At 47.1% G+C, this 72,089-nt stretch overlaps 1 protein-coding gene across 1 annotated transcript; it reads right to left on the bottom strand.

The window, feature by feature from the left end:
- Positions 1-46,246: 46,246 nt before the first annotated feature.
- LOC115479306 (carboxypeptidase N subunit 2-like) lies at positions 46,247-67,397 on the bottom strand. The gene is made up of 2 exons (XM_030217171.1): positions 67,266-67,397; positions 46,247-48,989 (listed from the first exon to the last, which is right to left on the bottom strand). The coding sequence occupies exon 2, from the start codon at positions 48,983-48,985 to the stop codon at positions 46,448-46,450; it is 2,538 nt and encodes an 845-aa protein (XP_030073031.1). The 5' UTR covers positions 48,986-48,989; positions 67,266-67,397; the 3' UTR covers positions 46,247-46,447.
- Between the last annotated feature and the right edge of the window lie 4,692 nt (positions 67,398-72,089).

Below are 72,089 nucleotides of genomic sequence, written 5' to 3'. Positions count from 1 at the left end.
ATTAAACACTGTCTGCAAACAGATAGGTGCGAAATCTGACTTCCTGATCAGCCTTAGCACCAGCTAGTCCAACTGTTAATCCCAAACCCAGTTAGGCTGCCAGGCAGCCAGTCTGCAAAGATCAGAAAATATAGTTAAGAAAAAAAAAAACGTCTCCCACCAAAACCAATATTGACAAAAGCCTTTGTTTGGCTCGAACGTAATGAAAGATTATTGTCCAGGAACTGTAGAAGTGGAAGTATGAGGAGACAGAACAATACAAAGGCCTTAGTCAAACCGACCCCCTCCTAGTTCCTTTAGCCAGTGTGTACTGCTTAGGTTGCAGCTCACTGGGGCTAAAGAACTTTGAAGCTGCCGGAGGTACCACATAAGCAGTGTAAATTACATTAGATCTAGCTAAGGATGTAAAAAGAATTGAAGCGGTGCAAAGAAAAGCTACGAAAATGGTATGGGATTTGCGTTACAAGACGTATAAGGAGAGACTTGCTGACCTGAACATGTATACTCTGGAGGAAAGGAGAAACAGGGGTGATATGATACAGACGTTCAAATATTTGAAAGGTATTAATCCGCAAACGAACCTTTTCCGGAGATGGGAAGGTGGTAGAACGAGAGGACATGAAATGAGATTGAAGGGGGGCAGACTCAAGAAAAATGTTAGGAAGTATTTTTTCACGGAGAGAGTAGTGGATGCTTGGAATGCCCTCCCGCGGGAGGTGGTGGAAATGAAAACGGTAACTGAATTCAAAAATGCGTGGGATAAACATAAAGAAATCCTGTTCAGAAGGAATGGATCCTCAGAAGCTTAGCCGAGATTGGGTGACAGAATCGGTGGTGGGAGGCGGGGCTAGTGTTTGGGAGGCGGGGCTAGTGCTGGGCAGACTTATATGGTTTGTGCCCTGAAAATGACAGATACAAATCAAAGTAGGGTATACACAAAAAGTAGCACATATGATTTTATCTTGTTGGGCAGACTGGATGGACAGTGCAGGTCTTTTTCTGCCGTCATCTACTATGTTACTATGTAGATTCACTGCATGGTCACACCTTCCATGATTAGACAACGTGCTTCACACAAGCGTCTTCACCTCCTGTGGAGAAGTATCTACCTACCATGACTGTAAATCCTCCCCTAAGGTGCAAGGACACTGCCTCTCCCTGAGAAATAATATCAATTTCAATTTAGCCTTGCACAGAGTTAAAGGAAATCGTCTGGTTATTTTTTTTTTTGTACTGACTGAGTCATAGTTCCTTTAGATCTATCATTCTGCTACGAATTCTATATCCCCAGCACTCTGAGAAACAAATAATTTATGATGGCCCTGTTCTCAGGAAAGACAGGAATACAGTGCAGCCATGAAAAATGAAGAGCAGGGTGAAGGCCATCGGAGGGTGCTGAGGCCAGGCACACCTTGTGGTTTCCTGAAGCAAGCCTGGCTTTCCGCACTGGGCAGGAAACGTGAGCAGGAGAGAACACGCGGCCTCAGTGTCTTTCGAGTCACTGGAAATCTGTTTCCAGTTTCCTGGATGTTTGATTTTTCTCTGTTCGGGTGATTCGCTTGAGTTCCAGAAATATGTGAAAATGTGTTCCTTCCATGTTTGAGGTGAAGGCCTGAACGTATGTTCAGATAATACATTATGTAAAATATTATCATGACCATATTTCCTTATTTATGGTCATAATAACATTTCTAATTGCCTTATTTTACACAGAAGTGTCTTATCGGTCCTGTGGTAACGTGAATGAGGGCAGGCTCTGGAGCCAGGATAGACTGAAGCCACGCAACTAGGGTTGCCATATGTCTGGATTTACCCAGACATGTCCTCTTTTTGAGGACACGTCCGGGCAACCGGGCGGGTTTTGCCAATCTGCCTGTTTGTCCGGATTTCTGGACAAATGGGCAGGCTGGTGGGCGGACAAACGGGCAGATTGCTAGCCTCCCCTCCCCTTACTTACTACTGCCCTGGTGGTCTAGTAACCTCTTCCGCCTTTGGGGCAGGAAAGAGCCCCCTCTTTCCTGCCCGGAGCACTGCCCTGCATGCTTCATTCCTGTTGCTGATCTCGGCACCGATTCAAAATAGCTGCCGAGAATTGAAGTGACCTCGCGAGACTTCAACTCTCGGCGGCCATTTTGAATCAGCGCCGAGATCAGCAACAGGAAGGAAGCATGCAGGGCAGCGCTCCAGGCAGGAAAGAGGGGGCTCTTTCCTGCCCCGAAGAAGTCACTAGACCACCAGGGCAGTAGTAAGGTAAGGGGAGGGGGGTGACGGGGTGTGTGACAGGGGGAGGTGAAAATGTGACAGGGGGCGGAGCAAAAGCATGAAAGGGGGCGGGTGGGGTGTGGGGGGACATGTGTCCTCCTTTTTGGGGGACAAAATATGGTAACCCTACACGCAACAGTTAAAGTCAGCAAAACAATGATACTTTATTAAAGGTGCTAGGTATTGGGGGGGGGGGGTCCTGTTAGCTTCACAGGCAAGGGGAAAAATAAATCAACTAGTCCTTAGGTGTAAGCAATAAGTCCTCTTCCCTCTGGGCAACCTTAACCCAGCTGTGCTCTCAGCTTTCATACTTCCTAGTTCCTGCTCTCCTGGCTCCACCCTTCCTGTGTCACTTCCCCCTTGGCCGGGACTATGGATCTTAAGGTGGTTCTGATACTGTGAAGCAATATCCTTAAGGGGAAGTGGCAGCATCCTTTAGACTCCCTCACAGGCCCTTTTACTAAGGTGTGCTAACAGATTTAGTACATGCTAACGATGCATGCTAAGGGGGGTCTTTTACTAAAGCTTAGATCAAGTTATCTGCAGCAGGGCTCATTTAATTCCTTTGGGCCCTGCTGCAGATAACTTGAGCTAAGCTTTAGTAAAAGACCCCTTAAATGCCACACAGCATGGGCTGCATGGTACTGAACGTATACTAATTCATTAGCACGCACTAACCAGGGGCGTAGCCAGACTTCGGCGGGAGGGGGGTCCAGAGTCCGAGGTGAGGGGGCACATTTTAGCCCCCCCCCCGGTTCCGCTGACCCCCTGCCACTTTTGACCCCCCCCCCCCATGCCACCACCCCTCCTCTGTCCCTTTTAACCCACTCCCCCCCCATTGCCAATCTTCCCCCGCCACCGCCAGGTACCTTTGCTGGCAGGGGTCCCCAACCCCCGCCAGCCGAAGTCCACTTCAGCGCCGGTCTCCGAGTCCGGAGCATTCGCTGATCTGGATTCTGTTTCTGTGAGTCCTGACATCCTGCATGTTCCGGAGACTGGCGCTGAAGAGGACTTTGGCTGGCAGGGGTTAGGGACCCCCACCAGCAAAGGTACCTGATGGTGACAGCAGGGGAGGTTGGCGGTGGCAGTCGAATGTGGCGGGGGAGGGGCGGCGGTGGCAGCGGGGAGGTGAAAGCAGGGGGGCCAGGGCTAAATCTGCGGGGGCCCATGCCCCCGTAGCCCCACCTAGCTACGCCCCTGGCACTAACCCCCATTTACTAAGCTGTGCCTGTGGCTGCTGCATGGCAATGCCAACACAGCACATTCAGCGAGAATGGGCTGTGTCGGCATTAGCACACGGCAGCTGCTAGCTCGGCTTAGTAAGCGGGGGGGGGGGGGAGGGGGCAAATCTGTTAGTGCACCTTAGCAAAAGGACCCCTTAGTAGGCTGTGATACCTTTTAAAGGACCAATCAAGACCATGTTGTAGTCAGTGATCTTTTAAGACCACACAGGTCCGTTCTTCGGATGTTTCTAGCCATGATATTATCAAAGAAATGTCTAGAAGGCCATAATATAGTACGACTGAAGAATAAATACAAAAACTGACCAAAATGAATGTTCATCAGGAAAATTTGGTCCACGTGGCTTTTTGTTTGTACCATTTCAAATGCCACATTGAAAATCATAATTTTTTTTTAAATATTAAAAGTTAAGTATATCTATTACACAACTTATTTAAGCTGTTTTTCTGTACTTTGCCTTGGCCACAAAAAAATCTATTTAATTTTCTTGTCTTCCTAACAGTTGTACTTTAAATGAAGCTTGCAGGAAATGAGTTCAATGCCACAGCTTATATACACAATTCTAATATAGATATAGCCCTACCCCATCCTTCTTTCAGCAACACATGTTCTTACACTTGCTCTGAGAGGAAGCTATAAGACTGTCATCCGTGCATGTGAAGACTCCTCATTCCTGGAGTCTCATTTCCTAGGAAAAGATGTCTGACTTCAAAAGCAATATCAAAGTTAAGGCTAGATGCAAAAGGTCACCAAGCTTTAGCATTCTCTCTAAGGGATGGAAACGTTGAAGAGAAGCCTGCCAAGAAACATGGAAATGCTGGCATCAGGATTGCTTTGTACGCTGAACAACTGTTCTAGAAGCCAGCAAGTACCGTGTGAACACCAGTGGCAACCCCAACCCCCGCCAGCTGAAGCGTTTATCTGTCCCGCGTTGCGGTGCAGGTCTCGCACTTGCCTCCTATCCTGTTTCCAGTCCCGCCCTGCATGCTCTCATTTTAAAACAGTGCATGGCGTGCTGAAAACAGGAGAGGAAGCAAGTGCGAGATCAGCGCGGGACAGATAAACACGTCAGCTGTTGGGGGTTGGGGACCCCCCACCAGCAAAGGTACCTTGCGGCGGCAGTGGCGGTCAGAAGTGGCAGCGGCAAGGGGGTTGGAAGCGGTAGTGGAGGGGTGGAGGCTGGGTGAGGTGGGCTAAAATGTGCCCCCCCCCCCCACTTTGGGCTCTGGACCCCCCTCCCGCCGAGGTCTGGCTATGCCCCTGGTGAACACAACAAGAAAAGTGAAGGCCTCACAGACAAGTTTTGGAGACCACCCGAAAACCAGAGACTTGCTTGCTAAGGTCCCAAGAGGGCACCTAGACCACAATCGTCACATGATCGTCATCAAACACAGACAAAGGGAACAGAGACCAGGACTGGAACTAGGGCAGTGCGAGCAGGGCATTGCTCTGGGTGCTGTAGTTTATAGAGTACATTGGGTGGGGAGGGAAGGGATGTCACGCTACTGCAATTCACGCTGTTTGTAATTTCTTTAAGATTTTTGTCCTTGTATTCTGCATAGATTCCATTGCAGCAGTCCGCATTTGTGCAAGGACCATTGTATGGATTATGGTGCGGAATATAATTCGTTTAAGTTTCCACATTGTGTGGAACATTTTCTTTGTGGTGTCGGCAGCGTGATTTTCAAGGGATAGGTTGCAGTCAATGGTGACTTCTAGTACTTTCAGTTTGTCTGAGATGGGGGCGAGATGAACCCAAGACATTGATGGTTGTGAATTGCTTATGTGCAGGGCCGGTCTTAGCAAGTGCGGGGCCCTATGCAGACCAATTTGGTGGGGCCCCATCATAGCCCCACCCACCCTAGCTCCGCCCCCACCCTAGCTCCGCCCCACCCTAGCTCCACCCCATTGATAAGATTATTCCATTTTTAGAACATTTTTTTATTTTCGAAATTTCAAATAAAGACAAATGAAGCTAAACTTGTACAAAAAAAACTGATTGAAATAATAAGCACAATGCTATCATGAAACCTTCCCTCCCCAGAAATTATTCAGTTCAAGTCCACTACAATTAGTAGCGGGCCCAAGCCGGGGGTGGATGCCGCGCCGGTGGTGGCTGGAGCGGAGTGGCCGAGCCGCGGGAATGGGGATCATCTCAGGCGACTAAGGCGAGCAGCGGCAGAGGTCGGAGCGGAGGCACGAGCGAGGCAGAGTTGAGGCGCTGTGCGGGGTCCCCTTAGGCGCGCCGTGCGGGGCCCCCTTAGGCGCGGGGCCCTATGCAGTCGCCTTGGTCGCCTCTGCCTAAGACCGGCCCTGCTTATGTGGGGATGAGATTATCATGCAGTGAGTTTTTTCTCTATTTAGCTTCAGCTTGAAGGCTGATGCCCAGGATTCCATAGTTTTCATGCTGCTTGTGATTTTGGAGGGGATTTTCAGAATGAAAGTTAAGTAAAAAAAAAAAAACAAAAAAACGAATTTTTGAGATTTAAACAGACATTTTTGCAGTGCAGAAGAATTTTGCTTTAATTGTTGGTGGACATATGATTACAAAGATCTCGCATTTTCAAATGGATGCTCATGCTGGATGTTTCTAGCACATGGACGTCCACCTTGCATGTATTTTAGAACAGGCTGTCCAAGAATACATGTGAGATAGACATCCATTTCCGACATTCTGACTTGGACATCCATATTTTGATTTGGACTTCCTTTCTAAAATGCCACTCTTTGTATGTTTCTCCAATTTAAAGGTTATCCTGACCTCATCTGAGAAACCTTTTACTAGTCGTAGTTGTTTTCCAAACAATAGGTGCAATGTTACCTGTGGATCATTAGTATATTTAGGGTTGAATTTAAATCCGTGACTCAAGGAGTTAATGAGCATATTCAGTGACGGTAGTGCCAGACAAAAACCAAAGCAGAGACAGGGAATCTCCCTGAAGTTCTCACTGACTCTTGATATTAGGAATTAAAAGTAGCTTTTCATAGGCTCCATGCTTACCTTTAAAAAAGTTCTCCAAGCAAGTGGACCCACAAATTGCCTTAGCTGCTTCTTCCACTATAGGGGGATTTGGGATAGGGAACACATATCTGACCCCAACCTCTTCTCTTACTGCGCAGTCACACTGCAGCTATGGAACCTGTCTTAGGCACACCACTTGTGTCCTCGAAAAGATGGCCCTAATATAGAATGGAAGGAGACTTCTCTATGAAGAAAGACTAAGGAGGCTAGGGCTTTTCAGCTTGGAGAAGAGACGGCTGAGGGGAGACATGATAGAAGTATATAAAATAATGAGTGGAGTGGAACAGGTGGATGTGAAGCGTCTGTTCACGCTTTCCAAAAATACTAGGACTAGGGGGCATGCGATGAAACTACAGTGTAGTAAATTTAAAACAAATCGGAGAAAACGTTTCTTCACCCAACGCATAATTAAACTCTGGAATTCATTGCCGGAGAACGTGGTGAAGGTGGTTAGCTTGACAGAGTTTAAAAAGGGGTTAGACAGTTTCCTAAAGGACAAGTCCATAAACCGCTACTAAATGGACTTGGGAAAAATCCACAATTCCAGGAATAACATGTATAGAATGTTTGTACTTTTGGGAAGCTTGCCAGATGCCCTTGGCCTGGATTGGCCGCTGTCGTGGACAGGATGCTGGGCTCGATGGACCCTTGGTCTTTTCCCAGTGTGGCATTACTTATGTACTTATGATAGATAATGGGAGGGGAGTATCCCATGAAAAGGTGTGGGAACTTCCCAGCGTGGACTGAATTAGCAATTCATAAAATGAATATTAGTTAAAACTGGATAATAATGATAGGTCAACCTATCAGCAAAGTACTTTGGACAGAGGAGCTGCTAAGGATCATGAGTGTTATTACTACGAAACCGAAGAGCCCTGACATCCTGGTTGACATCTTAAATTTCAGATCAGGAGGATGTAGCAGGAGGTACAAGCACTTCACAAATTTCTCAAGAGCAATTGAGATTAGCAAGGCATAAACCTTAGTGCTGCTGACAGAAAGTGCCGACAGGTCCGTAATAATCACTTTTCCAAACAAAGGATTGTTTATCTCACCTTCCTGGCAAATTAGACCGTACCAGGCTTGGATAGCCAAAAGGTAATTCAATGAATCAGCCTTGTTCCAAAAAGCCAGCAGTAATCAAGAGAACCATTGCATGAATCCCTGACCATTTTCAAATGTCCACAGAACTAAAGAGGAAACCTGTACAGTGGGCTTTCTAGAGTGGGGTTTGCCCTGTGCTTGGCAAGTTGCGATTGATTGCTGTTCTAGAATCTCTTTCACAGGACAGAATTATTCAAGCTATATGTATAGCTTGTGTATAGAAAGAAAGCAAGAGACAGAACATAATTTTTGTTTCCATAATGAGACTGGGTGTTTCTTATAATTTTTTTGATAGTGATCAAAGAAATATCAACATTTTTCTGTAATGAACACTGTTCAGTTTAGAACATAAGAATAGCCATACTGGAGCAGACTGATGGTCCATATAGCCTAGGGTTACCATTTTTTGTCCTCATAAAAAGAAGACACTTGCCCCGCCCCTTTCACGTCCCCTGCCCCGCCCCTTTCACGCACTCACCCCGCCCCTGACGCATATTCCCCTCCCCCAGTCACCCCCTCCTCCCCCCATCACCTTCCCTCCCCCGTCATCTCCACTCCCCCCCGTCACCTCCCCTCCCCTTACTCTACTATTCCTGGTGGTCTAGAGGTACCTCTTTGAGGCAGGAAAGAGCCCCCTCTTTCCTGCCCGGAGCGCTGCTGCCAGCTGCCCTGCATCCTGTGAGTCCGGCTCTCGGCATTTCAAAATGGCCACCGAGAGTTCAAGTCTCGCGAGGCTGCTTTCCTGCCCCGAAGACGAAGAGGTACCTCTAGACCACCAGGCATAGTAGAGTAGAGTAGAGTAGGGGAGAGGAGTCCCACACCCGCCAGCCAGCCCGTTTGTCCAGAAATCCGGACAAACGGGCAGGCTGGCCAAATCCGTCCGGACGCCCGGACATGTCCTCAAAAAGAGGACATGTCCGGGTAAATCCAGACGTATGGTAACCCTAATATAGCCCAATATCCTGCTTCCAGCTGCAGCCAATCCAGGTCACAAGTACCTGGCAGAATCCCAAATAGTAGACTCAGGCCCTGTTTACGAAGCTAGCATTTTTAGCGCAGGAATATATGGGTGTCTCTGGCATTTAGCGTGTGCTAAGTTTAGCACACGCTAAAAACGCTAGTGCACCTTAGTAAACAGGAATCTCTAAACATATCCCAGACACTATTCAATTTCATACATTCATCGATAGCATCGATCACAGCAACGTCCAGAACTATTTATAACTACACATTGTTTCTTAAACGGGGATCGTCAGATTTTTTGACCACCTCCACCATCTGGGGAAATCCCCAGCATTGTAATGGTGACGCCCACTTCTTCATTGATCAACCCGTATGAGATCTTAAGTCTCTTTGCTATTTTTTTCTTTTCCTCTGTTTTTCTTTATATATCCAAATGTTCTTATATAATTCAATTTGTAAATATTTATATTATATTCTTCTTCTTGAAACAGTAAGTCCAACTTCATACCACATTATTGGAGAGGAGTGGCCTAGTGGTTAGGGTGGTGGACTTTGGTCCTGAGGAACTGAGTTCGATTCCCACTTCAGGCACAGGCAGCTCCTTGTGACTCTGGGCAAGTCACTTAACCCTCCATTGCCCACTGCATTGAGCCTGCCATGAGTGGGAAAGCGCAGGGTACAAATGGAACAAAAAGAAAATAGATACTATTGGAGATTCTACATGGAATGTTGCTATTCCACTAGCAACATTCCATGTAGAAGGCTGCGCAGGCTTCTGTTTCTGTGAGTCTGACGTCCTGCGCAGCCACATTGGTGACCTGCAAGGGCTGACTTCTGCTAGTGGAATAGCAACATTCCATGTAGAATCTCAAATAGTAGCAACAGTGGAGGAGTGGCCTAGTGGTTAGGGTGGTGGACTTTGGTCCTGAGGAACTGAGTTGGATTCCGGGCAAGTCACTTAACCCTCCATTGCCTGCTGCATTGAGCCTGCCATGAGTGGGAAAGCACAGGGTACAAAAAATGTAACAAAAAAAAAAACAGTGCTTAATATGCTACTTAGCTTTTAAACAACTTTAAGCAGCGATGTTTCTCCCAGTCCAAACCTCTGCCAAACAGGGCCATTGGGAAAGTCCACTGCTTATCCCTGGGGGTAAACAAGCGTGTAATCTATCTAGCTTGTTTGTTTGTTTTGGATACCGCCAGGTTCTTGTGGTCTGGTTTAGCCACTATTGGAAAACAGAACAGGATACTGGGCTTGACGGACCTTTGGTCTGACCCAGTATGACAGTTCTCTGTTTCCTGTAGTATCTGGTACATCTGACCAGTAGGTGTCACTATTGCGAAATGACAAGAATCCCTTGTCGACTGGCGCTGTGAAGAGCAGAATTTAATCCAGCCCCTTATCCTGTACCTCTACAAGTAAAGAAAAGTTTGCAGCTGTCATTGCAGTGGTAACGATGTGTACGTTTTGTTTTTGAAACATAAGTACATAAGTAATGCTACACTGGGACAAGACCAAGGGTCCATCGAGCCCAGCATCCTGTCCATGTTTCAACCACGCTGGCTGTCTTTTGGACTTCCATCTTTCTTGTCTAATTCGCGGAATATGTTTGGCCTGGGCCTCCAGGATGGTATTTTTGAACACGCCTGTTGTAGAGATTTTACCCTCTCAGTTGCCCCCCTAAGTTTTATTTAACCATTCTTCTCATTTTATCATAGTCTCCTTTTTTAAAGTTAAACGCTAACGTATTTGATTTCCTGTGTATAGTTACTTCAAGGTTGATATCAAAACTGATCATATTATGATCACTGTTATCGATCGGCCCCCAGTACCATAACGTCCCTCACCAGATCATGCGCTCCACTAAGGACCAAGTCTAGAATCTTTCGTCTGCTCCTGCACCAGCTGCTCCATAAAGCTGTCCTTGATTTCATCAAGGAATTGTACCTCTCTAGCGTGTCCCAATGTTACATTTACCCAGTCTGTATTTGGATAATTGAAGTCACCCATTATTATCACTTTGCCCATTTTGTTTGCGTCTCTGATTCACCAATAACCCACAAATATGTTAGAATATTAATGAAATGCTTTGATGTCCCCATGCATACCCCCACCCTCCCACTCTGTCAGACTGTCAAAGTAATGCTTTGATGTTTCTCTTATATATACTATCTGCTAACACATTTGCTTATTTCCGATCTGAGGAAGAAGGGCAACCTTCGAAAGCTAATCAAGAAATGTATTAAGTTATGTCCAATAAAAAAGGTATCATCTTATTTTCTTTTCCATGTTTTATTTTGTTTGATTTCTATTGATAACTGTTAAGGGGGAAATTAATCTACAAATTGAGATTACTGCTATATGTAATAAAAGTGAGGTAAGTAAGCCATTGTGACATCACTGATGAGGTTGGCTCTTAGGCATTGGTGGAATGAGCCATTATGACATCACAATATCAGCTCTGGTTACCTGAGACTGCAACTCTTTACAGTAAGGGGGTCGTTATCAACATGGACTACCATTAAGAGATGTGTTATTTTACTGTTAAGGGGAGAGGTGTGGTAGCCGTGTTAGTCCACTCTTAAAGGTTATCAACAGATAATTGATGTCTTCATGCATACCCCCATCCTCCCACCCTGTCAGACTGTCATAGTAATGCTTGAATGTTTTCACTTATATACACTGTCAGCTAGCACATTTGCTTATTTCCGACCTGACGAAGAAGGGCAACCTTCGAAAGCTAATCAAGAAATGTATTAAGTTATGTCCAATAAAAAAGGTATCATCTTATTTTCTTTTCCATGTTTTATTTTGTTTGATTTCTATTGATAACTGTTAAGGGGGAAATTAATCTACAAATTGAGATTACTGCTATATGTAATAAAAGTGAGGTAAGTAAGCCATTGTGACATCACTGATGAGGTTGGCTCTTAGGCATTGGTGGAATGAGCCATTATGACATCACAATATCAGCTCTGGTTACCTGAGACTGCAACTCTTTACAGTAAGGGGGTCGTTATCAACATGGACTACCATTAAGAGATGTGTTATTTTACTGTTAAGGGGAGAGGTGTGGTAGCCGTGTTAGTCCACTCTTAAAGGTTATCAATAGATAATTGATGTCCTCATGCATACCCCCACCCTCCCACTCTGTCAGACTGTCAAAGCAATGCTTTGATGTTTCTCTTATATACACTGTCAGCTAGCACATTTGCTTATTTCCGATCTGAGGAAGAAGGGCAACCTTCGAAAGCTAATCAAGAAATGCATTAAGTTATGTCCAATAAAAAAGGTATCATCTTATTTTCTTTTCCATGTTTTATTTTGTTTGATTTCTATTGATAACCTTAAGAGTGGACTAACACGGGTACCACACCTCTCCACAAAAGCAGTAAACTCATAAAAGGCATACACCATAGTATGCACAGCAATGTGATAAATTCTGTGTGGCAAAATTCAGCAGCTGCCCGGTGCCGTGCAGTGAATTTTGCTCTTATTAGAAGACATATTCAATGAAGGTTGCAACTGTGAAAGGAGGCAAAAATGCACATTGTGTGTCTTTACCCTGAGAAAATTCACATCATTAATCATTACAGTGAGCTGAAAGCCAAGGAATGACAGCTAAAATGGAGACTAAAAACCATCGGTATTTCTTTAATTACTGCATTTTGGAGCCTGGATCTGCAGCATAGGCTCACCTGGCAGAAGACTGACCCCTGGCCCTCTGCCAGTGACTCAGCACCACAGCAAAACTGTTTATCTTTTATCACTATGGTAAAAAGGAACTGGATAGCAAGTAATGGATGGCTGCAGGCGGGAACAGTCTTCCATTCTTCTTCCGAGCCTGACAGGGGGGGCCTCCGTTCCTACCTGACCTAACCCCGTCAATCAGAGCATCTCCCCACAGCCCAGATGGGATTACCCCACAGGATGGTTCTTTTCTGTTACCTCCTCCAGAGCTTCTCTCAGGGTGTGTGCAACAAGCTGACAATACTTTATTGGTTCATTTTGGGATTTTTATTTTTTTATTGCATTTGTACCCCACACTTTCCCACTCATGGCAGTCTTAATGCAGCTTACATGGGGCAATGGCAGGTTAAGTGACTTGCCCAGAGTTACAAGGAGCTGCCTGTGCCTGAAGTGGGAATCAAACTCAGTTCCTCAGGACCAAAGTTCACCACCCTAACCGCTAGGCCACTCCTCCACTGTTGCTACTATTTGAGGTTCTACATGGAATGTTGCTATTCCACTAGCAACATTCCATGTAGAAGTCGGCCCTTGCAGATCACCAATGTGGCCGCGCAGGCTTCTGCTTCTGTGAGTCTGACGTCCTGCACGTATGTGCAGGACGTCAGACTCACAGAAACAGAAGCCTGCGCAGCCTTCTACATGGAATGTTGCTGGTGGAATAGCAACATTCCATGTAGAATCTCCAATAGTATCTATTTTATTTTTGTTACATTTGTACCCTGCGCTTTCCTACTCATGGCAGGCTCAATGCAGCTTACATGGGGCAATGGAGGGTTAAGTGACTTGCCCAGAGTCATAAGGAGCTGCCTGTGCCAGGAATCGAATTCAGTTCCTCAGTTCCCCAGGACCAAAGTCCACCACCCTAACCACTAGGCCACTCCTCCACTGTTGCTACTATTGGAGATTCTACATGGAATGTTGCTATTCCACTAGTAACATTCCATGTAGAAGTCGGCCCTTGCAGATCACCAATGTGGCCGCGCTATTCCACTAGTAACATTCCATGTAGAAGTCGGCCCTTGCAGATCACCAATGTGGCCGCGCAGGCTTCTGCTTCTGTGAGTCTGACGTCCTGCACATACGTGCAGGACGTCAGACTCACAGAAACAGAAGCCTGCGCAGCCTTCTACATGGAATGTTGCTAGTGGAATAGCAACATTCCATGTAGAATCTCCAATAGTAGCAACATTCCATGTAGAATCTCCAATAGTATCTATTTTATTTTTGTTACATTTGTACCCTGCGCTTTCCCACTCATGGCAGGCTCAATGCGGCTTACATGGGGCAATGGAGGGTTAAGTGACTTGCCCAGAGTCACAAGGAGCTGCCTGTGCCTGAAGTGGGAATCGAACTCAGTTCCTCAGTTCCCCAGGACCAAAGTCCACCACCCTAACCACTAGGCCACTAATTATCTTTTGTTGTTTAGTGCCGTGGGGCTTATCCAGTGGTAGTCAGGCAGTGGTTACCTCCGGGTTAGCGTGAGAGCCCTTACCCGCCTTCTAAATAGGAGGCGATAAGGGCTCCCCCCTCCCCGGAAATGGCCACACAGCAAGTGTTACACTTACCACACTGCCAATTCCCATTTTTCTTTTTAAAAAAAAGCCCTTTTACAGGCTTCGGCGTGCGGCAAACCTGGGCACCAATGCCACCGCAGGGGTCCTTTTACTGCCGCTTGGCTAAACGAGCCCTTAGTCCCCAATCGAAGGGATCCAACAGAAATTACAGACAGACCAAATTTAAAGGAAAGGCCTGACCAAACCGAGTTAATATTTATGCCCAAAATAAACTACTGGCTTTTATGTAGGAGACCTGCTACTTAGCTGTAGAGGAAGCATTATCTAGAAACAATATAAGATGTTCAGGGTCAAAGAATACATATCTAACATTCTGAAATGTCACCGAACATTTTACAGGGGAAAAAAAAAAGAAAGAAAGAATTTTCCATCATCTTGCACCACACGAAACAATTCTGATCAAAGCTGTTCACCAGAAAATAGGGGGAAGGGAGTACGAATAAAAGAATAAATATAAAATAGAAGTAATTTAGAGTAAAGAAACAAACCCAGAACTAGAACTACAAAATTATATCCAAAGGCCAAACAGAGTCTTTGGAAAATGTTATTACTGCACAGTTTCTTTCTCTTTCTGCAGAAGTGTAAACAACCGCTTGGGATCCCAAAATATACAGTCTGGGCTAAATTCTGTACATGGAATCCAGCGGGTGCCAAGTTGGTCTGCACTAATTGCTCTGTACGGAACAACCTTTACAGAAGATGACTTTTTGGCACAATTTGGGCTAGATGGTGCCTGAAAATTCTGTGGGGAAGAAAACCACACCTAGGCGTATTCGCTAAAGTATGCTTACATTTTATAGAATTGGGCTTAAACTTTCATGCAGTATATAGAATGCACTGAGTGCTGGTCCTCACAACTACACTTAGTCACTGTCAGTTACGCCAACTAAAGCCTGGTGTAAATCCCAATGCCTAAATTATGCATGGAGCGGGTGTGTTCTATAACAACACGCATAGATTTTAGAAATGCCCATGACCCACACATTCCATGCCCACTTTTCAACTATCCAGCTTATTTTCGTAGGAGAAGGGCGGCCATCTTCCGACACAAATCGGGAGATGGGTGTCCTTCTCCTAAAGGTCACCGAAATCGGCATAATCGAAAGCTGATTTTGGGTGGCTTCAACTGCTTTCCGTCACAGGGATGGCCAAAGTTCAAGGGGGCGTGTCGGCAGTGTACAGAAGGCGGGGCAGGGGCGTGGTTAAGAGATGGCCGTCCTCAGCTGATAATGGAAAAAAGAAGGGCGGCCCAGACAAGCATTTGGCCGACTTTACTTGGTCCCTTTTTGTTCACGACCAAGCCTCGAAAATGTGCCCGAACTGACCAGGTGACCACCGGAGGGAATTGGGGATCACCTCCCCTTACTCCCCCAGTGGTCACCAACCCCCTCCCACCCAAAAAAACAAATTAAAAAACATTTTTTGCCAGCCTGTATGCCAGCCTCAAATGTCATACCCAGCTCCATCACAGCACTATGCAGGTCCCTGGAGCAGTTTTTAGTGGGTACTGCAGTGCACTTCAGGCAGGCAGACCCAGGCCCATCCCCCCCCCCCCCCCTCCTGTTACACTTGTGGTGGTAAATGGGAGCCCTCCCAAACTCACCGGAAACCCACTGTACCCACATCTAGGTGCTCCCCATTACCCTTTAAGGGCTATGGTAGTGTTGTACAGTTGTGGGTAGTGGGTTTGGGGGGGTTTGGGGGGGGCTTAGCACACAAGGTAAAGGAGCTATGCACCTGGGAGCAATTTATGAAGTCCACTGCAGTGCCCCCTAGGGTGCCTGGTTGGTGTCCTGTCATGTGAGGGGGACCAGTGCACTACAAATGCTGGCTCCTCCCACGACCAAATGGCTTGAATTTGGCCGGTTTTGAGATGGGCGCCCTTAGTTTCCATTATCGGCAAAAACCAATGTTGGCCATCTCTAAGGGCGGCCATCTCTAAGGTTGACCCAAATGTTGAGATTTGGCTGTCCCCGACCGTATTATCGAAACGAAAGATGGCCGCCCATCTTGTTTCGATAATATGGCTGGGGATGCTTCTTTACGGGGCTGTCCTTAGAGATGGGAGCCCTTCTAGATGGGCGCCCCCGTTCGATTATGCCCTCCATGTGACTTAAAATTTATGTGCACTACGTAACAGAATATGCTTAGACAGTAGCGTAAATTCTTATTTATGCCAATTAGTGCTCATAATTGCTTGTCAACATCTAATTATCAGTGCTGATCAGCTTGTTAACTAGTTAAGGGCTTCTTTTACAAAGCCGCACTACCGATTCCTGTGCGACAAATGAGAGGAAGCCCATAGGAATTGAATGGGCTTCCTTTCAATTGCCGCACTGGGAATCGGTAGCACGGCTTTGTAAAAGAGGCCCTAAGTGACCTGCATTGTTATAGAATACACTTTGATTTCCGCTCGGAAATTGAGGCACGATACGTACAATCCTGGGCTTTGCACCTAATTTTGAGTGTGAACGTTTTTGCCTGGTGTAAATGCTGGCTCCCAACTGACGGCAGTTAGGAGTGCAAAAAGCTGCTATTCTATAACATTGTGCCTAACTTCTGGAAATGCCCCTGACCTGCCCACACCCCTCCCATGGCCACACCCCCTTTGCAGTTGCACACTTTGAAATTTAGGCACACATGTTATAGAATAGAGCACAGGGCAGATCCGGGTGTAACTCCAAATTACTGGCAATTAAGAGGCTCTTTTACTAAAGGGCTACTGCCGCATTGGAGTGCAGCAAATATAGCGGCACTTTTACTATGCCGCGTAAGCGCCTACGCATGCCCAATGTGCGCCAATTCCAAGTTACCGCCCGGCTACCACGTGGCCCTTGCGGTAATTTCATTCCCTTTACTGCGGCTGCCTGAGCCTTTGATGAAACAGGAAGTTACCTCAGAGAGGCGGCCGCAGTAAAGCGAAGAGGCGGGTGCCGGAGGCAGCGGGGCAGCGTATGGGAATTGCTGCCGCTGCCAGGTTTGAAATGTCACTGTGACGAGGTAAAACGCCATGAAGCCACCCCCCCCCCCAAGATGCCGCTCCTGAAGCGGGGGCGTAGCTAGTTGGGGCCCCGGGGGCATGGGCCCCCACAGATTTTAGCCCTGGCCCCCTCTACTTTCGAGTCCCCCCCATCGCCGACCCTTCCCCGCCACTTTCGATCCCCCCTCCCGCTGCCACCAACCCTCCCCCACCACTTTCAAGCCCCCCTCCCGCCACCATCAACCCTCCCCGGCCGCCACCAGATACCTTTGCTGGTGGGGGTCCCCAACTCCCGCCAGTCAAAGTCTTCTTCAGCGCCGGTCTCCGTCACCTTCGCTGATCTGTTTCTGTAAGTCCTGACTTCTGACATCCTGCGTGCACGTCCTGTATGTAGCCCCATGCAGGATGTGCATGCAGGACACCAGGAGTCAGAAACAGATCAGCAAAGGTGCCGGAGACTGGTGCTGAAGAATACTACGGCTGGCGGGGATTGGGGACCCCCGCCAGCAAAGGTACCTGGCAGCAGCGGGGGAGGGTTGACGGCAACGAGAGGGGGGATCGAAAGTGGCGTGGGAGGTCGGTGGCTGGGGCAGGCGAGCTAAACTGTGCCCCCCCCCCCACACCTCAGGCTCTGGACCCCCCCTCCCACCAAGGTGTGGCTACGCCCCTGTCCTGAAGAGTGCTGCCCCACCCAGAATCCACCCCTAGACATGTCCCAGCAGTAACTTGACTGTGCCGCAGGGGAAATTCAGTGGCAGTGCCCGCTTAACCCCTCCTGGCCCACTGATCAGGGTTTAAGTGGCAGGAGCCTCTCTCGCCCTCTTTGAATATCTCCCTCAACAAGATACGATTTCCCAGCAGAGTCGTAGGAGGAGAAAGTGGGAACCTCTGCAGACTGTGACCACTCTCATATCGGTTCCAGATGAGGTAGTTGTACATGAACTTTTGAAACATTTTTCCTTTCTCCCCCCCCCCCCCCCCAATTTTATTTTTAGTTTTGTTATTTTGTTGTTTTCACACATGCAGAAAAAATTTGAGTCATGCCACAACGACAGAAGAAACGACATAAACATTGTCTGTGTCATTTCAAATGGGGGGAGGGGAAAAAGAAATGTCCTCATTATTTATTTATTTATTTATTTATTTATTTATTGCATTTGTATCCCACATTTTCCCACCTCTTTGCAGGCTCAATGTGGCTTACAATACATCAAGAATAGTAGAAATATATTAGAAAATAGACATTTTTTTTTTTAGTTCAATCAGTTTTTTATTGATTTTATAACATATTGTAAATTTAGTACCAAATAGACATTTAGTATTACAGAAGGATTTGGGGCAACGTGATGATGAAAAAACATGATAGCAGTATAACGAGCAGAAATTGTAAGACAGTTCTGAGTATATGTGGAGGATTTGTGTGTGTTCACATTGGTTGATCTTTATACTCTCCCCATTTTAAAATACCAGCACATCCCTCTATCTAGGGCCCGTGAGGAGGAACCAGCTGAGGCAGGCAGCTAAGTGATCTCAAAAGTTCTGAATGATTTGCATCTTTTTCCCCCGGCATGGACGTAATCTTATCCATCACCAGATAGCCCAGAGTTACCGTCGAAAACTCACGAAGGAACCAGCACGGAAGCACTTTCGGAAAGCCAAAAGAGAAAGCATCTGCTGCTGCCTCCCCTGAAATCAAAGTGGTGTTTTTCAATAAAGGCCCTTTGTCTCTTTATTAGGATCCTAGCGAAAGTGGCTATTACATTTGTATTATATTTCCCTGTTTTGTAAAAACACGCGTAAGTCGGTGCTAAGAGGATTACACCTATCCGACTTGGAGTTCTGCTCGAGGGCTGCTGACAAAAGAGGCTCTTGTTCACCCGTATTTTCTTTCACTGGCCCCCGCTTCTCGGCCTGATGTGAAAAGTGCGGCCCTTCTCCGGCGTCCCCTAAATCCGGCGCTGTTTCCACAGCTGAGGGGACTCTAATGCTGGGCTTTCACGGCGCTCTTGATTTCTTTCGTAAAGCTGAAGATGAACCTTTAAAGTCTGGTTCAGCGGCCTTCGAAAAGGAGAAGGGGGAAACCTCATCACACAAAAAATAAATAAATAAATCCCTCTGTCTCCATAGAAAATTGTAGCCTTTCCCTTTGGCTGGTGAATGCCTTTTCGAGGGCGCATTCATTAGGGCTTTGGTCTTTTTGTGCAGAAAACACCACAGATGTTGACATTTTTTTCATCACTGGGTTAAGGATGTCTTCTATAGACCTTTATTCCTCGTTTGTTGTTCTTTATTATCCAAGAGTTTTTCAGAGGCTTTTTTTTTCTTTTTTTTTTAATGGAGTTGACTGGCAGAGCAGCGGTAGCCAGGGCCTCATTATTATCTTGGCCCCTTTTTCATCACCTCGGAAGGCAGGTCCTGGGACTTGGGCCCATTGTGGTGAGCAGCAGGTAGCGGTGGCAGGCAGGGTCAGTTCTGCAAGGGCCCCTTTGTGCTCCCTCCCTTGCTTACTGCCTGTCTGCCCGCTTATGTGAAAGGTCATCCGCATGCTGAGCCTCCATACCTGGGCCTTTGTTTCGAACCGCAGCCGGTCTCCTAGCAAAATAATTTGTTGGAAAGCAATCTCAGTGTTTAAAAAAAAAAAAGCCCCAGAGCTTACCTCATCTGCGCTGTTCAAAAAGAGGGAACACGAAATAATTCCTCAGCACTGAAGTAGGCACAGTGAAAGGCAATTCTTTCCCACAGCAACACTACCCGATACATTGTTTCTCATCCTCAGTGATTAACTTCCCATGTAGCAAATGTTATGACAGTACAGTAGAGGGTCAACGCAATTCTGTAGACAGACCCAAGGCAACCCAACGTGCTTTACAATACAAGAAAGCAACAGAAAGAAAATAGGTGTACAAACTCATATTAAGCCATATGGCACTACTTTAAAGAGACAAGACATACAACATTGTGTTTTTAACCCTTAAATGACAAGAATACTGAGATACACCCACACAAATGCCAGTGTTCCAGCAACACACTATTCTACAGCCCGAGGCCAGTGGTGTACCTAGGTTGGCTGTCACCTGGGATGGGTCGCCACTACCCTCCCCCCCCCCCCCGGTGCATTGCCTCCCCTGTGCATCACCCCTTCCCCCAAAGCATATCACCCACCTCCCTTCCCTGAAGCTCTTCACCCACCTATCCCCCAAGGTGCATCATCCTTAACACCTGGGGGTGCACCAAGCTGTTGGCTCCGCCGGTCCCCTGCCCCAGAACAGGAAATAACGTCAGAGGGGGCAGGGAACTAGCAGAGCCGACAGCTGCATGACTGCTCCTTGCACCCTCCGGTGCTGGCTGCATCTGGGGCGGACCGGCCCCACCACCCAACCCTTGATACGTTAGAACCCAGTTCCTCAATGTGATGGCATGTTTTTGCAGTGGAGTCCGTATCCCCAGGCGAAGCCTATATCCCCTGTACTTGCTCTATGGCTGCTATGTTAATATCCTATAAAGAAAAATAGATGCACATTTTCTTTATGGAACAGGCTTCAAATAGCCATCTTCTTGGCACCTAGAAATAGACTCACTGCTGCAGAGTTACTCCGTATCTTTTCATTGCGTGCAGTCAGAAGTACATGAGGAAATACCTTTGTCATGAAAAGGGTGGTGGATCCCGCGATGCCTTCTTGGAACTGGAAAAGAGGATGAGCTACCTGGCTTGTCGCCTTTTAACTCCTACCTGCAGCCCGCCTCCAAGTAGATCAGCCCTTCTCCGACCATTGACCTTCTCCGGCCAATAGCCCAGCTGCACAGGTAGCCACCCTCATCGAGGAACCCAAAGGAGGAGAAGGTGGGGGGAGTGGCCCCTACCTATTACCTCTTTCCTGGGGGGGGGAGGGTTGATCAATACCAGGTTACCCTTACCTCTCATCACACTCTGGCTCCAATTCTGCATAGAGCAGCAGGTATTCACGGTGTACGGTTTATTGTGTTTTGATATACCATTCTCGATAGGCATATCAAAACGGTTTACAAAAATAAAAGCAATGTTAAAAAAGGAAAAGAAAAGAACTTCCGTCAAAATATAGTTAAAAGCATCTAATCATCAAACCAGAGCTAATCATCCTACTACTACTTAACATTTCTAAAGCGCTACTAGGGTTACGCAGTGCTGTACAATTTAACATGGAAGGACAGTCCCTGCTCGAAGAGCTTACAATCTAATAGATAAGAGTGAGATAAATATAGGACAATCAAGCCATTGTGACATCACTGATGAGGTTGGCTCTTAGGCATTGGTGGAATGAGGCATTATGACATCACAATCTCAGCTCTGGTTAAATCACTGCTATATGTAATACTACTACTACTACTACTTAACATTTCTAAAGCGCTACTAGGGTTATGCAGCGCTGTACAATTTAACATGGAAGGACAGTTCCTGCTCAAGAAGCTTACAATCTAAAAGACAGGTGTACAATCTAAAGACAAGTGTACAATCTAAAAGACAAGTGTAGAGTCGATCTGATAGGGCTTACTATATTTCTCGAAAGGTTAGGTGCCGAAAGCAGCATTGAAGAGGTGAGTTTTAAGCAGAGATTTGAAGATGGGTAGGGAGGGGGCTTGGCGTAGGGGTTGAGGAAGATTGTTCCAGGCAAAGGGTGAGGCAAGGCAGAATGAGCGGAGCCTGGAGTTGGCAGTGGTGGAAAAGGGTACTGAAAGGAGGGATTTGTCCTGTGAACGGCGGTTACGGGCGGGAACATAGGGGGAGATGAGGGTAGAGAGGTAGTGAGGAGCCGCAGACCGGGTACATTTGTAGGTAAGGAGGAGAAGCTTGAATTGGATGCGGTATCTGATCGGAAGCCAGTGAAGTGATTTGAGGAGAGGAGTGATGTGAGTATATCGGTTCTGGTGGAATATAAGATGTACGGCAGCGTTCTGAACGGATTGAAGGGGGGATAGATGGCTAAGTGGGAGGCCGGTGAGGAGTAAGTTGCAGTAGTCGAGGCGAGAGGTAATGAGAGCGTGGACGAGAGTTCGTGTGGTGTGCTCAGAGAGGAAAGGGCGAATTTTGCTGATGTTGAAGAGGAAGAAGCGATCGAACACGAACAATCAAACTCCACTAACATTAATTGGGAAAATGGTTTAACACACTGCGTCTCAGGGTAGTGATGTAAAGCAGCATCGCAACAAAACACAAGTTTCCAGCTTGACATGTGGTTGTCTTGTTTTGCTAAGTGTTATTTTTACTCCAGGAATTACTGAAACTAGAGCATAGGAATTTCTGATTAAACGGCTTGTTTTGTACGGCTATGGGGCTCATTTTCAAAGCACGTATGGAACTTTGTAAGTCTAAGTTTTTTTATGAAAATACTCATTGATTGCTGCAGATCAAAACCTTCACATTAGAGGAAGGAAATATTGGTTATCAGATAGACAACCCCATGGACAATCTCTTCGGCTGCGATTCTCTAGTATGCTTCGAGGTTCATTGTTGTTCTTGTTTTCTTATCATGATGTAGCCCGACCTCCCTTACCAGAAATGTTGCTGAAAACCTTGAACTATGTGACCTTATCACCAGGGCTGTGGTAAGAGGAGTCAGGACTACTGCGATGGCAGAAGGAAGCTGCAACATGAGCACATCCTTGGGAGGGAACTGACTGGCTGCATCGTCAGAGGGGGAGCTCATCTTCCCCAGCCACAGTTGGCAGCAATAGTGGAGGGGGGGACCCTCCCCAGGCTGTTTAGACCAGTCAGTATCAGTCCTTCTTGCACAAGGAAAACCAGCTGGAAGCGATTTTTACAGTACCTGTGTTGCAGTATTCCCTTAAGAATTCAGGAGCTGCCTGGTACTGGGTGCAAAGCATACAGAGGGAAGTAAAATGAAATTGTACATGTTACCCTCTCTCCCCTCCTGACCCTGACCCCATCACTTTGTGACATGGGTAAAATGCCCAGACAGGGGGAGAGCCATTTTCAGCCACCAATTTTAGGGGTCCTTTTACTAAGGTGCGCTGAAAAATGGCCTGCGGTAGTGTAGTCACGTGTTTTGGGCGTGCACAGATCCATTTTTCAGTGCGCCTGCTAAAAATGCCTTTTTGTTAAAAATTTTTGCCAAAAATGGACGTGCAGCAAAATCAAAATTTGCATGCGTCTATTTTGGGTCTGAGACCATACTGCCAGCTATTGACCTAGCGGTAAAGTCTCACATGGTAACTGGACGGTAATGACTTATGTGCGTCAAATGCCACTTGGTGTGCATCCAATATGCGTGTTTGAAAATAAAAATTATTCGGACGTGTGTATCAGACACGCACAAAAAATGAAATTACCGCAAGAGCCACATGGTAGCCGGGCAGTAACTTCATTTTGGCACATTGCGGGTGCATGTAGACGCTTATGCGGCTCGGTTACCGCGTGACAGGGCCGCCGAGAGACTGGGCCGGGTCCGGGGCTCCACCCCTGCCGCCCCCCCCCAAGGTCGCCGCTGCCGCTCCCCCTCCATCCCCCCGAGGTCACCGCCAATGCTTCTCCCCTCCACCCGCCCCCTCCGTCCGCCACTGGGCCAGGCTCCCTGCATTGAAATCACAGCACCTCTCACCTCCGTGTGAAAGTGCTGCAGGTAGCAGCAGATCGCCTCCCTTCGGCCCTCCTTCCCGCCTCGTGTCCCGCCCTCGTGGAAGTTATGTCAGATGAGGGCGGGACACAGTAAGGGAAGGAGGCCCGAAGGGAGGCGATCTGCTGCTACCTGCAGCGCTTTCACACGGAGGTGAGAAGTGCTGTGTTTTCAATGAAGGGGGCCTGGCCCGGTGTCAGACAGTCGACGACAGAGGGCGGGTGGGACTGCAGCGCCGGGCTCCCCTTGGAGGCCCGGGGAATTTTGTCCCCCTGCCCCCCCTTCTTGGCGGCCCTGCCGTGTGAGACTTTACCGCTAGGTCAATGGCTGGCGGTAAGGTCTCAGACCCAAAATAGACACGTGCCAGGAAGTACTTTAGTTATGTTTTTATTAAAAGTTATTATGCAGGGTATAAGTTTTAAAATAGTAAATAAATAAATGATAGAGATTTGCACGCCCATTACATCCACGGTATGCAGATCTCTCTCATACACATCTATTAGTGATATCCTGAAAACCTGGTCTGCCTGCAGCCCCCCAAGGACTGAACTTAGACAAGCCTGGCCTGTGACCTTCTTAATTAGGTTCGCCTGGAAAGACGCTGAGGGAAAACATCAAAATGATGGTTAATGTTTAAACTATCTGTACAGACAGTGGTGCTGAGTATCCGTGGATCGTGCCACCAGAGAGAGAATTCTCCAGAAAACAGTTGCCACTCTCCGGATAATTCCTTTTGAATACCGGCCCAATTAGAATGGAGCGTTGCCAGTACAGTACTGTTAGCCAGTTTTTATAATCATGTTTTCCCGTGCTACTCTGGTAAAATTACAAACTCGCTCCTCAGCTTTCTTCAGTGATGATTCCACTTCTACAACAGATGTGGAAAAACCTGGCAGATGTGAGCTGCTGTACAGAAAATGTACTTTCACTTCTAACAGCCTCAGGGAAGCTTAAGCTTCTATTACAATTTCTTGCAAGTTGCTCTATCATTCTTAGGAATCTCTAGTGATGTGTAAGAGTAAATAAAACCAGGGGGGGGGGGCTGATAGTTTGCATCCCAGTGCCTCTGTTTATTTTGGGTCTCATTATATTTTGTCATTTCAAAAAAGGTACCTGAGTTCCTCTGCAGCCCCAAGCTAACCACAGCAGCCTCCTCAGGGCTTTATTGTGTATTACCTCAGAGCATGTAATTGACTTCTCACTCCAGAGAGTTCCTCTGGACCATTCCCAGGCTAAGCCTGAATGGTAAGCTCTGAAAACAGCATGGTGTTGACTGGCGCTGAACTCCCAGCGTGGGGGAGAGAAGGGGTTGCGGTGAGGTTACAGGTACTTTTTATCCTGCCCCCCAGGACAGCTTGCACTTCCTGCTGCTAGAAATTTGTCTGCAAATTTCCTTATTGAGGGAAGCGCCTGGATTCATGAGAGATGGGCTCATATGATAACTTGATTAAGGCCTGGGGACAGAAGACATGGCCACTGGGAGCTCTTATCAAAAGGCAACTCTGCTCTCGGGCCTTAACCTCTCCTCAGGAGATGACACATTTTTCACAGTAATTGGCCCATTGTCCTTCTGAGGATCTGCTAATAATTCTTCTGAAGCAAATAATGATCAAGATGACATCGTTCACACAATAGCAAGCGTTTTGCGATTCAGTCCAGCCCAGTTAATATTAATATACTTGCTCCATGAATATCTTACACCAGCCTGAATTCTAACAATAATATAACTTATGTGCTCAGGGTTGCTTTCTTTTATTGTTTTGTACAGTTCATTCTTATCGCCTCATCCAGGATACTTAGGTTAACCCCTTGGAAAACTTAAATGAAATTTTCAAGTTGCTGAATAATGTGAGACTAGATCAGTGATCACTTAAAATTATTAGACTTTGAGGGCGGATTATACATAAAAACTAACCGTACAATATTTAAATTCCAAGGTCAGCATTTCTTCCAATCGTCAGACGTAGCATTTAAACCTATTCCCGGATATCAGCAGGAAATATTTGGGTTATAAGCAGACCACTGTCCTTTTTTTTTCTGTCCCCATTTATTTATCCAGACTCTAGTACTGAATTTCACCGGTCCCAAATAACTCCTGAGTTCTGCCCAGGCTTCAACCCAGACCACCCCTGGTGCTCTCTGAATAGTGCAGGGCAATCTCTAATAATTTTCATTAACATTATCCAGATAATGTTGCTGAAAATTACTGACAGGCCTTGAATAAGTAGTTTTGAATATGTGGAGGTTAAATGTCATTTGTTTTGGGGCTTTTCACATTGGCTATCCTTTTAAACTGCTGGCACTGCAGATTCCCATGCAAAAGCCCAGGTCAAGTCTTCCGCTTCCCAGTTCAGTCAACACTGGAGATGTTTGCAGGGTTGCCAAGTGGAAAATTTTTTTCCCACCCAAACCAGCCTAAATCCAGCCCAAAACCCGCCCAAACTCAAACCCCGCCCCTGACACCCCCACCCCCGCGTCATCACCCCCGCCCCCGCCGTCATCAGCCCCTCCTCCCCGTCATCAGCCCCGCCTCCCCCATCATCGGCCCCGCCCAAAACGTCACTAACCCCGCCCCCGCGGCCAAAAAAAAACGCCCAAAAAACAGCCCAAAAGACCAAAAAGCAGCCCAAAAAACCGCAACCCGCCGCGGGCAAAAATTGCCCGCGGCGGGTCGTGGAAAACTGCCCAATTGGGCGGTAAAACCGCCCACCTGGCAACACTGGATGTTTGACAAATCTGAAGCCCCACTCTGAGTGCTAAACCCCTCCCTCCCTCCCTTCTTCAGACCCCTACTCCCACCAACCCCCCCCTCCTAATGCAACGGTTTCACTGTACTGTTTAGATTGTGGTCATAACGTCATGGAGAAAAGTGAAAGTATATTTTGTCACTGAATTCACCCCAGGAAGAAACATAGAAACATGACGGCAGATAAAGGCCACATGACCCATCCAGTCTGCCCATCCTCTGTAACCCCTAATTTTTCCTGTTCCTAAGCGATCCCACATGCTTATCCCATGCCTTTTTAAATTCTGGAACAGTCCTCGACTCCACCACCTCCACCTGGAGGCCATTCCACGCCTCCACCACCCTTTCTGTGAAATAATACTTCCTTAGGTTACTCCTAAGCCTATTCCCTCTTAACTTAATTTATTTATTTTGGTGCATTTGTACCCCACGTTTCCCCACAGGAGCAGGCGCAATGTGGCTTACAATAATTCAAGAGGAAAAAATACAATGCAAAGAAGAATCAGATTGAGACAGGCAGGGGAATGGAACAGTGGAAAGCACGGGGTGAAAGATAGGGGCAAAGCAACCGGCAGATAACCATGTACAGTCAGGAAGGGAGCGAGGTTAAACATCGGAGTTGCCAGTGGAATAAGCTTTGACGAACAAGAATGTTTTTAAAGACTTTTTGAACATGTGGTGGTCGACTAGTTCTTTTAGTTGTCTCGGCAGAACATTCCAGAATTTTGGACTAATGTAGGGGAAGGACGAAGCAAAAAGGGTCTTGCGTTTAACATTCCTGCAGTTGGGATAATGTAGATTGAGGTAGGTCCTTGCAGCTAATAGCGCATTTCTAGAAGGTAGATCGATGAGATGGAGCATATTCAGGGGCTTCTCCATAAATTATCTTGTGCGTTAATGAGCAGATTTTAAATGTAATTCGATCTTTGACTGGGAGCCAGTGCAGTTTATAACGCAGTGGCTGTGCATGATGAAAACGCGATTTGCCCAATTAATTAGCCTTGCTGCCGTGTTTTGAGCAGTCTGTAGCCGTTTCAGAATGTCATATGCTCCCCTCATTCCAGAGCTCTCCTTCATTTGAAAAAGGCTCTCTTCCTGTACATAAATGCCCTTGAGACATGTAAACATTTCTATCATAGACAGATCGCAATAATAGATTAGAATTCTAAGCAAAGGCTTCCTTCATGGTGACATTATCTTTACTTCCTCTGGCAAGAATTCTCGGGCGTGCCCAGGAGGAGAGAGCCTTCCAGTTTGCGAATGGCTTTGTTCGACTTCTCGGTGAAAGCAAGAAAGCATGGGAGCGAGCACTGGGGATGCGCAGAGAAAGCTCGACCCCAAATCCTTATTTTAGCTAGAGATTTGGTCTCCCTCCTAACAGGTGCAAAGTCCCCCAGTCTGAGCCGGTGACATATTCCCATGGGCTGGTCCGACGGGGGCATCGGTTTCAAGACAAGGGAGCTCGCAAACCTCATTTTCTGCATTTCTGACGATGAGCGATGGCCCCCTTCTCCATTCATCTTTGCTCCGTCTTTTCTGACCTCATGTGTGCATACACACCACACACACACACACAAAAAAGAGAAATATTGCATACTCAAAAAAAACCTCCTTAAAAAGGATTATATAGTGTTCGCATTAAAATCATGAGTGATCACTGAGGTTTATAACCCAGAAAATCAAAGCTATAAAGGACTATAGATGGGAGGCAAAGGGGCGTCACACACTCCTTAGAGCTAGTTTTCCCCTTTTGTCCCCTTTGAGCCTGGCAGTTACTGGATCTAAAGGAAGGAGCTGCTTAACAGTGTGAAGGGGGATTTTAATGGGCCTGTGGGAACAATGGAGGGGCATTCTGTCCAGCATTATTACAGAATCATCCGAAACACTCCAGAAACATTCCCACTACTTATCATAAGTAGCAGAAAAAAATCTTTCAATCCTGAAGCAGGTTCCATCTGCCCTTCAGTGTTTTCTCACCTAAACTTCAAACGGCGCGGCACTCCTCGGCCCAGTGCACGGCTTTGTGTTCGCAGGGCTTCTACGTGGACAGTCTTAAGGAAAATCAAACAGTCCTAAATCTGACATGGCCTTAAACAAACAGGCTGTATCCCAAACATCAATGAAAACAGGGCACCTAATCAGGAAAGGATTAACTTTTGTTGGGACCCTGCAACCCGTGAGGCTGCAAACCACGCTGGTATGGTGGAGCTGCGGAGCACTGTAGCTGCTTCAAAGGTGCAGTGCCACAAAACAGACCTCAGTCTTGGTTCTTTGAGACCACAGAGCACCACCTATAGGGATATGCTGTCCTTTAAAGGCCACAGGGAGAATCCCAATGAAAATTGCTGTTTTGCTTGTGCCATTTCAGCAGATGCATGGGGGAGAGTTGTTTTAAGAAAGGGTTTCTATTTATTTATTTAACACATTTATATCCCACATTTTCCCACTTTGATGCAGGCTCAATGTGGCTTACACAATACCGGAGAGGCAGGTTCCACTTCGATAAAATACAAATACACAATATACATAGTAACATAGTAGATGACGGCAGAAAAAGAGCTGCACGGTCCATCCAGTCTGCCCAACAAGATAACTCATATTTGCTGCTTTTTGTGTATACCCTACTTTGATTTGTACCTGTGCTCTTCAGGGCGCAGACCGTATAAGTCTGCCCAGCACTATCCCCGCCTCCCAACCACCAGCCCCGCCTCCCACCTCCGGCTCTGGCACAGACCGTATAAGTCTGCCCAGCACTATCCCTGCCTCCCACCACCGGCTCTGGCACAGACCGTATAAGTCTGCCAGCACTATCCCTGCCTCCCAACCACCAGTCCCGCTTCCCACCACCGGCTCTGGCACAGACCGTATAAGTCTGTCCAGCACTATCCCCGCCTCCCAACCACCAGCCCCGCCTCCCGATCTTGACTAAGCTCCTGAGGATCCATTCCTTCTGCATAGGATTCCTTTATGCTTATCCCACGTATGTTTGAATTCCGTTACCGTTTTCATTTCCACCACCTCCCGCAGGAGGGCATTCCAAGCATCCACTACTCTCTCCGTGAACATATATTAAACAACTTGAGAGAAACATAAGTATACAGTTACAAACAGGGGAAACAGGGGTGTGCTGGTAAATTGTTAACAGGGGGCTCTCTCTCGCCAGCAAAGTAAAAGAGAATTCAGGAGGGGCCCAAGCCCACATTTTGGGATTCATTTGTTAAAGTAGCCATGGAGAACCGGCTCCCAAAATTCTTAAAAACTTAACAAACGGCTCTCGAGAGCCTGTGAGAGCCTGCTCCAGCACACCACTGGTTACAAAGAAATAAAGAGGGGGTGGTGATAGAAGTCCAATAGGGACCATAGTTTTTCTGTGTCGCGGGAAGTAGAAAGTTAATTTGGGTCAGGGGGATAGGCCTTCTTAAACAGGTTAGTTTTCAGTAATTTCCTGAAGTTGAGATGGTTATGAATAGATCTCAAGCTTTTGGGCAGAGCGTTCCACAGTTGTGTGCTTATGTAGGAAAAGCTGGATGCATAAGTTGATTTGTATCTAAGACCATTGCAGTCTGGATAATGCAAATTTAAGTAAGTACGGGATAGGCTGGTACTGTTTCTGGGTGGTAGATTTATAAGGTTTAACATATAACCAGGAACCTCGCCGTAAATAACCCTGTGTGCCAGATTTGTATTTTGTACTGTGTACTTGTTTGATGTGCATAAAATATTGCTCATAAAATTAGCCATGCTGGTTCTGCATATACATGTGTAGTTTATAACATTTTGGAGCAGATGCATTGATAAGAATACAGCAGATTTTATTGATAAATAAATTATGAAAAAATATGCCCGGCATGGCCATGTTTCGCCCAGCAGGGTCTGTTCCATGGGCTAGACCAGTATAAGATCCGCAATGAATATTCATGAGACAGATCTGCATGCACTGCCTCCACTACAGGCAAATCTCTCTCATGAATATTCATTGTGGACATCCTGAAAACCTGACTGGCTGGGGTGGTTCCAGGACCAGGTTTTGGAAACACTGGGCTAGACATTACTGTCAAAACAAATAAAACCACTACATGAGAACAGTAAAATTATAATCATAATCATAATAACATAAATACATACAATAAGATCATCAAAATGAAAACACTACTACAACCTCACACATATAAAAACTACATAATAAATGTTCATGCTTTCCAAAAATACTAGGACTAGGGGGCATGCGATAAAGCTACAATCTAGTAAATTTAAAACGAATCGGAGAAAAATGTTCTTCACTCAACGTGTAATTAATCTCTGGAATTCGTTGCCAGAGAATGTGTAAAGGCGGTTAGCTTAGCAGAGTTTTAAAAAGGTTTGGACGACTCCCTAAAGGAAAAGTCCATAGACCATTATTAAATGGACTTGGGGAAGATCCACTATTTCTGGGATAAGCAGTTTAAAATGTTTTGTACATTTTTGGGATCTTGCCGGGTATTTGTGACCAGGATTGGCCACTGTTGGAAACAGGATGCTGGGCTCGATGGACCTTTGGTCTTTCCCAGTATGGCAATACATATGTACTTAATACATTAATAAATAAATAATACAATAAATACTTAAGTAATCTAATAAATAATTTAAAATAACATTTCATATTTAAAGCATCTATACAGAGGGCTGAAGGCTGGAGGTCCTGGTAAAGAAAATTTTACTTAGTCTTAGATTCTTTTAAGCCTTCCCTATGGATGAGTTTCAGATTCACACATTGTTTTTAACTTATTTTTTCCTGCCTATGGTGAAGTGAACAGTTTATACCATAAGAGTATATTCTGAATTTTGATTCCCCCCCCCCCCCCCCCCCCCCACTACACAAATTTTGTGTTTTATTAATGTAAGGTGGAGGGGCATTTTCAATATGACATCTAAGTCGGACTTTGGATGTTTTTGTGCTAAATGTCCCCAATCCGAATAGCAAATGTACCCATTTTCTAAAAAGCAGACTGGTCCCCCAAACGTCTCAGGAGAGGAATGGGGCACCCTAGGGGGAACTGCTGTGGAAGTCATATAAATACTCCCAGGTACACATCTCACCATTTCTCCATTATCTTGTCTACTGACCCTCCAAAACCCACTACCCCCAACTGTACACAACTACCATAGCTCTTATGGGTGAAGGGGGCATCTATATGTGGGTACAGTGGGGTTTTAGTGAGTTTTGGAGGGCTCAAAGTTTCCTCCACAAGTATAACAGCTAGGGGGAGGTATGGGCCTGGGTCCTCAAGTCACTTCACTGGCTTCCGATCAGGTACCGCATACAGTTCAAGCTTTACCTACTAACCTACAAATGCACTCGATCTGCAGCCCCTCCTTACCTCTCTACCCTCATCTCCCCTTACGTTCCTACCCGTAACCTCCGCTCTCCAGACAAATCCCTCCTTTCAGTACCCTTCTCCACCACCGCCAACTCCAGGCTCCGCCCTTTCTGCCTCGCCTCACCCCATGCTTGGAATAAACTCCCTGAGCCCATACGCCAGGCCCCCTCCCTGCCCATCTTCAAATTCTTGCTCAAAGACCACCTCTTCAATGTCGCCTTCGGCACCTAACCACTACACCTCTACTCAGGAAATCTAGACTGCCCCAATTTGATTGACTGCACTTTTTCTCCTTTAGATTGTAAGCTCCTTTGAGCAGGGACTGTCCTCTGTGTTAAATTGTACAGCGCTGTGTAACCATGGTAGCGGCACTTGTGGCTACACCACTGGCCGACACGCTAACCGATTAATGCAAAAACATCCATTCTTTCCCCCTCCCCCAAGCACACGCCCCCCCCCCCCCCCCCCTCAGCTAAAAAATTAAATTTAGCATATAGGTAGCAAGTGCACCTTATCATGGGACATTTCCACATGCCCTGCCGTACGCCATTTTAAACTGCAGCTTATTGCACCTTGTTAAAAGGCCCCTTATTTATTTTTTTGTTACATTTCTACCCCGCACTTTCCCACTCATGGCAGGCTCAATGCACCTTACATGGGGCAATGGAGGGTTAAGTGACTTGCCCAGAGTCACAAGGAGCTGCCTGTGCCAGGAATCGAACTCAGTTCCCCAGGACCAAAGTCCACCACCCTAACCACTAGGCCACTCCTCCACTGTTGCTACTATTTGAGATTCTACATGGAATGTTGCGCTATTCCACTAGCAACATTCCATTTAGAAGTCGGCCCTTGCAGATCACCAATGTGGCCGCGCAGGCTTCTGCGAGTCTGACATCCTGTACGTACGTGCAGGACGTTAGACTCACAGAAGCAGAAGCCTGCACAGCCTTCTACATTGCTAGTGGAATAGCAACATTCCATGTAGAATCTCCAATAGTAGCAACATTCCATGTAGAATCTCCAATAGTATCTATTTTATTTTTGTTACATTTGTACCCTGCGCTTTCCCACTCATGGCAGGCTCAATGCGGCTTACATGGGGCAATGGAGGGTTAAGTGACTTGCCCAGAGTCACAAGGAGCTGCCTGTGCCTGAAGTGGGAATCGAACCCAGTTCCCAGGACCAAAGTCCACCACCCTAACCACTAGGCCACTCCTCCCGCCACTGTTGCTACTATTGGAGATTCTACATGGAATGTTGCTAGTGGAATAGCTGTAGAATCTCCAATAGTAGCAACATTCCATGTAGAATCTCCAATAGTATCTATTTTATTTTTGTTACATTTGTACCCTGCGCTTTCCCACTCATGGCAGGCTCAATGCGGCTTACATGGGGCAATGGAGGGTTAAGTGACTTGCCCAGAGTCACAAGGAGCTGCCTGTGCCTGAAGTGGGAATCAAACTCAGTTCCTCAGGACCAAAGTCCGCCACCCTAACCACTAGGCCACTCCTCCAATACAACTTTGGCAGTTCCTTTTCTGCTTTTTCTTGTTTTTTTCTCGCTCCTTCTACCCTATATAGTTACTGGTTGTAAAGCACTCTGATATCCCGTTTAAGGGACGTGCATCAAGCACTGTATTAAACATAAGTATAAACATCCACAATGCACTTGCACAATTACTGCTTAATGTGTCTTTCTCATGAAGCAAAAATGTCTCCTTTTTACAGCATAGACAAGGCTGTTTTAAATTATGCTGCTGTAAGTCTTTGTGTCTCTGAGGACTCAAAGTATGAGTTTATTTTCTGATCCCCCAGCACTCCTGTTCCTCCTCTCACCTTCTCTCCCCCACCCACCTCTTTTCCTGAGACCATCAACATTTTAAAGACTGCAAAAATCAGAATCACCTGTGCTGAAACGTCAGCAATTTCTTTTCCCTTAGGAGCCAAACGTGTAAATCACTCCTTAATCTGCCGGCATGTAGCCTGCCAGGAAAAACACAAGGCTCCCATCTGTTCTTCATTAGGCCGAAGGTCTGGGCCTCATTTTGGCCGGCTTTCTCCCCTGTCCTGCCCAAATCTACCACTTCCCAGCATCTGCGGAATACTCCCGGGAGAAAGGATCAGGGCTTTTTTTTTGAGGGGGTATTGGCACCTTTTTCATTGTCTGCTAAAATCGACCCATGGTCCCCAAGTTTTAATGAAAGAGCTCAGGGTCTACACACCATTTCTGCCTTGTCATAGATCCTGTGACTGGTTGCAGGGGGCCTGGCTATTGTGGGGTGGGTCTCTCAGCGATCACCCCACCCCTGAATGGTGACCTCGCATTTGAGTACTGGCACCTTTTCCATTGTCTGCTAAAATCAACCCATGGTCCACAAGTTTTAAATGAAAGAGCTCAGGCTCTACCCACCAATTCTGCCTTGTCATAGATTCTGTGGGACTTGGCTATTGTGGGGTGGATCCCTCAGTGATCACCCCGCCCCTGAAGGGTGTGGCCTTGTATTTGAGTACCAGCACCTTTTTGCTTGGAAAAATTGCACTGGAAAGAATTAACCCCCATTCTGCATCGACATGGGTCACTTTTATTAATTTGAAATAAAGACCTTGTTTAGGAAACACCATCTGTGAGAGGACTTTTTTGGATCCACTGTTTGTGTTGGCTTTCGTTTCTCCTGTGGAGCAGTGGCGTTCCTAGGGTGGCTGACACCTGGGACGGATCACCGATGCTCCCCCCCCCCGGGTGCAGCACGCCCCCCCCCCCGGGTGCAGCACGCCCCCCCCCCCTGGCGAAACGACACCCCCCCTCCAGGTGCATTTTTACCTGCTGGGAGGGTGCCACGCACCTGTCAGCTTCGCTCGTTCCATGCTCCCTCTGCCCCGGAACAGGAAGTAACCTGTTCTGGGGCAGAGGGAGCACAGAACGAGCGACGCGTGACAGGCGCGTGGCACCCCCCCAGCGGCGTGCACCCAGGGCAGACCAGATCCACTGCCCCCCCCCACCCAGGAACACCACTGCTGTGGAGAGATCACCCTCTGTTGGTGTTGGCTTCCACATGTTCCCACCTTACCCAGTTGATCCAGTATTGCTTTTGAATTTGCCCTGTTGCACCCCTGCAGATGTATGCTGACTCATCTTAGAGAAATTAGAACTACATCTCCATGCATGCAATGAGGCCTGGTCATTTGGCTTTGGTGACGTCAATCTATTCTAAGCATAAAGCTGCCAACTGGATCCATATTCACAGGACAGGGTTAATCCAGTCCTAGGTTTACCTTGTTGCATGGAGGAACTTGTAGTTCTGATTGCCCCATTGCATCCTGTAAGAAAAGCAAGACTACAAGTCCCGGCATGCACTGGGTTAAACAACCCAGGACTGGATCAACCCTGTCCTGCGAATTTGGTTCCAGTTGGCAGCCTCACCTAAGCAAGAAAGCAAGAAATTTCGCTTCACTGGCTCCCTATCCGTTTTCGCATCCTGTTCAAACTTCTTCTACTAACCTATAAATGTACTCACTCTGCTGCTCCCCAGTATCTCTCCACACTCGTCCTCCCCTACACCCCTTCCCGTGCACTCCGTTCCCTGGATAAATCCTTCTTAACTGTTCCCTTCTCCGCTCCAGACTTCGCTCCTTCTGTCTCCCTGCGCCCTACGCCTGGAATAAACTTCCTGAGCCACCTACGTCTTGCCCCATCCTTGACCATCTTTAAATCTAGATTGAAAGCCCACCTCTTCCACATTGCTTTTGACTCATAACCACTTGTATCCACTCGCCTCCACCTACCCTCCTCTCCTCTTTCCTCTACACATTAATTGATTTGTTTGCTTTATTTTTTTTGTCTACTAGATTGTAAGCTCTTTGAGCAGGGACTGTCTTTCTTCTATGTTTGTGCAGTGCTGCGTATGCCTTGTAGCGCTATAGAAATGCTAAATAGTAGTAGTAGTAGTAGTCTCTTGTAACCAGAGCTAATATTGTGATGTCATAATGCCTCAGTCCACCAATAAGAGCCAACCTCATCAGTGATGTCACAATGGCTTGATTGTCCTATACTTGGCTCACTTTTATTACATAGCTCTTTGAGCAGGGACTGTCTTTCTTCTATGTTTGTGCAGTGCTGCGTACGCCTTGTAGCGCTATAGAAATGCTAAATAGTAGTAGTAGTAGTAGTAGTAAAAGGGGGGGGGGAAACCTGAAACCACCTGCCTGGGCTATTTCTAACAGTACTACCAAACATCTGGCTTCCCATGTTCATTGCTCATAGTCACTCATGTAGGGCATCCTTGGAAGTCTGGTCAGGTTTTTCTTATACTGCACTTGGTAAATTTGGTGGTGGAGGAATCGAGGCCTGTGGAAGGGCTGCCGCCTACTCTTATGACAAATAATGCACCTAAAATTGGATTTCTGCATCATGAGTAACATCTCAATTATTCCATGTACTTACCAACACTAAATCACATGCACATCTTTGGAAACATCTCAACTGCATTTAAAGATCCCCCAACAGGCAGTGTCATAATTCAAATCTGATCCGACACAAATCTGCTGTAAAGACAACCAGCTCAACACACATCAGGTCCTATAAAATGTTCCAAAATCCTGTCTGATGTTATGACAAGCAAAAATTACGTTAAAGTTGTTGTGATGTCTCCTCAGTAAGGCTGACCCACAATCCCTCCACTGCAAAACGCTGTCACCTAGTTGTGCAAAAAACACACTCAAGAACTTTACCATAACCATGCCATGCTCTAATCTGCCTGGTTAAAGTCTAAACTAAATCCTTAACAGTACATAGAAGAGGGATTTAGTTGAGCTGATCAAACAGCTGATGTGTTTGTCTTGGTTTCAAAAGGTTTCTTGGAGAAAATTTATAGGCATCGTTTTCTACATAGGTAGCCTGGTTTTAATTACGCAAGCTCAAGCTCGATCAGAAAAGCAGCAAATTTACAACTGTATAATGAGATTTGTTGACCCTTTTCTGTGAGGAACAAAGAAGCAATCGTTGGATTTGCACAGAATGGTCCAGATGTGATAAAGTACATAAGTACGCAAGTAATGCCACACTGGGAAAAGACCAAGGGTCCATCGAGCCCAGCATCCTGTCCACGACAGCAGCCAATCCAGGCCAAGGGCACCTGGTGAGCTTCCCAAACGTACAAACATTCTATACACGTTATTCCTGCAATTGTGGATTTTTCCCGTCCATTTAGTAGCGGTTTATGGACTTGCCCGGTTTATGGACTTGCCCTTTAGGAAACTGTCTAACCCCTTTTTAAACTCTGCTAAGCTAACCACCTTCACCACGTTCTCCAGCAACGAATTCCAGAGTTTAATTATGCGTTGGGTGAAGAAACATTTTCACTGATTTGTTTTAAATTTACTACACTGTATTTTCATCGCATGCCTCTATCATGTCTCCCCTCCGCCGTCTCTTCTCCAAGCTGAAAAGCTCTAGCCTCCTTAGTCTTTCTTCATAGGGAAGTCGTCCCATCCCTGCTATCATTTTAGTCGCCCTTCACTATGATGAGGGTGGTTCTATAAGGACTGCCAGATGGAGATTATTCTATAAGGGAATGAGGGGGCCTGCTTTCCATCATAGAACAGTAATGTAACAAGGTATATACATATGTGTGTGTGTTTAGGCGTGAACACTTGCCAGTCATAGAGCTAGTGTAAATACTTGCACCTAGATTCGGGAGATATGCACAAAGCAGTGGTGTAGCCACAGGTGGGCCAGGGCCCACCCACTTTGGACTCAGGCCCACCCGAAATTGTGACATTCTTGCTGTGGCTGGTGGGGATCCCCAAACCTTGCCAGCTGAAGATTTTTTTCTCCTTGGGCAGCCAGAGCTCTTCCAAATGTCATCTAACAGCACTTGCCTTGAGCTGACGCTGAGACCGGCCCTTCTGCACATGCTCAGTTTTTGCATATATAAAAGCACTGAGCATGCACGGCCCGCTGGCAGCAGCATGAGGCAAGTGCTGCTGGCTACCGTTTGGAAGAGTGCTGGCTCCTCGAGAAGGAGGAGGAAATCGTCAGCTGGCAGGGTTTGGGGATCCCCACCAGCTCAAGTGTTTAATATTTGGGGTTTGTGGGCAGGGAGGGGTGGAGAGAGGAGCAAACCAGAAGGGGATGTGGGGGGGGGGGGGGGGGGTGAATTCTATGCCCACCCACCTTGGGCTCAGGCCCACCCAAAATTGTCCATCTGGCTACGCCCCTGGCACAAAGGGGGAGATTCTATATATGGTACCTGAAAAAAATGGTAGGGAAATCAATGCCGGCTAAACGTATTCTATAAGCAGTATGTAGAATATGCTGAGTTGATTTCCCAAATGCCTAAAACTACGTGCATCCATTTACACCAATGAAAACATGGCGTAAAATCCCAGCGTGTTGATTTGAGCAAATTGGGCCATATTCTATAACAATGCGCAAAACTTTTGGAACACCCATGAAATGCCCATTTCCCCGCCCATAGCCATGCCCCTTTTTGCCTACGCACGTTAGAAATTAGGGGGCGCACTGCATTACAGAATGCGCTTAGTGAATTGTGCGTGAATTGCACGCCACTATGGAACGCACTACCAAACACCTTGAAAACAACGCACGACCTGTCAAACTTTCAGAAATCACTAAAAACTTACTTATTCAAAAAGGCATACCCTGATGACCCAACTTAAATGCCTCGATCCCACAACACAACGAAACGAAGACTCAAATTGATCACAACTCAACCCTTTCTCCTTATTCCCTGATGTGTTTATCCTACACGAACCGTCTACATTGTCACTCTGTATCTGCTATACCGGAACTGGCGATCGCCATCACGGTTACTATGTAAGCCACATTGAGCCTGCAAATAGGTGGGAAAATGTGGGATACAAATGCAATAAATAAATTCTGATTATTACCCATTAGTGCTCATTATTTCTTGTTAAGAGCTGTTATCAACACTGATTAGCTTGTTAAGCCAATTACGTTATGCGCATTGTTATAGAATAGGCTTGAATTTCAGCGCGGATCTCTAGGCCCGCTATATAGAATCTGGGAGATAGCGTGGAATTTGGTAAATTTATTTATTTATTTCAGTGCATTTTTACCCCGCTTTTTGCCACAGTGTTGCGGCCCCAAAGCGGCTTACAATGAACCAATTGAAAATAAATACAAACAAATACATTGCTGTTACATTTTAGTAAATTAGAGTGGGAAAACAGGGAAGGAAGGGAAAAGAAAGGGAGACAGAGATGACCGACGAAAGTCCAGCAAAACGATCCCCACTACGGACTGCTGCAGGGCCCAGGTGTTACAAATGAAGCTGGAGACAGACATCCATGGCGACGGAGTCATCAGAGCAGGGAACAAGATGGCGGACCAACGGTCATCCTCTGCAGCCTCAACCGTCGGGGCACTCCAGCCAGGGACCACCACCACTGCAATTGCATCAATCCCGCTGAAGAAGAAGAGCCAGGGAAGTAATCCAGTCGGCTGCCAGAAGATCACGAAGGCTGCAAGCAGTCCAACAGTTAAGATGACAAGCTGGAGGGGAGGAGACAACAGCATGGCATCCGGAAGACAGCAGTCGGGCAAAATGGTGCCCAAAGGTAGGCGAAAGTAGAGGCTGGTCAAAAAGACGAACCAGATGGACTCCACACCAGGGGCGTAGCCAGCCTTCCGTGGGAGAGGGGTCCGAGCCCGGGGGGAGGGGGCACATTTTAGCCCTCCCCCCCGGCGCCGCCCCCCCACCGCCAACATTGCCGCCCCCCTCCCGCCGCGAACCCGCCGCCGCTGCAGCCTACCTTTACTTTTGCTGGCGGGGGATCCCACTCCCCGCCAGCCGACGTCTTCTTCTTAGTCGCTTCCCGCTCTTCAATTTGTTTGCTGACGTCCTGCACGTTGTACGTACAGGACGTCAGACTCAGAGAACAGAACTGTTCTCTGAGTCTGACGTCCTGCACGTATAATTACGTGCAGGACGTCAGCAAACAAATTGAAGTGCAGGAAGGACTGAGAAGACGTCGGCTGGCGGGGAGTGGGATCCCCCGCCAGCAAAAGTAAAGGCAGACGGCGGCGGGGGCGGGTTCGCCGGGAGGGGGGTCCTGGGGTGAATCTGCGGGGGCCCCTGCCCCCTCAGGCCCCACGTAGCTACGCCACTGCTCCACACTGGCCGTGTTTCAGCAGAGAAACCTGCCTGCCTCAGGGGTAACAATCAAACTCTAACAGCAAAGATACAAAATTACAAAATGCATAAATTATATAAACAGCACATACCGTGCTATATATACAAGAAACAGTAACAAAACATTAAAAAACTGACTTAATAGTAAAATGATGGAAACCGGTGGACTGTGCAAAACAAGAAAGACCTTGTGTGCGTTAAAAGTATAATCGACATTCATACATAAAATATGAATGTCAGAAAAACATCTGATTAAAAGGCAAACGCATCCTCTCTGAAATAAGGGATAAACAAAACTGAAACATACCTCTGTAGGCAAGAGAGGCGTATAATTAATTGCTGGTGGAAAAATGTTTGTAAATCACAAGGAATGCTGAGAAGAGGCAATTACATATGCAAATGTTAAAACCACAGAATACGTTCAAGCTGGACAAACTCTGGATCTATACAAAATGCAGTAGCATCCAAAGGATAAAATACATACATATAAATGTCAAACTAAAAAAGGTAATAAAAACAAAACCAGAAAAAAAAAAAACAGTTTACAAGTCACAGACATGCTACAGAAATACCTCTATACAAGAACTTTGAAATGTGTATACAACATGTCAAGCGTAAATATAAATATGAATGAACTGCTAAGCACTGCCCAAATGATAACTGGTTAACATTTTTAAAATGGGTAAAAAAAGGCGTCAAAACCATGATTTAAAACCGCGGTGAAAAAACTGTCCCTGAATCTCATTCTAGTTTAAAAGTTCAATAAAAAAGCAATTAAAACAAGCCCCACTATAAAAATGAAGTATAAAAACCAGTCGAAAAGGGGCCCTTTTACAAAGTGGCGATAGGCCTACCGCGCTTGTACTGCATGCCAAACTGACACTACCACCTGGTTAGCCTGCCCACCCAGCAGGCCCATGCCAAGGGTCTATGCCGCCCCCCCCCCCCCCCCCCCCCGCAGAAGAACAGTTGGCACGCGCGCCCCCCCCTCCCCCCCCCCCCCGTGAAGATGATCGCTGCGTGCCCTGGGGGCCTTTAAATCTTTTACTTGCAGTCGCAGCAGCGTCTATGAAAGCGGAGCGCTGCCGATGTCTCCCTTCCCTTCGCGCTCTTGGTTCCCTCAGTGTCCGCCTTCTTCTGACGTCAGAAGAAAGCGGAACACTGAGGGAACCAACGAGTGCAAGGGAAGGGAGACGTCGGCAGCGCTCCGTTTTCACAGACGCTGCTGCGACTGCAAGTAAAAGATTTAAAGGCCTCGGCGGCGCGGGGCGAGGGTAAGCACTGCGGTGGCGCCCTCCAGAGGTGGGCGTCCTCCTGCGGTGCTTACCCCGCTTACCGCATCGGCACGGCCCTGCCACCCAGCAGTCATTTCAAGGTTGGGGCACCCTAGCCAAACCCCCAGTCTGACTATCTATAAAGATAAGTACTTAAATTATAAAAATACAATGAAATTGACTACATGAAAAGCCGATGAGGAAGTTGCTGCTAAATACATTTCCAAAAAATAAGATAAATGCTGGCAGGGAACTAATCCTAGTTGAGCGCAAAAAAGGACCCTATTCTATAGTGTCACACCTAGAGCCCCTTTTGCAAAGGCGCGTAAGGGTCTACACTTGTCCAGCGTACATCAAATCAGCATTACCACCTGGCTACGGCTTGCCCTGGGCAGGAATCCCGAATTTGGTGAGCGCCAAAAGCACGCGGTAGAAAATAATTTTCTATTTTCTACTAGGTGGGGGCGTTCCTGGCGGTAATCAGCAGTTGGCGCAGGCTGGACAGTTACCACACCGGTCATGCATAAGCCCTTACCGTTAAGCTAATGGGTGGCATTAAGGGCTCAGGCCATAAATAGATGCGCGCTGGGTTCCATTTTGCCACACGTCCATTTCCCGGTCCATTAAAAAAAACCCTTTTTTTCCAGACGCAGTGGAGAAATGGTCCAGCGCATATCCAATACACGCGTGCACCAGGGGCGTAGCCAGACTTCGGCGGGAGGGGGGTCCAGTGCCCGAGGTGAGGGGGCACATTTTAGCCCCCCCAGAGCCGCCGACTCCCCCACCATTGCCGCCCCCCATGCCATTACCAATCCCCCCTGCCGCCGACACCACCACCACCACCTTCAACTTTGACCCCCCCTACCGATAACCCTCTCGACCCCCCTCCCGCCGCCAACCCTCCCCCGCCATCGCCATCACCTACCTTTGCTGGCAGGGTACCCCCAACCCCCGCCAGTCGAGGTCCTCTTCTTCTTTCGTTCTGGAAGAAGAGGACCTCAGCTAGCGGGGATTGGGGTCCCCCGCCAGCAAAGGTAGGCGATGGCGGGTTGACAGCGGGAGGGGGGGTCGAGAGGGTCATCGGCAGGGGCGTCCAGGGCCAAATCTATAGGAGCCCAGGTGGAGACCCCCGCCAGAAAAGGTATTTGCTACTGTGGGGTGCAGCAGGGGAAGCAGCGAGGTGGTGGGGGAGGTGAGATGGTGGGGGGGCAGCAGGCTAAAATGTGCCCCCCCACCTCGGGCTCTGGCTCCCTCCCACTGCGAAGTCTGGCTACGCCCCTGGTGAATGGGAATTGCTGCTGCCACCTTTTGGAAAATGAAAAACAAAGGTAAACTCAGGGAAGAGGGTGGAGGAAGGAAGGGGGGAAATGCCAGACCATGGCCCGAGAGGGGGGGGGGGGTGCAGCATCTCATCCCTGCCTCAGGCGGCATCTTGACTTTGGTCGCCCCTGGTCTTTCTTGTGTAATTTCCTCTTCTGAGTTGGTTGGTTGTACCTTGGTCTGACCACTTTCAATTTAAGTTCAATTTCTGTCTTAGTATGGGTCAAATTTCTCATGGTTTAATCAGGCAGAGGAAAGATTGACAGTGACTCTTTTGGGGCCAGAGTTTCCACTCAAACTAACACGATTTCAACTGATCCAGTTGATTAACGTGTAATTAAACTCTGGAATTCGTTGCCGGAGAACGTGGTGAAGGCGGTTAGCTTAGCAGAGTTTAAAAAGGGGTTGGACGGTTTCCTAAAGGACACGTCCATAAACCGCTACTAAACGGACTTGGGAAAAATCCACAATTCCAGGAATAACATGTATAGAATGTTTGTACGTTTGGGAAGCTTGCCAGGTGCCCTTGGCCTGGATTGGCCGCTGTCGTGGACAGGATGCTGGGCTCGATGGACCCTTGGTCTTTTCCCAGTATGGCATTACTTATGTACTTAGGTTGGGACTATATTATTGATATTACTTTAATTACTCTGAAGGGGTATTTTTATTTCATGTCGCTTATATTTTCAAACATGCCAGTTTGTGCAGCATACGGATGTACCCAGAGGAAGTATAATAAGGGAATAACTTCTCATAGGTAGAGTAGTAATTTGTTATAAATCGTAATTAGTGTGTCTTGGAGGGGCTGGTTATAGGGATACCCTGTATGAGGAAAATTACACTGTTCCTCTACCTATATTTCCAGTTTCTATTGTTGAAATAATATAAATGTTACAGATTCCAGTAATAGCCTGAACTGCAGAGCAAGATGCACACTAACTGGGGAACTTACATCATTCTGATACATGCACAGCTCTGTTTCCTTCCTAACGGTGAGATCAAGCTTTGAGAGATGTTGAGAGAGCACCATTCACCTGACCTGGAAATCCCAACAGGAGTCCATACTAATAAAAGGAAGATGATACAAGTCCTATACAACAGCGCCATCTACTGATCTGTAAAGAAATGATCCTGGGAGAATAAGCTGTATTCACCAGGGAAAAATTACCTATCTGAAAATTGCTCTTAATCCTACTTCATTTAAAAGTGAGTTTCCATAGTTTGTGTAATTTTAGCTTGAAAACAACATGCCTAGATTCTATTTTCAAATCTACATGAAATATTTTGCATAGAAATTTTACCTGCGTTAAAAGAAAACTATAGGACCTGTTTACAAAAAGTACCGTAAAATTTTTAAATTACCACGAGTAGTAATAGCCAAAATTTTATTTATTTATTTATTTACCGCAATTTGTTATTCTGCAAATTGAGCCTGTACAGTCACGGACCAAGAAAGGGCTCTAGGTGTCGTTGTTGATGATACGTTGAAACCTTCTGCTCAGTGTGCTGCTGCGGCTAAGAAAGCAAATAGAATGTTGGGTATTATTAGGAAAGGAATGGAAAACAAAAATGAGGATGTTATAATGCCTTTCTATCGCTCCATGGTGCGACCGCGCCTCGAATATTGTGTTCAATTCTGGTCGCCGCATCTCAAAAAAGATATAGTGGAATTAGAAAAGGTGCAGAGAAGGGCGACGAAAATGATAAAGGGGATGGGATGACTTCCCTATGAGGAAAGGCTAAAGCGGCTAGGGCTCTTCAGCTTGGAGAAAAGGCGGTTGAGGGGAGATACGATAGAGGACTATAAAATAATGAGAGGAGTTGAACGGGTAGATGTGGAGTGTCTGTTTACGCTTTCCAAAAATACTAGGACTAGGGGGGGCATGTGATGAAGCTACAGTGTAGTAAATTTAAAACGAATCAGAGAAAACTTTTCTTCACTCAACATGTAATTAAACTCTGGAATTCGTTGCCAGAGAATGTGGTAAAGGCGGTTAGCTTAGCAGAGTTTTAAAAAGGTTTGGACGACTTCCTAAAGGAAAAGTCCATAGACCGTTATTAAGTGGACTTGGGGGAAATCCACTATTTCTGGGATAAGCAGTATAAAATGTTTTGTACATTTTTGGGATCTTGCCGGGTATTTGTGACCTGGATTGGCCAGATGCTGGGCTCGATGGACCTTTGGTCTTTCCCAGTATGGCAATACTTATGTACTTATGTAATGCCAGACAACTGCAAAGCATCTGCATTAACTCATGGGGACATTCACAACATTTTGCCATTCAGTTAACACAGGGAAAGTTCTTTACCACAGGGTAACTGAATACAGATGACGTAACATAGTAAGCTACACCTGCTCAGGTAGGAATAATTGCGCCATGTTATCTGTTGTATTATCAGTTAATGTGCAGTCACTTGCCATATTAGCTCCACCTCTTATTTATTTACTAGTAAAAAAAACCCGTTTCTGATGCAAATGAAACGGGGGCTAGCAAGGTTTTCTTCTGTGTGCATGTGGGAGTGTGTGTGTCCCTGCCCTCTGCCCTCTCTCCCTTCCCCTGTGCTCTCTGTGCCCTCCCCCCTTGGAGTCGAGTCCTTCAGTGTTAAGTTTCCTGCTGTGCTTGTGTTACCGAGATAGTGAGGGCTTCTGCCCTCTCTCCCCTCCCCCCTCTGAGTCCTTCACTATTACAGAGAGAGCGATTTGATTTCCTGCTTTGCTGTGTTTTCCTTCACTGTTTGTGTTACAGAGAGAGCGAGGGCGGGGCAGACACTCATGGGGAAACCAGATATCTCTCCCCCTTCACACTTCCGGCTGGAGGCTTCATTTAGAACGTTGGTGGTGCCTTTTATATATAGAGATTTACTTATCTATTTATTGGGATTTTTTTTAACCGCCTTTAGGAAGAGATTCACCAAAGGCGGTGTACAGCAGGTACAGTTTAACATCAAAATTACAATTTTGTTAACAGCTTAACAATAGTAAAATAACCAAGAATAAACATAAATACAATCCACGAGATAAACTTGAAAACAATAAATTGAAACCTAGTAATAGAACTACCATGAAACAATATAAAAAATACACACACTTAACAGCACTGGACTACAAATACCAGAGATATAATCCAATGTCAGCATAATACTAATGATACGCCTAATAAACATTACAACATTCAACTAACATGATGCTAAAGATTTTCTACAATATGGCTTACCATATAGCTGAGGGACCAAGTGCAGATAAATGATGGGAACAAGATGCAGGATACAGAGTCAGTTGGAATAATTTGATGGTTAGCTAAACTCAAGGCAAGTTCTTTGTATAGTTAAGCAAGAGAAAGGAATTGATCTAAGTTACAGTGTGTTTCAAGCTAGTCCAGGTGCAGAATGAGTGTACAGTCAGTCACCCTATGTATTATAGGCTTGGGAGAAGAGCCAGGCTTTCACCTGCTTCCTGAAGTAGAGGAAGTCTCAAGTTATACGTAGCCCCTCTGGGAGTAAATTCCAGTGCATGGGCGGCTACTCCTGAGAAGGCTTGATGGCAAGTATCACATCGTACAATATCTTTTGACGAGAGTACAGAGAGTGGTGATCATTGAGGTCTCAAAGGTGTATAAAGGGCTAACTTATTCTTTAAGTACTCTGGCCCATTTTGTCTGAGGGCCTTGAAAATCAAACATAATTTTAGCCCTGTAAGGTACTGGTAGCCATTACCACCCTTTTGCAGGAAGGGTGTAATATGGTCATGCTACTTGCAGCCTTCTATTACTTGCAGCTGATGCAAACTCTTTTGGGTTTGACCACTGTACAGGACATTACAGTAGTCTAATGTTATCATGGAATGGACCACTGTGGTCAGACTCATCTTTTCAATATATGTGTTCTACTCGCCATGCCTTATATAGATTCTGGCTCATTATCATTACATCTGAGCACTGTAATAATATATAGAATGCAGAAGAAATGCAATATACATTGAAACTGACATCAGTTCAAAATGCTTGCATTTCAAACAGAACAGTTAACTGGAAACACTGAGGAAAAAATAACAGCTATTATAGCCTCTCAGTCCTAGGGTATATTTAGTAGCTTTGCAGGGTCTGCAGGCACTTGTTCATGTTGAATTTCTTTGTAAAGCGTATATGCAAATTTCAATAAAAACATAGCACAGCAGATTTCCACGAGCAGCATAGACAAATATGAAACCAGGAACAACTGACAGTAGTGGAGATTGGCCCCTAAAGGAAACATCCATGCTCGTGACCGTGAAGGTAAGGAAACCAAGAGGTAAGGAGTGAATTCATCAGCATTTATCTGTGTGGTTGCTAATGTGATAGGTTGCCATTGTGTGGATTTTGTCAATAAAGTTATGCTTGTTCCACTTATTGTTGATGGCTGTGAAGCTCCAAAAGAAGTAGATGTTGCTTCCAGTGCATAGGTGGTGGTGGCTGTTGATGTCTTAAATAGAACTTGTTCCAAAGTTGAGTTTGAGGTTGAAGACAGCAGAGTCATTTCTCCTGCAGTGGTAGTTTCAAATGGAGGTAGCCCAGTACTTGTTTTTTCATGCCTTATTGTTGAGGGAACTGTGCTAAGCATTGTGGTAAACCTCTCCGAACTTGAAACAATACTGGTTGGGTCAAAACTAGTAGATGAAAGTGCTTCCATCAAAGATGTTGGAATTGCTGTAGTAGTGATTTCAGGAGTTGTAAGAATTGCTGTTGTAGGAGCTTGAGAGGTTATAGGAATTGTTGTTGGAATTACTGTAGTCGTAACTTGAGAAGTTGTTGGTATTGCAGTAGTACTCATTTGAGACGTTGTAGGTATTACTATACTAGTTACTTGAAATGTTGTTGGTATTACTGTAGTAGTAGCTTGAGAAGTTGTTGGTATTGCAGTAGTACTCATCTCAGATGTTGTAGGTATTACTGAACTAGTCATTCGAACTATTGCTGGTATTACTGTAGAAGTGCCTTGAGGGGTTGTTGATAATGATGTAGTAACTGGTTGAGGTGTTCTTATTAACAGAGTAGTGATTTCTGCTGTAGGCGTAATGGCTGTAGTGATTTGAAGGATTGTGGGAATCACTGTTGTAATTTTGTGATGTTTTGGCTTCACAGTTGTAGCAATTAATTCAGTTGTAGGATTTCTAGTTGTTTTTATAGATGTAGTATGCATTGGGACAGTCAATAAAGTAGTTTGTGCAGAAGAAATGAGCATCCTAGTACTCATCTCAGTTCTTAAAGCTGTAAATGTTGTGCCTGAAACAGGTAAGCAAATTAACTGATCTTTTGGTACTGAAGTAATAGATTTTCCCCTTAGGTGTTCAGGATTTTCACACGTCACTTTAGAGTGTGATTTCACCTTTTCTTGATGATTTCGAATCCAGCTGTGAAGATAGTACAAATGACAGTCACATAGCCAGGGATTATCACTTAGAAACAACGTTGAAAGATTCGGCAAATTGTCAAAAAGTCCTTCAGGGATACTTTCCAATTGGTTGTTACGAAGATTCAGAGTTTTCAAAGCTGGAAGAGAGGAGAAAACCCCAGGCTCGAGGGATTTAAGATTATTCAGTTCTACATTCAGTGTAGAGACTTTATTTAGACCAACAAAAATTCCACTGGGTAAAGAAGTGATTTTGTTTTTAGAAAGGATTAGCTTATCTAAAGAAGTAAGGTTCCTGAAGACTTCATTTGGAAGTGTTGTCAAATTGTTATTACTTAACTCCAAATTAGTGAGCAGAGGCATGTAATCCAGTACTGGGAGCATTTGCAACTGGTTTTCATTCATCTTCAGTTGTTTCGTAGATTTTAGACCAAAAAACATTTCGTTTGGCAGTTCCTCAATCAAGTTTTTTTCTAAGAAAAGTTTCTCCAGATGGGGCAGGTTGGACAACAAGGAAGCTGGCAATGATTTGATTTTGTTGTTTGCGAGGCTGAGCTCTTTGAGACCAGATTGACTGTCCAGAAGACCCTCAGGAAGATCACTGAGCTGATTGTCATATAACCTCAACACTTTTAGATTATGGAGGTTAACGAAAGAGTCTTTTGAAAGACTGGTGATCTTATTCTTGGCCAAGTGTAAGAGTGTTAGATTAAAAAGAGGGTCAAATATACCCATAGGGAGAGAAGAAATTTCATTGACATTTAGGTACAGTTCTTCTAAATTCATCAGGGCATCAAAAACTCCTTTCTCAATCATGCTGATTTTATTATTTTTGAGAATCAACTTCCTCAGATGTTCGAGGTTTCTAAAGACCCCTACCTTCACTTTCTCTAACTCCGTATTGGCCGATATCTCAAGCTCATGAAGTTTCAGCAAGTTGTCGAAGGCACCAGCTTCAATCGTGTTGATCTGGTTGCTTATAAAGAACAATCTTTCCAACTCGGGCATTTTTCTGAAAGCTCCTGTTGGGATGGCTGATATGCTAGTTTGCACAAAAAACATTTCGGTGACACCTGGTCTGGTCGTCTTTGGTATGTGCGTAATTTCTTTCTTTTCATAGACATCCTGATACTCTTTCGGACACTCATATTCTTTCTCACAAGATGGTGCACACATGGAAAGATCGAGAAATAGAAGAAATGAAATAAGGAAATCCAGATGCATCTTGCTGAAAAACACAAGTTTCATACATACAATTATGCTGTTGCAAGCTGTGAGGGAGGGAGTGACCTATTGAGAGGCGTCCCTAGAAACACTCCCTCACTGAGGTTACACTTCAGCCACTGTACAGCAGGTGGTGCTAAACCTGCCATGTCAAAGGCTGAACTGCAAAGCCAATGTAGCATAGAGACATTATGCTGCCTGACCAGGAGGGCGGGGCTCAACAGTGAGCGTGGAGTAAAAGCCCTTGGGCAAAACAGAGGTCTCCTGGAGGAAGGCTGTGAGAGAAGGAATCCTCCCAAGGAGTTGGCTGGGCTAGAGTACCTGGGGGAGGCTCAAGGAAGCAGAATGGCCCTTAAGCTAATATCTCTAATGTCGATGTGGGAAAGACAATCAAGGTAGGACATTTTTCAGTTATCTTGAAGACTCAGATGTTGTGTGTCCAGGCTAAAGGTAAGCCTGTGTTGGACTGCATTTGTTTGGAACAGTCATGGGGTATTTGGGGTGTAGAAAGAAGCCAGCTCTAGTAAGGCTGCTTCCTTCAGGTTTGAGGAGACACTGATAGCACTTCACTAAGCTGTGATGAAACAGGCTTTTGTATGTTAGAACACAGGAATAAAGAATTTTTCTGTTTACTCTTACCCCTTTGCCCCCCAGTGTCTGTGAAATCCTGTAGCCAACTGCCAGTCACACTTACACAAGCACAATATGTGTCAGGAGGAACGCTTTATTTTATGGGTTATAAAAGCATTTAACCAGCCAAGATCAACATCTGGCCGGTTAAATGCCCTCGAGCCGACTATCCGCCTTTTTATATTTTTATTCTGCCTATCAATAACCTACAATTCCTCCTTTAAACCCCAATCTTTTAAGTTCCCAGAGCACAATAGTGTTCAGTTACCAGAGAAATGTCCTCTTCTCTCAGAACTTCTCAGAAAGGAAGTTATATTGAAACACATTTCAAGCAAATATTTATTTAGATTTTACTCATTCCTTTTTCAGTAGTAGCACAAGGTGAGTTACATTCAGGTACTCTGGATGTTTCTCTGTCTGAGGAGGGCTCACCATCTAAGTTTGTACCTGAGGCAGTGGAGGGTTAAGTGACCTGCCCCAGATCACAAGGAACAGCAGTGGGATTTGAACTGGTCACCTCTGAATTGCAAGACCGGTGCTCTAACCACTAGGCCACTCCTCCACTCGATGAATACCTAAGCTCTGGAACTCTTTGCCGGAGGATGTGGTAACAGCAGTTAGTGTATCTGGGTTTTAAAAAAGGTTTGGACAAGTTCCTGGAGGAAAAGTCCATAGTTTACTATTGAGACAGGTATGGGGAAGCCACTGTTTGCCCTGGAATTTGGTAGCATGGAATGTTGCTACTAATTGGGTTTTTGCCAGGCAGTGGTGTAGCTACGTGGGGCCATTTCCTCTTGGCCCCTGGTTGTGCTGGCAGGGGTCCAGCACTGCTACATTGCCTGCCCTGCTTTTTCTTCCCCCTCACGTCCTGCACGCTCCCAACGTGAGGTCTGGCTACGCCCCTGCTGCCAGGTATTGTGACCTGGCTTTGGCCACTGTTTGGAAATAGGATACTGGGCTAGTTGGACCATTGGTCTGACTTAGTATGGCTACTCTTATGTTCTTATATTCCACCCGTCTTCAGCGGAAGGTTAACCAGCTATTTCCCTCTCAATATTGCTGGTTAGTGGCTAGGAAATAGCCGGCTATATCGTGCACTATAACCAGGTATCGGGCAATTTTGGCCCAGGCCCGCCCACCCAAGCGCACACACACACACACACTGCAACTGCAGCAGCGCGTACCATGGCAGAGACGGCACCCGCTCGCGCTCTGGCTCAGCTCTCCTCTCTCCAGGTTCCTTCCAGCCTGATTTCAGCTCAGGCCCGCCCACCACCACCCAAGCGCACACACTCACTGACTGCAGCAGCCTCCTAGCGTACTACACGTCGCCCCATCGCGGGCACCCGCTCACTGCCGCTCAGCTGATCTATCATCTCTCCAGTAAGTTGCAGGTCACATCAGCGCGTCGTTGTTTTCCATCCTAAGCGGACGTGGCTGTGCGCGGCGGCGGGTGTGCTCAGCCTTGCTCTCGCTCCACTCGGCCTCAGCTCCGTCCGCTGAGCTCGCTCGTGGCAACTCAACTGGCATCTGAGGGGCGGGCATAGCTGCACGTGCACGCACGGCACGCAGGGTTGGTGCGAGCTCAGCCTGCCCTGGCCCTGCCCTGAAACATGGGAATTTGGGAAAATCGAAATTCGAATCGAGATCATTCCAGAATCGAGTACCTTTACTTTACTGCCAACTCCAAGCAGCAGCAGCAGCAGCCCATACAGATAAGCCCAGCTGCCAGGTAAAATGTTTAGGGTTTTTTTTTTTTATATGTACAATGTAATGCTGGTGGTGGGCTCTTCACTGTCTGGTGGGGGGAGGAATATGTATTTAATCATTAAATATACCTTTTTTTCCCCCTTAGCAGTGAAGACCCTACCCCCACCCAGAAACCCACCATTAAAACTTATTGTTGGTGGGTTTCTGGGTGGGGGTGGGCTCAGTGCCCAGGTTAAAATGTTTAAAAAAAAAAAAGGTATATTTTTCATGTTGCTGTGGGTTTTGGGGTAGGGATGGTTCTGCAGTACCCAAGTTAAAAAAATAATAAAAAAAAGTTTTATATGTAATGTAAAGTGGGGTTGGTCTCTGCAGTGCCCAAGACATTAAAAAAAAAAAAGGTTTTATATTTAATGTTGGTGTGCTTCCGGGTGGGAGGAGGGGAGATGCCAGACTATGGGGGGTGGGTAGGAGGTAGGACAAGGCTGATGCTAGGCTACAAGGAGGGGTGGGGAGTAGGGTAGGCTGATGCCTAGCTATGGGATGGATGGTAGGAAAGAGAAAGGGCTGATGCCGGGCTATGAGGATGGATTGGGGGGTAGGGAAGGATGGGGGATAGGAAAGGGCTGATGCCAAGCTACGGGGAAGGTTAGATGGGGAGAGGGAAGGGAAGGGCTGATGCCAGGCTATGAGGATGGATTGGGGGGGTAGAGAAGGGAAGGGCTGATGCCAGGCTATGAGGATGGATTGGGGGGGGGAAGGGAAGGGCTGATGCCAGGCTATGAGGATGGATTGGGGGGGGGGTAGGGAAGGGACGGGCTGATGCGGGGCTACGGGGATGGATGGATAAGAGGGATAGGGACAGGAAGGGGTGATGCCTAGCTACGGGGATGGTACCCACCCATATTAGTTTTGGGCCCACCCAAAATGTCAGGTCTGGCTACGCCACTGTTCTGTGCACTTCATAAAAATGCTCCCAGGCATACATCTCACCTTTGCTCCCTTATCTTGTCCCCTGAGCCCTCCAAAACCCACCCAGATCCCACTGTCCCCACTGTACACCACTACAGTAGCTCTTATGGGTGAAAGGGGCACCTATATGTGGGTACAGTAGGGTTTTGGTGACTTTGCGAGGGGTCACAGTTTCCACCACAAGTGTGACAGGTAGAGGGAAATAGGGACCTGGGTCCCCCACTGTGTATTGTACCAACCACTAAACTACTCCAGGGACCTGATGCTGCTCTAATTAGACCTGACTTTAAGGCTGTCTTAGAGGTTGGTAAGTCATATTTTTATTCACATTTTTGGAGGGTGGGAAGAGGTCAGTGACCATTGGGGGGATATTGAAGGGTCACCCCTAATTCTCTTCAGTGGTCATTGAGGGCACCTTTTCGTGCCTTATCCATTCTAAAAACAAATCTAGACCAAAACATCTTGGTTTTAGTCCTGGACGGTTTTATTTTGTTCCATTATGGCTGTAAAACATCCAAGTGTTAGGCCCTAACCCTGCCTTTGAAACGCCCCCCCCCCCCCCCCCCCCCCCCACATTCCCCCTTGTGATTTGAATGCACTTCTGACGGACTTCATAGAAAAACACTTAAAAATAGGTTTCAATTTTGTTTTTTGTGAGAAAGACATCCAAATGCTGCTTTATTCCACTTTTTAGATGTTTTTCTCTTTCTAAAATGAGCCTCTTAGTGCCACAGCAGTGTTTGGTTAGTGGTCAGGGGCAGAGCTAGGGTGGAACCAGCACTTAACTGGTTAGCAGCGATATTCAGTTCGCTAATCGGTGAAGTAAGCGAATAAAATTAGAACAGCAAAAATGTTTCTGGAGGTCAAGGTTTGCTTTTGTTTTTCTGTTGAAACTGTCTAAACACTTTCAGCCGAAACCAAAAATTTAAAGATTGGTTACGAATGTGAACCAGTGAGACCCCCCTCAGGATTGTCAAAGCTTTTAGTCAGCAGCCTTCTGCTAAACCCACAGGAGATTGTTACCCTCCGTTCCCAGGAACTGTAAGTACAGGCTGACAACTGGGAGAGCCATTTTAACAGGGACTTTGGAACAATCAGCAGTTTTTTTTTTTGTTTGTTTTTTTTTGTTTTGTTTTAAATTTAAGTTTTATTAATTGTTATAACAAAGGTAAACAACGTAACATACTCATAACATCATACATACATACCACGGTTAAACTATACAACATGTAAAGTTCCCTCCCCCCCCCACACACCCCCTCCAACCCCCCCAACCCCTCCTCCCCCCTAGTACTTAGTCTCGGGAACCTTCTTACTGCTAACTGAGTGGTTACAAGTAAATACATCAGAACCATGTCATACCATCCTCAATGAGCATTAATAAGCAAGCTTCTACCCCTTGGGCTGAGCACCTGAAGATAAGGCATCCATATCTGAAGAAATTGTTTCCTACGTTTAGGCGATAATTTTGAATCTCTAGCCTCCCAAGAAGCTAAATGGTGCACCTGATTGCGCCAATGCCAGTAGGCAGGCGCTTCCGGCGAGGTCCAATATTGCATTATACACTTTCGCGCTACCAAACACAACTTTCTACATAACAGAGTTGCTGGAGCACACAAAGGGGAAAAAGCTCTTGGTCGATCAAGCAAAAACTGACCCTCTGTTCCCTGTATTTTATATCCTAGTCTGATCAGATACCCTCGTATCCGCTGCCAAAATGCACGCACTTTTGGGCATTGCCACAATGCATGGTAGAAGGAGCCTGGAACCCCCCCACATTTGGAACAGGCAGTACTAACCAAACCCAACACATGAGCTCGTTGCGCTGTGGACATATAACCCCGAAGGACTATCCTGTACCCACATTCTCTTAATCTTTCATCCTTTACTAACCGCCTTAATCCTAGCAAAGTAGCCTCCACATTCCATGATGTCAAGGAATATCCCAGATCTTGCTCCCATTTATGCTTGAGGCCCTCATATCTTCTCTGTGGTATACGCCGAACCAGAGCCCCATACAAATCAGAGACCAAATGCCTAACAGGTACCAGCTCTTCAAAAAAAACCACGGATCCGGTTCCCCCAACGACCCCTTAAGGAGGCCTGATGCAAGGACCTCATATAATGCTTGACTTGTGCAAATGCAAACCTATTACCCCAGGCCACTCCCACCCTGTCCTGTATAGCTTCAAATGGCAACACCTCCCCATCATCCTGCAACAAATGCTCTAATTGCACAATTCCCTTCTGCGCCCAGATGCCAAAAATCGGATTGTCCATTCCTGCTAGAAACATGACATAACCCATAATTGGTAATAAGTCAGTGATATGGGGTTTTCCCCCTAAATGACGCACCCACCAATGCCACACCTCACGAAGCGGCTGCAACAAAACACTATTTTTAAGCCTGGGGGGTATTTTGGTATGAGGCAGGTGCAGAAGCGCCATTATATCGTAAGGGGCAAATAAAGCTTGCTCTAAGGTTGTGGGTGTATAAAATTGAGTGGATTCCAACCAGTCCCCCAGATGGCGCAGCAAACATGCTTGATTGTATAAGAACAAATCTGGGAAACCTATACCACCCTGTCTCCAACTCCCAACTAATAAATCCTGATTTACTTTAGGTTTTTTCCCCGCCCAACAAAAACGACTAAAAAGTCGCGTTACCCGTTTCAGATCTTTCTGCAGCAATCGAAGAGGCAAAATTTGTAAAACATACAGCCAACGAGGAAATAAAACCATCGTTATCAAATTTATGCGGCCCGTTAACGACAAAGGGAGATGCATCCAAGCATCCAACTTAGCCTTAGTGTCCTCTAGCAAGATCTTAACATTTATTTGGTAAAGTTCAGAGGTATTCATGACAAGCCGAATGCCTAGATATTTAAAAGACTCAGTAGCCCACCGCAATGGGAACTCTGGTCCCCAGTTCCACTGTTGTACTGCTGGGGTAGCCAAAACTTCAGATTTGTCTAAATTTAACCGAAAACCCGCATAGTCTCCATATTCTCGAAACGTCTCTAACAACGCCTCCAACGACTCCCTCGGATTCGTGAGATGTACCAAGAGATCATCTGCGAAAGCTGAGACCTTGAACATTTGAGAGCCCACACGAACTCCCCGGATCACGGGATTCACCATAATATCTCTAATAAGGGGATCTAAGACTAAACAAAGAGAAGTGGAGATAAAGGACACCCCTGCCTAGTACCCCGCTGGATCGGAAAACTCTCCGATTCAAGACCATTCACCAATAATGTTGCACTGGGATTAGCATATAATACACGGATTGCTTCAACAAACCACCCAGAGAATCCATAACGTTCTAAAGTTACAAAAAGGAAATCCCAATGAACCTTATCAAAAGCTTTTTCCGCATCAAAGCTGATTAGTAATGACGCTAAATCCCGCTGCGAGCAATCAGCAGTTTTTATGCTTAAAGCTATGGACATGTAACAACAGAAAGTAGCATTGAGTTTAGGAGGAATGGATCCACGGAATCTTAGCGGAGATCGGGTGGCGACGCTGGTAATTGGGAAGCAAAACCGGTGCTGGGCAGACTTCTACGGTCTACGCCCTGATCCTGACTGAATAGATAGGGATGGGCTAGAGTGTGAATTTTAAGGGGCTTCAATGTTAGCTTCAGAACTTAGTACAAAAACAGTACAGTACTGGGCAGACTTATACCGTCTGTGCCCTGAGAAAGGCAAGGACAAATCAAACTCAGGTATAAAGTATCACATACCATGTAAAATGAGTTTATCTTGTTGGGCAGACTGGATGGACCGTTCAGGTCTTTATCTGCCATCATTTACTATGTTACTAAGTTACTCTTAGGGGTTCTACATGGAATGTTGCTACTAATTGGGATTCCGGAATCTTGTAACTCTTTAGGATTCCAGAATCTTCAGAACTTTTAGTACAAGAACAGTGCTGGGCAGATTTCTACGGTCTGTGCCCTGAGAAAGGCAAGGACAAATCAAACTCGGGTATAAAGTATCACATACCATGTAAAATGAGTTTATCTTGTTGGGCAGACTGGATGGACCGTTCAGGTCTTTATCTGCCATCATTTACTATGTTACTAAGTTACTCTTAGGGGTTCTACATGGAATGTTGCTACTAATTGGGATTCCGGAATCTTGTAACTCTTTAGGATTCCAGAATCTTCAGAACTTTTAGTACAGGAACAGTGCTGGGCAGATTTCTATGGTCTGTGCCCTGAGAAAGGCAAGGACAAATCAAACTCAGGTATAAAGTATCACATACCATGTAAAATGAGTTTATCTTGTTGGGCAGACTGGATGGACCGTTCAGGTCTTTATCTGCCGTCATTTACTATGTTACTAAGTTACTCTTAGGGGTTCTACATGGAATGTTGCTACTAATTGGGATTCCGGAATCTTGTAACTCTTTAGGATTCCAGAATCTTCAGAACTTTTAGTACAGGAACAGTGCTGGGCAGATTTCTATGGTCTGTGCCCTGAGAAAGGCAAGGACAAATCAAACTCAGGTATAAAGTATCACATACCATGTAAAATGAGTTTATCTTGTTGGGCAGACTGGATGGACCGTTCAGGTCTTTATCTGCCGTCATTTACTATGTTACTAAGTTACTCTTAGGGGTTCTACATGGAATGTTGCTACTAATTGGGATTCCGGAATCTTGTAACTCTTTAGGATTCCAGAATCTTCAGAACTTTTAGTACAGGAACAGTGCTGGGCAGATTTCTATGGTCTGTGCCCTGAGAAAGGCAAGGACAAATCAAACTCAGGTATAAAGTATCACATACCATGTAAAATGAGTTTATCTTGTTGGGCAGACTGGATGGACCGTTCAGGTCTTTATCTGCCGTCATTTACTATGTTACTAAGTTACTCTTAGGGGTTCTACATGGAATGTTGCTACTAATTGGGATTCCGGAATCTTGTAACTCTTTAGGATTCCAGAATCTTCAGAACTTTTAGTACAGGAACAGTGCTGGGCAGATTTCTATGGTCTGTGCCCTGAGAAAGGCAAGGACAAATCAAACTCAGGTATAAAGTATCACATACCATGTAAAATGAGTTTATCTTGTTGGGCAGACTGGAGAATTCCTTTATTAAATGAAAGCGGAAAATCAAATTTCAATACATTACACTGTGCAGTTATAAAGCCAGCCCCTCTATACTTTTATACAAAAATGCAAATTTTACACAAAAAACCGTTCCCCCCCCAACCCCCCCAAACATTCAACTCAACTTCAAGCGTACATGCTTCCACCAAACCCCAAAGGTCTTTACCCCCACCTCCACCCGTTCCCATCGGGCCACTTCCTGGACAGCTCGGACAACGTCCCAGGAGACCTGCTCAGCAGACCTGCACTCCTGGCCCAGGGACACCCCGCAGCGAGCCATCCATAGGCAGTATCTGATGATAACTGAGATTAGAAAGGCGGTACCTGGCTCTAGCCGCCCCGTCTCCCCCTGCCTCCCATACACCCAGTCCGCATAGGTGTAGGACGTGAAGCTGGGGATGGCCAGCAAGGCAGCCACTCTCCGGCAAACCGCTACGGAGAATGGACACTCCTTCAGGAAGTGGTCCATGGTCTCCAGCCGGCCAGCACACTCCCCCCTCGGGCAGTCTCGGTCCTGCTGGTTCCTACACCGAAGGTTTGCCCTAACATACAACCTGCCATGTAGGGACAGCCAAGCAATGTCCCTGTACTTGTGTGGGATGCGTTTGGATGAAATAAAACGCAGGCTCTGCCTCAGCACGGGCTCTGGAGCATCCCTAAGAGCCAGGGGAGAGGAGAAGCGTTGGGAGCGAACCCGCTCCACCCAGATCTCCCTCTGCCCTGCCCTAACTTCCTCCCATGTAATGTCCCACAGCCGAACCAGCTTTATCAAAGATTTATAGTAGCCTACCCCCTCCGGGAACCCTTTCCGCAACCGTCCCACCCTACCTCCCCCCAACCAAGGACCCCAGAATCCCTCCCACCACTGGACAACACTGTGTACCCATCCTGGGGCATTCAGACCCCCCGCCCGCCCCAGGTTAAACTGGATGAAGAGGGAGGAGAATAGCAAGACTGGGTTTACCATTCCCACCCCCCCTTCCTCCCGTGACCGGTAAGTGAAATTACGTCGAACTGGGTTCATCCTGTTCCCCCACAGGAGTTGAAAGAACACGCTGTAAATTGCCGTGAAACAGCGTTCCGGCAGGAGACAGATGTAGCTCAGGAACAGGAACATGGGGACCACCTGGCTCTTCAGCAACCGGACCCGGTCCTCCATGGGCATCCGCCACCCCTTCCAGCGGTCCACCTTCTCCCTCGCCTCCGCTATCCTTTGTTCCCAATTTTCCCGCCCGTAATCCCCTCCCCCAAAATACACTCCCAAAACCCTCATTTTCTCTATCCCATCCGGGAACCCTCCACCTAAATTAAACCGCCGTCCCTCTGGCCCCACCCACAAGCTGGTGCTCTTGCCCAGGTTTACCCGAGACCCCGAAGCCTGGGAGTATGCTGCAAGGATCTCCTGCAGCCTCCTCCCCTCCCTGCGATCCGCCACCCAGACGGTGATATCGTCCGCATAGGCGATGACTCGCAACACATTCCCTTTGCCTACCTCCACTCCTCTGAGCCCGTCCTCCCCCCCCCCTTCCAGCCTCCTCACCAGGGGATCAATGGCGAAAGCGTACAGCAGGGGGCTCAACGGGCACCCCTGCCGCACCCCCGCCGAGATCCCCACCTCCGCCCCCCTCCATCCATTCACCAGGGGAAAGAATCGCGCCCCCGCATACAATAACTGAAGTTGCGCGATCCATTCCCCCGGGAATCCATAGTGGTCTAGGACCTTCCATAAAAAACCCCACTGCACTCGGTCGAAAGCCTTGTCCTGGTCCAAGGCCACGACCAGCCTGCCCTCTCCCACCCGACTACGTTCCAGACCCTCCCTCACCCAGGCCACTGCCTCTAGCACCCCCCTTCCCGGGACCCCACACCCCTGCGGGGCCGCCAGCACTTCCCCGGAGATCTTCCTCATGCGGGCAAGGAGCATGTGAGCGAAGATCTTCCGGTCGGTGTTCAGAAGTGCAATCGGCCGCCAATTTGCCACATCCTGGGGGTCCTTGCCTTTGCTAAGGAGGACCAAAGCTGATGCCCCCATCGACTCAGGCAAGGATCCCCCTGTTCGTGCCGCCTCCCAGATTGCCAACAAGACTGGCGCCAACTGATCCCTAAACCGCTGGTAGAACTCTGCCGGGAGTCCGTCTGGCCCCGGCGCCGTCCTGCGCCGCAAGGCCCCAATGGCCTCCTGTACCTCCCGCAGCGTCCACGGCCGCAGCAAGGCCCGAAGATGAGGCCCCCCCTTACCCACCCCTGGGGTTTCCTCAATGTACCTCGCCATGGCCTCCTCCCCCAACTGTTGGTCGAAAAAGACCCGCCCAAAGTGGTCCCCACCACCTGCAAGATACCTTCCCTAGACTGCTGGAGCGTCCCCCCCTCATCCCTTAACCCCTCTACCACCCTCCTCTCCCTTCTTTCCTTACAGCAGTCATAAGGGTTCGGGCTGAGCAGCTTCCCGAAGTCCCGCTCATAGACGAGGGAAGAGTACCGATTGTATTGTACCCGTTCCACCTCCTGCTGCAAGGCCTCAATGTCCTCCCTCTTCCCACCCCTGGAAATCAAATTGTCCCTTCGCTTCCTCAGAGCAGTTCCTAGCCGGGTGACCTCCCTCCCCTGCCTCCTCGCCTGACGGAGAAAGAACCCCCTGGTGCGGTGTTTCAAAACTTCCCACCAGTCTCCTAGGGAAGGGAAGACACCCTGAATGGATACCTGGTCTGCCAGAAACTCCAGATACTCCTGGTACAACACCCCCTCCCTCAACCATTTCTGATTTAACGCCACAATCCTTTCCCCAATCCGTGAATCCCCCCTCCCCCCAGCTCGACCAGCACCATCTTGTGGTCTGAGAAATCAACCTCTACCACCCTTGGTGCCTTCCCACACGCCCCTCCCCGAACTAAAAACCGGTCAATTCTACTTCTACAAGTGCCCCGGGCAAAAGTGAAACCCTGCGTCCCACCACCAAACTCTATGTGCGCGTCCACCAATCCCGCTCCCTTCATGATCCCTGCTAGCCGTACCCCATCGTAACCTACTTGCGCCGCCCTCCCCCCCCTATCCTCCTTCCTCAGGACTGTGTTAAAATCCCCCCCCCCAAACTAGCTGCCGTGAGGTGTAAAGGTACGGCCGAATTTTCCCAAACAGTGCTGCCCTTCCCCGTTTGCTTTGCGGCCCGTAGATGTTAATCACCCGCAAAGCCACCCCCCGCAATCTCATATCTAACACCAGACACCTCCCAATTCCCAGCTCCACAACCCTCTGGATCTCTACTTTAAATGTTTTGAAGAGGATGCCTATCCCCCCATACCGTTCCCCTGCCAGACCCCAAATAGAGGGCCCCCATCTCCAGGCCTGCTTTGCCCGCCGAACCTCCTCCAGCGTTCGCAGCCTGGTCTCCTGCAGAAGAAAACAGTCCGCCACCACGGCAGAGAGGCCATCGAACGCCAAGCATCTCGCCCTCTGGGAGGCGACACTAGCCACATTAAGTGTGGCGAATGTTAACAGCAGTCCAGCCATCATTGTGCCGTTCCATACCCCCCGCCCTCCTGGCTACCTTCCCTCTGCTCCATACTACCTCCAGGGATCCCTTCCCCTTCACCCTCCCCTTCCTCGTCCGCCCAGTCCCGGCCCCCTAGCTCAAAACCCCCCCCCCCATTCCTTACTTTCTTCCTCCCCTTCTTCCTCTTTTCTTCGCCCACCTCCCTCCCTCCTTGGGAGTCGTCCACTGACTCTCCCCCCCCTGCCTCCTCTCCCGCCCCTTCTGCCCCTTTTTCGACCCCCTCCATCAATCCTGCCTCCAGCCCATCCTCCCTCTCCTCTCTTGCCTTCATCCCTGCCTCCTGTCCTACCCTCCTTTTCTCCCCCACCCTCCCTTCAGCCCCCCCCAATCTGCCCCCCACCTCCCCGACCTCCTCCACTACCATTTCCTCCTCTTCGTCCCTCAAAACCTTCTCCCTCTTCTTCTTCTTCCTTTTACCCGCTGTTCCCTTTCCAGCGTCTGCCATGCTGTCCAACCCATCCTGCCGGCTCATCCCATCCTCTCCTTCCTCTCCTGCCAGTTCGTCACCCCCTCCCTCATCTTCCAATCCCCTAAATCTGTTCTATCCCCATTCCTGCCTCCCCTCCCCCTTCCTCCCGTACCCCCGTCACCTTCCGTTGTTTTTTTGACACCCGCGTCCAACCCTCATCTGCCCCGTCCTGCCGCTTCCGCCCTTCCCCCAACCCTTCCCCACCTCCCACTCCCTGTCCCTCCGCAGCTCCTTTCCCCCCCACCCCGGGAACCTGATCTCGCCCTACATTCACTCCCCCCCTCTCCCTCTGAACTGGACCGCCCCCTCCCATGTCCTCCTCTCCCCCGTTATGGGAGGCCCAAGGGCAAGCTCTGAATGCATGCCCCAGACCCCCACACAAATTACACCGGATAGATGCACAAGACTCCGTAGGATGCTCCTTAGACCCGCACTTCCCACACTGCCGTACTGGGCACGACATACTAAAATGTCTGAATGACCCGCACTTGTGACATTGCCGCGGCTGCCCCTTGTAAAAGCAGAGGATCCGATCCCTGCCAATGAACGCCGCAGAGGGAATGTGCTGGGTCACGTGTCCTGCCTGCTTCAGCCTAACCTGCGCACACCATCCTCCCGCCCACACCCTACTGGGGTCAGGGAGTTTGGACAAGGGGGTATGCAATTCTGCGTACCGCTGTAGCCAGAAGGCCAGGTCTGCCCCTGAAATGGATTCATTTCGGACCAGCAGGGTTACCTGCACCAGGTCAGGTCTGCTGATCGGTACGGCCCTAAAGTTTCTCCAATCCCCTTTCCCCCTTACCCCCTCGTATTTCTCCCAGAAGACCTCCATGCCTCGCTGGGTCAGAAAACTAACATCATACTCTGGGATATTCACCGGGTGGATACAGGCATAGAGGTCCTCTGGGAGAAATCCTAAACCCAGGACCAACTTCAAGGCCTCATCCCTACTTGGCATCCCCCCTCCCCCACCCACCTTAACTGAATCACATTCCTCCTTTTGGGAACCTGGCCCCCCCCCACCCTCCCCCCCATCCTTCCCCAATGCTTCCTGCCCCCCCATTCCCCCTGCGCCCGCCCCTCCCACCTACTACCGCCGCAAAGGATGGAGCACCCCCCCACCGTTCCCCTCCTCCATCTCCTGCACTGAGACCCCCCTGCTCCTGCTGCGCCGTACCCCCCCTCTCTCTCTTGCCTCCCCTCTCAGCCTCCCTCCCTTCTCTCCCTTCTATCAGCAGACTTTGCACATCCCCTGCCTTCACAGTGTCCTTCTGTACCATTTCCCCTGCAGCAAAAAACCTGCCATTGTCCCCTTCAACACGTTCGCTAGAGACAGTGAGAGCAGGTTCCCCTAAATACTTGTTCCCCTCCCAATACCCCTGACCCCCTCCCCCGCCCACCGAGCCAACCCTCCCCTCCCGGCCCGAACACTCCCCCCTGGCTCGCACCCCTGCAGCCTGGCCAACTGCAAAGTCAAAAGTACCAGTCAAGTTTCCTTCTGGCGCACACTGCAAGGCAAACACCTCCCGCTCCTCCCCCCCTCCTTCCCCCCGGAACCTGCTCTCTGTGCTGGGTCCCTCCTTGCAACGTGCTGCTCCAGCTTTCCCTGTGCGGGCCCGCTGTTTTCCTGGGAACTGGTCTCCCCTCTGGCGTCCTGCTTCGTTGGGACTTCCTGCTCTGCCGTTTTGCAAAGTAAGAGTGGCTTCCCGCACTCCAGCACCACTCGCTCTCCCAAACATGGGGAATCCTCCTGCGCTGTAGCATTCTCCTCTGCGGCCATCCCTGCTCCTCCAGCCCGATTGGCTGGCGCCTCCTGCTCCAATGTGCTGGGCGGGCATGGCATCCCGCCACCCGGCAGTGCAGTTCCTTGCCATTCTGAACCTTTATGTGGGGAACACTGTGTGGCCTCCTGTGCTTTCTCTATGGAAAACCACTCCTTGTCTTCACCTGCCTTTCTTCCTGCATTCTCCTTTAAGAGGCAGCTCCCTGCTGGAACATCTCCACTTTCAGTCCTTAGCCCTGCTGCAGGCTGATTGGCTGGAACATCCTGCTCCTCAGAGCTTTGTGGGTGAGGCCTCCCAGGCATTTTTTCCTTGCCGTCTGCTCCTACTACAGGCAATGGGAACAGGACAACCTCCTCTTCTCCAGGTAAGTTCTCTGTTTCAACTTCCACCACCACTTCTGTGGAAAAAGGTTTCTCTCCTGAAATTGCAGCCTCAGTTTCAACAATGTGAAAAGTCTTAGTGTTAAAGTTTTTTTCCTGTTCTGTTCTCCCACACTCAGGTGCTCTCAATGAGGCTTCCACAGCCCCACCTTCAGTCCTGCTTACTCCAGAAGCTGCCTGCATTGGCCCAGACTGACTAGCAAGGCATTGCATGAATTTCAATGTATTTTGGGTGCTAGTTCCTGGCAGCTCCCCTGATGCTTCAATGTTCTGGGGTCCAAAGACTGGGCTGATTCCTTCCTGCTCTGTTTGTTGCTTCCACTGTACCGAGGCTGACGGGGCCTGTCCCCCCGAGGCCATCCTGTCTCTGTTGATATAGAGTTCTCTCAGAGGATTTCCAGGGCCTTTCCTCAGGGCCCTCAGCAGCTGTTCTTTTCTCTGGAGAAGCCTAAGCAGCCTGGTTTCCTCTTTCATATAGGTCTTGCGATGCTCTGCTGGGGCCAGCCTGCTCAGGGCTTTTGCCATTTTGACTCGCTTCCCCAGGTCCACCACCTCCTTCTCCGTACTTTTAATTCTCTTCACCATTTTAATTATGCCACTGGCCGGGTCCTCTGGATCCTGGCAGTAGTCCACAAGCTCTTCCTCCTCTAGATCGTCACTATCCTCACTGCCTTCCTCCTCCACCTCCGGCAGGGCCTCTTGACAGATCTCCATTACCACTCTTTCCTTCTCAGACCAGCTCTTCTCTAGGGTCTCCGCCAGCTCTCTCCCCCCCTCACCTGCTGGACGTCGTGCGGCCGTGAGGGGGGTACCAGTCCGGCTTCCTCCCTTGGAGTCTGGCCCTCTTCTATCCACAGGGCTCCTTTCCCTCCTCCCTGCGGCACTGCAAGGGAGGAGACCGCTTTTCCTGACCCTCTGGTCCCTGAGCCCAAGAGGCCCCATGGCCTGGGCCTGTCCTGGGGAACGCTCCCCAGAGGCCCTCCACATCCTTGGGGAGGGAGTTAGGCCTCACTCTCCTCCCACTGGAAGTCTGCAGAGCTCTCTGAAACACCTCCTTCCACCTCAGCAGACTGGATGGACCGTTCAGGTCTTTATCTGCCATCATTTACTATGTTACTAAGTTACTCTTAGGGGTTCTACATGGAATGTTGCTACTAATTGGGATTCCGGAATCTTGTAACTCTTTAGGATTCCAGAATCTTCAGAACTTTTAGTACAGGAACAGTGCTGGGCAGATTTCTATGGTCTGTGCCCTGAGAAAGGCAAGGACAAATCAAACTCAGGTATAAAGTATCACATACCATGTAAAATGAGTTTATCTTGTTGGGCAGACTGGATGGACCGTTCAGGTCTTTATCTGCCGTCATTTACTATGTTACTATGAGTTTTGTTTCTTGTTCTGTATTTAGGGCACTATTTACTAAGGTGTTCTAGAGTTTCTTCATTGTTTCTTTTTTTTAAACACTTATAAACAATCAGTGTTTTAATAGGAAAAAATATGAATGATAAGCAATACTGCACAAGAAGTTCAGTGAAATGCAGTATATTTGCCAAGATATCTGAAGATCTGTTTTAAAAGGACAAAAGTTTAAATTTAAGTGTAATGTGTTTTAATAGTGGTGATAAGTTAAAGCAATTAGCTTGCTGAGACTTTTTTGCTTTTATGGGAAAGGGAAATGGGACTTGAAATACTGCCTTTCGCAGGTTCTTTGCAACTACATTCAAAGCGGTTTACATATATTCAGGTACTTATTTTGTACCAGGGGCAATGGAGGGTAAAGTGACTTTCCCAGAGTCACAAGGAGCTGCAGTGGGAATTGAACTCAGTTCCCCAGGATCAAAGTCCGCTGCACTAACCACTAGGCTACTCCTCCACTCATTCCACCAATAACAGCCAACCTCATCAGTGATGTCACAATGGCTTGATTGCCCAAAACAGTTCCCCAGGATCAAAGTCCACTGCACTAACCACTAGGCTACTCCTCCACTCATTCTACCAATAAGAGCCAACCTCATCAGTGATGTCACAATGGCTTGATTGCCCGATACTTGGCTCACTTGTGATATTGTGATGTCATAAGGGAAAAGGAACTGTGACTTGATGTACTGCCTTTCTGAGGTTTTTGCAACTACATTCAAAGTGGTTTACATATATTCAGGTACTTATTTTGTACCAGGGGCAATGGAGGGTAAAGTGACTTTCCCAGAGTCACAAGGAGCTGCAGTGGGAATTGAACTCAGTTCCCCAGGATCAAAGTCCGCTGCACTAACCACTAGGCTACTCCTCCACTCATTCCACCAATAAGAGCCAACCTCATCAGTGATGTCACAATGGCTTGATTGCCCAAAACAGTTCCCCAGGATCAAAGTCCACTGCACTAACCACTAGGCTACTCCTCCACTCATTCTACCAATAAGAGCCAACCTCATCAGTGATGTCACAATGGCTTGATTGCCCGATACTTGGCTCACTTGTGATATTGTGATGTCATAAGGGAAAAGGAACTGTGACTTGATGTACTGCCTTTCTGAGGTTTTTGCAACTACATTCAAAGCGGTTTACATATATTTAGCTACTTATTTTGTACCAGGGGCAATGGAGGGTTAAGTGACTTGCCCAGAGTCACAAGGAGCTGCAGTGGGAATCAAACTCAGTTCCCCAGGATCAAAGTCCACTGCACTAACCACTAGGCTACTCCTCCAATCCATGGATTATTAATCCTGCAGATTGAGTTTTCTCTTATTTATTGTGACATTTCTCAGGACAGCTCAGACCCTAAACTCCATGATCACAGTCAAATCTCCCCCCAAAAGTCCGTGTAAGCGATCACCCCCACCCCCAACTCACTCAAATTCAAACACACTATCCTTTTTCACAAGAACACCCCTGGACTCTTTTTGAACAACAATGCCATTCAAATAAAATATGCCATGACTATGAAATTACTTTTACGTCATCTGGTTACAGAAACGTTCATGGTTCCCCTTCTGTCTAAATAAGTAGGACAGCTAGAGAGTCTTCGCTTACCCTGTCTGATATGTTACCTTTTTTTTTGTTACATTTGTACCCTGCGCTTTCCCACTCATGGCAGGCTCAATGCAGCTTACATGGGGTAATGGAGGGTTATGTGACTTGCCCAGAGTCACAAGGAGCTGCCTGTGCCTGAAGTGGGAGTCAAACTCAGTTCCCCAGGACCAAAGTCCACCACCCTAACCACTAGGCCACTCCTCCACTGTTGCTACTATTTGAGATTCTACATGGAATGTTGCTATTCCACTAGAAGTCAGCCCTTGCAGATCACCAATGTGGCCACGCAGGCTTCTGCTTCTGTGAGTCTGACGTCAAACAGAAGCCTGCGCAGCCTTCTACATGGAATGTTGCTAGTAGAATAGCAACATTCCATGTAGAATCTCCAATAGTATCTATTTTATTTTTGTTACATTTGTACCCTGCGCTTTCCCACTCATGGCAGGCTCAATGCGGCTTACATGGGGCAATGGAGGGTTAAGTGACTTGCCCAGAGTCATAAGGAGCTGCCTGTGCCTGAAGTGGGAATTGAACTCAGTTCCTCAGCTCCCCAGGACCAAAGTCCACCACCATAAGCACTAGGCCACTCCTCCACTTTTTGAAAGATAGAACAGAGAGGAAAAGGGCAGAATGAACAAGTTACCTGGCTTGAAGGAGACCTTCAGTCCTCAGACGGAGGTCCGCTGCTCAGACAGTCTAAACCTGAAAAATGATGGGGGAATGTCTCGGGATAGTTAAATGTGGTTTTACACAGACTCCCTCCTGTGACTGCAACTATCTTCCATAGCTCATCCCTTCCCTGTCACTAGGGCACTCAGGGCTCTAAGCATTGTATGACATCTGTAGCAGACAGATAAGACAGTCTCAAAAACATGTACAAGTCTCCTCCTGTGAACTTTCTTACTCAGAACTTAGGAAAAGATGGGAGATAAACATTCTGCAAGACTTTTCATTTGTGGTGCAATACCACAGGAAAGCATTTCTGAGGCTGGTTCTGGAGTATCCCCTAACCAGACTGTTTGTCAGGCTATCCACAATGAATATGGAGTGGCCTAGTGGTTAAGGTGGTGGACTTTGGTCCTGGGGAACTGAGGAACTGAGTTTGATTCCCACTTCAGGCACAGGCAGCTCCTTGTGACTCTGGGCAAGTCACTTAACCCTCAATTGCCCCATGTAAGCCGCATTGAGCCTGCCATGAGTGGGAAAGTGCGGGGTACAAATGTAACAAAAATAAAATAGATACTATTGGAGATTCTACATGGAATGTTGCTACTGTTGGAGATTCTACATGGAATGTTGCTATTCCACTAGCAACATTCCATGTAGAAGGCTGCACAGGCTTCTGTTTCTGTGAGTCTGACGTCCTGCACGTATGTGCAGGACGTCAGACTTGCAGAAGCCTGCGCGGCCACATTGGTGATCTGCAAGGGCCGACTTCTACATGGAGTGTTGCTAGTGGAATAGCAACATTCCATGTAGAATCTCAAATAGTAGCAATGGGGAAGGAGTGGCCTAGTGGTTAGGGTGGTGGACTTTGGGCCTGAGGAACTGAGTTTGATTCCCACTTCAGGCACAGGCAGCTCCTTGTGACTCTGGGCAAGTCACTTAACCCTCCATTGCCCCATGTAAGCCACATTGAGCCTGCCATGAGTGGAAAAGCACAGGGTACAAATGTAATAAAATAAAAATATTTGAGAAAACGGGGGAATGGCCTCCTCGGCTACTCCTAGTATGTCTTTTATATATTTCCGTAGCATATCCCTTGGAGAAGTCGCAAATTGTTTGGGAAAATTCAAAAAGCGAAGATTATTATTCCTTATAGCGTTTTCCAAGGATTCAGTTTTTCTTCTGAGGAATATTAGGTCTCTAGTCATAGATTCTTGATACGATTGTGTCTTTTTGACTTCACTTTCATATTCCTTATTTTTATTTACTATTGTGTCCATTTTAAGCTCAATGTCTTTTGTCTTTTGTTCTAATGTTGATAAATCTTGAGTCAGTTTTTTAACCTGTGGAGATATTGCTTTTCCCAACTCTACTATTAATGTCCATAAACTATCCAGCGTTACTTCACTTGGTTTATCCAATGATATAGGAAAAAAAGTCGTTGTTACCTCTGTGTTAGTAGAAGAAAGTCCCATGTTCCTCACTCACGGCTGGAGTCTCTTTTGATGTTCCGAGAGTAGATAATACTACTCTTTCAGTCTGGCTGTTTAAGTCTCCTTCGGACCGAATTCCTCCGGATAGTTGCACCTCCGATCTCTCTCCCCCCGTTCCACTTATGGGCTTCGGGATAGAGGATGCCATCCAAGGAGTACTACAGCCCGATGGTTGAGGGGGAGGAGCTCTTACATCGGGGCTGAGCAAAAGCTCTAGCCCTGGGGACGCTGCGGGGTCTCCATTCACCCCGGAGTGGACCAACCGGCTATTCCCCGGCGTCTCTGGAGCCGTGTTCCTCTGTAGAAAAGTTTGTAAAGTAGACTGGTTAGAGGGCAAGTTTTGCCGCTGAGGAGCGGTGGAGGAGGGCCGGCCCCTTCTTTTCGGCATCGCTTAAAGATAGGAACTTCAGAGAAACAGCAGGTACGTCAGAGTCATGCAGCGGCCATCTTGAATATCCTCCCATTCCCTTCCTTCTCTTCTTAGGCAAACAGAACATTATTTCGAGTTTCAGAAATTATTAAAGACTTTCCTTTTTAGGAAATATCTTTCTTGACTCATAGATGTTATGTTTTGTCTCTAAGATTTTTTTTGTATAACTGTCGGAATTTTCTCCTTCTCTTGATGTTGCCTGCTTAGAATTTGTTGGTTGTAGCAGGCAAAAAGACCTTAATGTAATGTAATATAATATAATTTCTCTCTTTTCTGTGTGTGCATTTGGGGGATGCAGAACTTGGCCTCTTTCATTAGAAATTGAGGTCTACGGGTCACGTCAGACAGTACCACTAAAAAAAAGCCCCAGTAATACAGACGATGCCAAGATTCATTCATTCATTTTATTTACTTTCTATACCACCTTTTCTGACTAGCAGACCAAGGCACTGTACAATCTAAAATGACAAAAGAGGGCGAGAGTAGAAAGGAACTACAGTATCGGATAGGAGAGATGAAACAAATACTCAGTAAAGAAAAGCAGCAGCTGAGAAAAGATTAGATAGAGGGAGACCTAGAAAAAGGAAAACCCTGTGATTTATGGAGTATGTACTCTCGGTCTATGTTGAAGAAGCAAGGTTGAAGAGCCAGGTTTTAAGATCAGTTTTAAAGGAGGGACAGGCACGGAGAGAGAGCGGCATGGAATTCCAAAGGGCAGGATTGCAAAAAAGAAAACTCTGTGTCTGGTTGAACCAAGGGTTGCCTGTTTTGGACTAGGAAAGACAAGACGGCGATCGTTCAAGCAACGGAGGGAATGGGATGGAGAATATGGTATCCTCTACTGCCTTGAAAACTGCAAAACAAATTAAAGGGCCCTGTTTACTAAGGTGCACTGGCATTTTTAGCGCACTCCAAAATTAGTACGCACTAAACAGAAAAGACACCCATATATTCCTAGGAGTGTCTCTAGCGTTAGCATGTGCACTAAAAGCACTAGCGCAGCTTAGTAAAACAGGTTCCTAAATGCAAAAGTGTCCGTATAGAAATCCTCATTGCTCACAGGATCCCCCTGCACTTTAGGATGTGAAGGAGACTGCCTGAAGGTGGCGCTCTTTGAAAGGAAGACAGGCTGACAGTGGATTCCCCTAGTGAATGTTGAACTTTGGCAAAGTCTGTTCTGGGAAGAACAAAAGTCTCCCCTCTGCAGCCAGTTTCAGGAGATACAAAACTACTAGAATTCATTCGATGGTACTGAAGAAAAGTACTGAATATCTTTTGGGCACGTGTAAGCCATAAGCAAAAGGAACACTAGAAGACAGCATTTCTAAGAAAACAAAAAATGATCGGTTATGCTCATATTCCGTAATCTACTTCAGCCAGTATCAATATTAATCTTAATGGAGGGGTTTTTTTCAGAATGAATTCTTGTTATTACCCAGCTCCCAACAACCTCATCAATATCCTTACATACCACTTAAAGGAGTATTGGATCCATCAGATATCCATGTCACCACCATTCTGGCTATACATATGTGAGCCAGGCACTTTACTATGATGGGCATGTATTCGTCATTGATCCTTGATTTTAATCTTTTAACTTTCTTCTTTTTACTTTCACCCAACAATTTTATCATGTAATCACAATTACACTTAGCTTAGTTGAAGTTGCGCTATTTCACTGTTCTTTTTTTCTTTCTTTTTCTTTTAAAATAGTCATCTCGGAGACATCAGCTAGTCTGACATGAAGTCATGTTTCGCACAAAATGCTGTGTCAAAGTACGTCTCCTCTATACACGCTGGGAACATATCCGTTGCTTTCTCTACTCCATATTCCGTAATGTCATCTGGTCACTTGGATGGCATTATGCAGTAGACTCGCAGCATCGGAACACCTAAAAGGAGGGTCCGAAATTTCCCCTATTGTACCTGCGCATCAGCAGAGCCATTCAGAGAATCACAGGGCCAGGACCAGTGCAAATTAGGAGACCCCAGAATCCTGGAACTCATAACTATCAAAAGGGGCATAGTCAGACCTCGAGGTTGGGGGGGCACATTTTGGTCGCCCCCCCCCCCCCCCCCCCCCGCCACCTCACTGCCCCTCCTCCGCTGCCCACTGCCACTTCTGTAACATCTTGGCTGGCGGGGGTCCCCAGCCCCCACCAGCTGAATACTTCATCCAGCGCTGGTCTGCGGCGGCACCACCTGCTCTCTCTTCCCCTCACGTCCGGCATGGACTTTTCCCAAATCAGTTTTCAAATAGAATCATTTTGACTGAAAACTCATGTAAGGTACTCAAGTAAAATGTTCCCACAGACTTTACCTGTAGGTAACATTGTATCAAGGCTGGATGATTACAATTCAGCACAGTTTGAGAATTAGTGTTTCAGTGTGATTGTCCCTCACATCCTTTTCATGATTAAACACATCTAGAGCAGGGGTTCTCAACCCAGTCCTCGGGACTCACCTAGCCAGTCAGTTTTCAGGATACCCATGATGATGAATATCCATGAGACAGATTTGCATACAATGAAGCTGCATATTCATCGTGAGAATCCTGAAACCCTGGCTGGCTGGGTGTGTCCCGAGGACTGGATTGAGAACCTCTGATCTAGAGATATAATTAAACTCTGGAATTTGTTGCCAGAAAATGTGGTAAAGGTGGTTAGCTTAGCGGAGTTTAAAAAAGGTTTGGACGGCTTCCTAAAGGAAAAGTGCATAGGCCATTATTAAATGGAGTTGGGGAAGATCCACTATTTCTGGGATAAGCAGTATAAAATGTTTTGTACAGTTTTGGGATCTTGCCGGGTATTTGTGACCTGGATTGGCCACTGTTGGAAACAGGATGCTGGGCTCGATGGACCTTTGGTCTTTCCCAGTA

The sequence above is a fragment of the Microcaecilia unicolor genome, chromosome 10, assembly GCF_901765095.1.
Source record: "Microcaecilia unicolor chromosome 10, aMicUni1.1, whole genome shotgun sequence".
In the NCBI taxonomy this organism is placed as follows: Eukaryota; Metazoa; Chordata; class Amphibia; order Gymnophiona; family Siphonopidae; genus Microcaecilia; species Microcaecilia unicolor.
The sequence above is the reverse complement of the archived record's forward strand: the minus strand, read 5'-3'. Positions and strand labels throughout refer to the sequence as shown.

Bases quoted from the DNA above. Each gene is read 5' to 3' on its own strand.
- LOC115479306 (XM_030217171.1), bottom strand. From the start codon at position 48,985: ATGCATCTGGATTTCCTTATTTCATTTCTTCTATTTCTCGATCTTTCC.